The 72089-nt window shown below is 32.0% G+C and overlaps 2 protein-coding genes and 6 long non-coding RNA genes across 8 annotated transcripts; all 8 read right to left on the bottom strand.

Annotated features, from left to right (window-relative positions):
* Positions 1-3079: 3079 nt before the first annotated feature.
* Positions 3080-4432, bottom strand: LOC133205624 (uncharacterized). The gene is made up of 3 exons (XR_009723634.1): positions 4251-4432; positions 3743-3807; positions 3080-3137 (listed from the first exon to the last, which is right to left on the bottom strand). It is a non-coding gene; the product is annotated as an uncharacterized LOC133205624 (long non-coding RNA).
* Positions 4433-19243: 14811 nt separating this feature from the next.
* On the bottom strand, positions 19244-19619 carry LOC133205554 (uncharacterized). Its single transcript, XR_009723628.1, has 3 exons — positions 19563-19619; positions 19390-19452; positions 19244-19278 (listed from the first exon to the last, which is right to left on the bottom strand). It is a non-coding gene; the product is annotated as an uncharacterized LOC133205554 (long non-coding RNA).
* A 357-nt stretch (positions 19620-19976) lies between these two features.
* On the bottom strand, positions 19977-20359 carry LOC133205490 (uncharacterized). The gene is made up of 3 exons (XR_009723622.1): positions 20305-20359; positions 20135-20197; positions 19977-20002 (listed from the first exon to the last, which is right to left on the bottom strand). It is a non-coding gene; the product is annotated as an uncharacterized LOC133205490 (long non-coding RNA).
* Positions 20360-23415: 3056 nt separating this feature from the next.
* Positions 23416-25153, bottom strand: LOC133205428 (uncharacterized). Its single transcript, XR_009723616.1, has 3 exons — positions 25100-25153; positions 24219-24272; positions 23416-23489 (listed from the first exon to the last, which is right to left on the bottom strand). It is a non-coding gene; the product is annotated as an uncharacterized LOC133205428 (long non-coding RNA).
* A 13955-nt stretch (positions 25154-39108) lies between these two features.
* On the bottom strand, positions 39109-47255 carry LOC133205339 (sodium/hydrogen exchanger 9B2-like). The gene is made up of 10 exons (XM_061341167.1): positions 47048-47255; positions 42653-43120; positions 42439-42529; positions 42133-42315; positions 41808-41983; positions 41614-41720; positions 40302-40466; positions 40100-40208; positions 39711-39847; positions 39109-39450 (listed from the first exon to the last, which is right to left on the bottom strand). The coding sequence occupies exons 1-10, from the start codon at positions 47070-47072 to the stop codon at positions 39172-39174; spliced, it is 1740 nt and encodes a 579-aa protein (XP_061197151.1). The 5' UTR covers positions 47073-47255; the 3' UTR covers positions 39109-39171.
* A 5023-nt stretch (positions 47256-52278) lies between these two features.
* On the bottom strand, positions 52279-53862 carry LOC133205247 (uncharacterized). Its single transcript, XM_061341051.1, has 2 exons — positions 53790-53862; positions 52279-53064 (listed from the first exon to the last, which is right to left on the bottom strand). The coding sequence occupies exon 2, from the start codon at positions 53061-53063 to the stop codon at positions 52401-52403; it is 663 nt and encodes a 220-aa protein (XP_061197035.1). The 5' UTR covers position 53064; positions 53790-53862; the 3' UTR covers positions 52279-52400.
* Positions 53863-60449: 6587 nt separating this feature from the next.
* Positions 60450-61054, bottom strand: LOC133205182 (uncharacterized). The gene is made up of 3 exons (XR_009723598.1): positions 60986-61054; positions 60735-60850; positions 60450-60537 (listed from the first exon to the last, which is right to left on the bottom strand). It is a non-coding gene; the product is annotated as an uncharacterized LOC133205182 (long non-coding RNA).
* A 199-nt stretch (positions 61055-61253) lies between these two features.
* LOC133205120 (uncharacterized) lies at positions 61254-71835 on the bottom strand. Its single transcript, XR_009723594.1, has 3 exons — positions 71747-71835; positions 71251-71368; positions 61254-61418 (listed from the first exon to the last, which is right to left on the bottom strand). It is a non-coding gene; the product is annotated as an uncharacterized LOC133205120 (long non-coding RNA).
* Positions 71836-72089: the final 254 nt, after the last annotated feature.

Genomic DNA, 72089 nt, shown 5'->3' with positions numbered 1-72089 from the left:
ATCTAATAATGTATATGCAAGCACTCTAGCTGTTGTTAGACAATTAATCTAATTCTTTTTAATTATGAAAAGTGGAATTCCGTCTATTCAATTTAGATAATCAATACTAAAGAGACAAGAAAAAATTTTCCCCGGATTTTTTTCCCAGATTGTCGCAAAGGAAAGTTGCTATTATCTCTTTTAGAGTGTGTACATGCAGGAAGGTTGAAAATATATTGATCTTGATGTCTTGAGGGAATCTGACAGGGTATTATAAAGAATTGTGGTTTTTTTAAATTATGTACGACCAGGTCATGAAATTATGGCTGATAGAGGATTTAAGATTAGAGATTTGTTGTTAATTAGAAAGGCATTCTAAGCTTGTAATTCTACCTTTTACCAAGAAATTTTATTCAAGTGTCTTTGAATAAAAATCATTTCAAACGATCAAAAAATTTTCTATACTAACAGTGTTGACATTTGGGATACTTTTGCACATTATTAACGATGTCACTTTTAATTATTTGAATGCAGTAGCTTTTTCTCAGATTACCATGTTATTAGATATTAAGTCATCTAAAAATAAAATAACAAGATTTACCGATAAAGAATAGCAGACTGAAACTCATAAAATACTCGTACATTTATAAATATGATTCAAGGGTAACTTGGTTCCGTTCCGTTTCGCTAAATACTAATATCCACATGGATATTGGTATTTAGCGGAACGGAACGGAACCAAAGAATGGGCAATGTTGGCAAAGCGAGATAACTCTCTTTACTTCGGACGTGTTTATAAACAAAACGATATTTCTTTAGCACTGTACCCAAGCATTTGGATCAAGTCATTTTACATCAATAATTAATACATATCAATCACTCAATACATTTTACATAGCAACGACAGATGTTACACCAGATGAAAAACCCACACGACAAAATAATGTATGTGCTGAACATTTTACTGTCCTAAAGGTTGTTGTAACGCTAAGTACTTCATTCATCCAATATATTATGCATATAATAACATTTACATAATACCAAATATGGTATATAAAAATGCTGAGCAATTGAGGAAGATATTTGCGTTTTTATTTTTAACATCATCTAAATCCATATTTATCACACTTTTTTCACAATCAAACAATATCAAACCACACATTGAAAAAATTGTGTCTGCTGTCGTACTTTTTTTTTTAAATTTAATTTTATCTTTCTCTTCAATAGGAAACCTATGGTCTCGTTTCGTTCCGCAAAATACCAATACCCGTGTGGGTATTGGTAATTTGCGGAACGGAACGGAACAATATATGGCTATCGTGTATTTTCTTTTCTTTCTTTTTTACATAAAAAATATTACTTTAAAACGGAATGTTTAATAAATATTAATTAACATTTATTACAAAATATATTCTCTTTATATATGCATGTTACTGAAGAAAATTATTTTCCTGCAGAGTATGATTTCAAAATAAAATCCTACGCGAAGCGTAATACGCCCTCTGGTGAGAGATTGTATATTAAATAATTGTATGCAAAATTATTGCTGTCACAAACATTATATAACACAACAATCATGGGTAATTCGGAATATTCAAAATGACTGTATTACGCAAATTAGTTAACCTCATAGAATATTTCATTTTTTAATGAAAAATATGACATTCATGTAACAACTTATTTCTTCATATATTTTATTTCATTGTGTTTCGTTTCGTTCCGCTAAATACTAATATCCACACAGATACTGGTATTTAGCGGAACGGAACGTATTTGAGTTTTCTTATCAACATAAAGACCAGTGCCGTAAATACATTATTATAATGACAAATAATCAAGCTTTATGAAAAGTCAAAAATCTAATAAACATTCTTGCTTGACCTGATTTTTTCTCTTCAAAGATTGTTTCTAATCTTTCGTGTCTTTGTTAAATACACGTATTTTCTTTTAATGCGGAATTTCCTTTGAATAACAACAGGGTGCTTGCATATGTATCATATTGACATTTCAACTTCACTGCGTTTCGTTCCGTTTCGCTAAATACTAATATCCACACAGATACTGGTATTTAGCGGAACGGAACCAGAGAATTTCGTTAATGCTGGCAAAGCGGGACAACTCTATTTTCTATACTGACGTGTTGGTAAAAAATAAAATAGATAAATGATGTATCCAAGTTCTTGACGGAAAATTTGGATAGTTTTTTTTCTTCTTTTTTTAAACATAAATAATAAATCAATAATAAATGCATATCAATCATTCAATACAGTTTACTTAGTAACTACATATGATGCAGCCTCTGGAAAAACCAACACGACAAAATAATTATAAACTAGCTCTTACAGGCATTTTATTTTACAATTCTTTAATTGATACTGTGGAGAAATTTATGTTTAGGTATTAAAAAACATAATGTACCATAATAAAGTAGCATTTTATTTTCATTTCTAATCCCCCCACAAGGTACCCCACAACTGGTTCCGTTCCGTTCCGCTTCGTTCCGCAAAGTACCAATAGCCAGTATTTATAACCAAAATTTAAGTAAATCTTGTTTTTGATCTTGACATTTGATCTTGAATGTTATTCAGTGTCTAAATGAGGAATAAAAATAATTGACCAAGTTCACAATATTTATTCAGGGTAGTCCCTTTTTTCAGTGAATATAAATATAATTATATATATTGGACCAAATGCATATTATCTACAATTTATATCTACAATGTATAACAATTGAATGTTCCATTATCATGAGACAAATTCATTAAAAGTGTCCATGAAAATTATACATGTATTTCAATGCCAAGCTCAAAGATACATGTACATGTAGTTTGTTTAAATTGAAGTTTATCAATGTCTTATTACTGTAACAGTTGTATGTTTTACATGCATATTATTTGGCCTGCTTGTCTGTCGCTCAAATTGAATTTCAAATGTCAAAGTAATTGTCAGAGAGATGGTCATAAAGTAACCGAACAGTTTCACAAATGTCATCAATGCACAGAAAATAAATACATCACACACTGATCTCCTTAATAAAGAACACCATCATTCCAGACTCTAGGGGGCTCTTGGACACTGGTTTGAAAATCTTTCATTATTCATTCCAGCAGCAGATGAGATGAAGAAAATTTGTACAGCTGCAAATTTGCAGGATTGTCCTGAAGAAAAAAACACACACCATTATGTGCATGTAGATTGTAAATTGTGTCATATGCATTATGCATTAAAACTGTATTTGATTGTGATTATCTTTCTCATTTCATGTACAATTGTCTGAATTTAACCTTTTTCTCTCCCAGAGTAATGCATTAATTTTAAACAAATCAAGCAAAATCAAATCTTATATTGCAACTTCATAGTCAGAACTCTTATCTTAATTAAACAATCATAATTTACATAATTTACTTGTAGATTATAACTCATTTCATCTCATCATCTTGCTAACTAGTATGAGTACATGTTTGGATGTTTTTTTCTCTCTATTTTCTGCTTGTATTAATCTATTTAATATGTTGTTTGTTAATTTCTTTTCATTTGTTGCTTGAAATATGAATATTTAAAAAAATGAAAATACATATAACATGACAATGATGACCAGAACAATTATACATTAATTTCAGTTTTACTCTCAACATTTTTAAGAAGAAGAAAATCACTTATTCATAAAATCTGCAGACACTTCATCTCAACTTAGATAATGATTTTTATGTATTTTAATGAAACATGCATAAACACAAAATAAATATTATCTAATCATACCTACTTCTAAATGTAAAATCCTTTATATTGTGATGACTAATGAGGGCAAGCAAAATTGGGTACCATTCTCTGAAATGAAGAAGATAATAAATGATTAATTTATGTTGCATGTTTTATGTTTAATTCACAATAGGTCATACATACAATGTACATGCAAGTGCTGAGTGGGCTTATTATACACAGTAGCATAAGAAATGATCATGATGATTCTGCATTTAATTATTTTAAATTGCAATCAGATAAGAAAAAAATGTTTTTTAACCACAGTAGGGAAATGAGTATATAGCAATAACAAACTGAAAAAGGTATAATACATCTGATCATGTGACAAAGTATTTGTAAATATTTAACCCCCCTACCCCTCCCCTTTCTACACAACCTCTTTTTTCCACATCCGATTTCTGTGTATATTACAATAGAACAAAATTTTAATAGTTCAAGTCATTAAAACATTGCTTAAAGGGAGAGATACGTATAAACATGCACACTTTTACAGTGTGTAGTATACTTACATGGTCTTGCACCAAACAACTGCGATTATGATCTGTTATAGTCCGCCGCTGACGGTTCAAGTGGAATTATCCAGACAAACAGAGCACATTTAACAGAGAAACATGTTATTGAACTGTAACACAAGTAGGAATCGAGTTAATCATCCAAACATGCTGAAGAAATACGATCTTTTGATGTCCGATCTCTTCTTTGTTTACATGCGAAACTTCTTCCGGTGATCGTTCACGGTTAGATCGTACGCCATATTACTCGAAGGAAATAGTAGAAATGTGTGTTAAGAAAAAAACACGTCTATTTTCTTTTGTGATTTTATAAATGATTCTTTTGTACACGTTCTATATCCTTTTGCATTTCTATAATTTATTCTGACATATGAATTAACCTTTACTCGAATCTGATTAGCTGTAGGATACAGGATAGGATAGGATTGGATTAACTTCTATATGTTTCTATCGTGAATCCTCAATCCTCAATCCTATCTATCCAATCCCATCCCATGTCAACTTGTGGGATAGCAGCACTGAACCAATATCTGTGAAAATAAGTAATTTTCTACTTCTTCCTGTTTGGCCGGAAGTGACGTCATTCGACGCATTTTGATGATCTCGCAAGCTGCTACTTGTCATGTTGAACAACTTTGCTTCTTTGAAGTATTACAAATTCTCAATACTTTTTGAGATATCTGGAAAAATATTTTGGCCCCTTTAGATTCCTTATTTTAGGGGCCAGCCCTTTTTTCGAGATATCATTTGAAAGATCTTGTAATTCTGCACAAAATTTGTTATATATGTTTTAACAAAATATTTCCAAGTAAAAAGATATCGTACAGAAAATGTGTTCGAAAATTTGAAACTCTCGATACGACTTTTTTCAGGCCATAGCGAGCGTCGACGCGTGGCACTTCCGGTGAAAGTTAACTACGTATTACAGATCTACATATGTTGCTCTGTCTTCGATAAAAGTTTCACGTTCCTGTGATGAGTGGTTTCTTAGAAAACCTGCGGACAAACTGACCCTCCAAAAATCACTAAATCGCAAAAATCTTCGGACCGGAAGTGACGTCATCAAAATAAAAAAATATGTATCAAGATTTTTTTATGTTCTATCAGACCTGAAAGTTTCATGAAAATCGAGCGAATCGTTTTCGAGAAATCGCGTGCACAAAATCGGTAAGAAAAAAAATAATAAGAAAAACAGTGGAAAAGAAACCGAAGAATAACAAGAAGGTCTTCCGCTGAAGACGAAAGACCTTAATAATAAGAAACAGAGTAAAAACAATATGTTCCCAAACTTCGTTTGGGGAACATAATAACGGTTACGGGTAATGTCGCGTGTAAAGGACTTAATATGAGCTTATCTCACTGAACAAGTACATGTACTGTTAAGCAGTATTGAAAAGCGTCTTTGATTGTGCTACAAAGTCATCGGCGCTTTGTTTGAGGCTCAAAATATTCACTCACCAGTCAAACAGGAAAGTTTATATTTTTTCACTGTTTTGCCTAATAACAAAAATTGACCACGTATGTTTTAATTAGACAGTACATCAAGCATTACAATGCAATGTATTGCAGGACAGTTATATTTCTATTCAAAAGCTAAATCAATTAGCTTGCAATTAAAGAACTTCACTCGACACTCCAATTTTCCTCGGGATGTTTCGCATATATCCATATCAGTCTTTCAATAAAAAAAATTAGCAAAAGTAACTGTTCTTTGAGGAGAACTTAACTCTAAGTACTGTTATCAGAATATATTCTGTTTATCCTTCCTGGTGCTTATCTGCATCACTCTCAAAATTTACACTCATCAGTCAAACACGAGATTTCTCTCTTTTTCAATCTTTCATATACCCAAACTAGGCGTTGCATAAAATAATAAACAACAATGAAAAAAAATTGTCATAAAAATCCTTCGACATTATTACTGCATTGTTGATTTAGATTCGTATGAAAGAGAACATTCATACAAGAAAAAGTTAATGAAAATATTCCATCCAGTCTGTTTTTCAAAACTTTTTTAAAAAATGAAAATACATGTATATTAGAAAACATGTTAATTTACACCTTATTTTCAATACCATAATGTAAAAAAAAAATGGACTTCATTTTATTGAATGACATTGCATTGTAGTGCAGTGCAATAAAATGCAGTTAAATTCTTATTATGGTAAACAGTATAAATTCTCTTGCAAACAAAAAAAAAAATCCACTCATCAGTCAAAAAGGAGTGTTCATTTCTTTTGGATCTTTTGCGCATACTCAAACTAGTCATTCGATAAAAAAAAAAAACAAAAACAAACAAAAAAAAAAAAAAAAAAAAACAGTAACACGTAACTTTGCGAAAGTCCTTCGACTTAATTACTGATTGTTAATTTCGATTCATATCAAAGAAAACAAATATTTAAGAATATGAGAATAAAAGAAATGCTCTCTAGTCTGTTTTTGAAACCTTTTTTTTCAAATCATAAAATGAAAAAAAGTGTGTGTATTCAATAAGTTTTTAAATTCAATTAAGAAAAAAAAAATGACTAAGTTAATTTTGATTGGACAATTTGGCAGGCATCACAATGTATCGCATTGTATTGCAGGAGAGTGCAGTATGGTGCAATTCTACTTGTATTTAAACAAGCACAATTATTTTACTTGTCAATATTCCCCACCATCCACCCTCCAAAGACAGCTTTTATATACAATCTGTCCTTGTGATTGAATGTTTATTTGGAAATTTGCATAGTGTAAGTTTTGTTTCGAAGTTCGATAACTCAAATTATGTCCCTTTGAACAACGTAGCTAAAACGATCATTGATTTCTGCTTTATATTATGTAAATGTTTAAGCAATGCTAACGAGTAACAGGCTTGTATACTATATATAAAAATTTAGAGAGACATTCTCAAATGACCATGTGTTAAAGTCAGAGTAAATAACGATAGCTTTAGTAGTGTTACTTTTTCAAAATCGCCCGATGCACTGGTAGAAAAAAATGTATATGACAAACCTTTGTTTACCTTATATGGCTTTTGTTATTAATGCGCACAGAGGATCTTACCACCCACAACTGACCAATCAATTCATGATTAGCAACGTTAACTTGTCACCTATACGTTTACATTTCACTTAGAACACGTGGTTCAACTCAATCTACAATGAAGCGCATTGAAGTGGTAAAATTTTTCGTATGAGTGGAAAGTTTGGGTGTTTCTCATCGCACGTCAATTGCTACACTGTACAAAAATACATGATTACGATACACGTACGATGTTTGACTCGCAGTGCCAATGCAATTTAAGAACGTGGTTATCTGCAGAACTATTAAAACATGAATTAATTGCTATTAAAAAATTTATTTCATTTGTAATTATCGTGAAGTGTGAATAAAATGGCTTGTCTCTTTTCATTCATGTGTCCATCGAGATCTAGAAGATAATTGATTGCGCAAGCCAAACAATGGACCCTAATTGGAGTAAATTAACGGTTAAGCATTAAAAATGAAAATCGGTACATAATTTGGATGTTCATTTGATATATATTTTTTTATATTTATCTTACTTTGTTTGTTTATTTCTCTCAGACCACACAATGGTATATGAGGTACATGAACATATTTACATATATACAAAATACAAAGTCAAGTAAGGAAGAGTAGTATCAAATGAAAGAGTATTACTGAAAACAGGCCAATATCTTTTTAACAAACAAAGACAGCTTTATCAGTGAGTCAACATTTGTGGTGGACATAAGATTCTCAAACTTATAAGTATTTACATGAAAACAATACTTCTTATCAATAAGTTTCATACGTAATGAAGAAAAGTATGGACACTCCATTACATAATGGAATTCATCACCTAAAGTATTTTTATTACATAAATTACATATTCTTAAAGATCTGTCAGTATAAGTCCATCTACCAGCTTCGATTGGAAGTTTGTGGTTACAAATTCTAAATTTTGTTAATATAATTCTTAAATCTTTTGGGAGTTTACTTAGGTACATTTCTCGTCCAAAATTGTTTTTAAAAATCCTATAATTTAAACATTTAGATGAATTTTCTATGTTCATATGCCAGTCTTGTAAAATTGACTTAACAATGTCTCTTTCACATTAGATTTTAACCATGAAATACTAAAAAAATTTGATTCATCCACACTTAAGACAGACCACATGAATTCAAAATATCTCTTATACATTTCAACCATGGATGCATAAATAAACCTTCAGAAAAGCATTTATGGAGAAAGCAATACATTATGTATGTAAACTTAAGGCCGGTACACACGATGAGATTTGTGGTACAATACAAGTATTATAATACTTTTTTATTGTAATTCTTTCTTGTACACACGCTAATACATATCTTGTAAGATTGTACAAAGACGTTAGGTATTTCCACGTTTTTTCCCCCGCCATATTTCTTCCTTAAAATAACGGAAGACGAGATTCTGTTAGCAGTGTCTGATTAGATCTGCTTACTGTGTATTTTTTGTTGTAGTTTCTACTTGAGATAATCAACAATTTTTCTCCTTCCCATAAAACCACCAGTTTTTTTTTATATAATTACTGCTAAAGTCGGCCATTATTATTTATCATGTGTCTCTTTAGTAATGATAAAAATAGGATGACCCCCAATGTGAGTACATTTGATTGGTTGAAAGTGAAAGGTAAGTTAAGACTTGTATTAAGAAATAGAACATTGCTCTATTCTTAATACAGTTTTACAAGATTCGAAAAATCTTATGATACACTGTATTAAGAGTGTATACACAGTAAGATTTTGTATTATAATACAATTCTTTTAATACAAATCTTACCGTGTAGACCGGCCTTTACGTTCATGTGACATCAATGATCTGAAATACAATGATCTTGCTGTGGCGCTAAAATTTTGACTGTGGAGGAACTATGGCGCTGATTTTTTTTAACTGTGACGCTAGGGAATTTAACGGTGGCGGAGTCGCCACGTTAGACAGCCCATGGAGAACCCTGCTACAGAATTACACGCCTGTTTCTTTAGAAATGAGAAAGAAATATTCGTCGTAATGCTTTAGGTAACCCCACTCTCTGCGACTAGTAACATGGATTACACTGAAAAGGAGATTTTATACAGTTAGAAGAGAGAGTTAAAGACCCCGATTTTGTAAATAACGCGTATTGCAACGAACATGTACATAATCGTGAATTCATCCTGTTTATTGGAGTTACCACAATACATGTATCGGTCGAACACGTGTTTACTTGGTGTTTATGTATAGACTGTCAATTTGATTGGCTATTATATTTATCGAATACCTGTTCCACAGGTATTCGAATGAACCATTTGAGCGTTGTTTTTACTTTCTAAAGAAATAGGCGTGTCATTATATGACAATCAACGTTCTAAAGAAAGCTCTAAACGTTCAATCAAACGGAGAATTTTACCACTTCAGAGCGCTTCATTGTATGATCGATATCAAATGAATTGCAAAAAAAAAAACAAAAAAAAAAAAAAAAAAAAAAAAAAAAAAATTAAAAAATACCCGTGATCATCTGTTTTGGTCAGGAACCCACCTGACAATTGTATTCACCGATAGTACAACAAAGGAATGCGGACGAAAATCGCCTTAGTTACAGTATGACGTTGAGAAACCTAGAATTCCACGTTTATTAAACGTGTTACAAATAAATTGTTTGTAATTGTGAGCATGGAAATAATAGAATAAAAATGGACAGCACGGAAAAGCATGCAAATGCATGGAAAAAAAGCCCTATGTGCCTTTTCGATCGCCCTGGTTTTTATTTTTCAAGCGTAAAGTTCCTGTAGTATTCGTAGTAACCCACAATGCAATTCAACTCATTCAATTCAATTTATTCACTCAAAAACCATGTAAATGGCACACGAGGTACATAAACATATAAAACATATATACACATTCAGATTAAGCTATATTGGTACCCCATTTGCTACAAGTACTCTAACGCCAAAAAAAAAAAAAAAAAAAAAGTCCCATTTCACATGCAAGCATGTTTGTCCAACAAGGAATTTTAATACATAAGTGCAGAAAATAATGCAATGAAGAATACTTACTGACGTTTGAATGAATTCAAGAGAGATTGAAATACATTTTTACAAACATTATTCAGTGGTGAAAAATGAAACTCAATATAACTTTTCTGTTTACCATGTCTCCACGTGCTAGTCACTTCCTAGCCACATTTCTGTGAATTATTTACCTTATCTCGTTGTAGTCTCGCTAGATCTCGTCAGAGCTACTGTGAGAGCTACATGGAATTCGTCGGATTTTAATATTTGCAGAACACCGAAAAATAAAATGTTCCGAACACATTAGTAGGGGTGACAGTACCTGCAGGAAATAAAACCAGATTTTAGTAAAAGTATGGAACGCCAAATTAACATATATTCAAATATTTGAACCTATCTTCAATTAATTGTACCTATCTTCAAATCAATTGTACCTATCTTCAAATCAATTGTACCTATCTGTAAATGAATTAAAGATAGGTTTAATTCAATTATACCTATCTTTAATTCATTTGAAGATAGGTACAAACGATTTAAAGATAGGTACAATTGATTTGAAGATAGGTATAAATGCCATGAATTAAAGATAGGTATAATTGATTTAAAGATAGGTGCAATTGAATTGAACCTGTCTTTAATTATAAAGACACTACAATAACAACTACTCCCCATAAAAATGCTTTGTTCGGTTCCCTCCATGTTCAAGTCGCTGTTAGGGGGAGTTTTCATTATTTTCTTTAACACAAAATGAATTGAACCTAGGTATAATTGAATTGTACCTATCCAAATACCTATCTTCAAATCAATTGTACCTATCTTTAAATCAACTGTACCTATCTTCAAATGAATTAAAAATAGGTATAATTCAATTGAACTTATCTTTAACTGAATTAAAGATAGGTATAATTCCATTAAAGATAGGTGTAATTTATTTGAACCTAGGTTTAATTATTTAGAGATAGGTATAATTATTTACACCTATCTTTAATTCATTTAGACCTATCTTTAATTCAATTGTACCTATCTTCAAATCATTTGAAGATAGGTTCAATTATTTGAAGATAGGTACACTTATTTGAAGATAGGTACAATTATTTGAAGATAGGTTCAAATATTTGAATATACATGTACATGTATGTTGATTTGGCGTTCCATATAAAAGTACACTATCACTGATATTTTATATTACTTAGAAAAACAAAATTGTTCAAGTTTTAGTAAAACTATACTGATATAATTATATATGTTTTAATGACATTTAAGGTGGTATGGGATACCAAACGAAACTTCTCCTACATATTTATGTACCCAAATTAGAAGGATTTGAAATACCCCCACCTTTCAGTATATTAAAGTGTAATTTTAATAATTTTTTTATTATTTTAATGAGAAATACAAAAACGATTTTTTTTCTTGCATAATTCTTTTTTCATAAGCTTAATATTATAGGCAGGCGTTTGCTAATATAAAGTGTTTATAAAAACAAAAATGACAAGAAATATGTCTTAGTATTTTTTTAATTTTCAACAAAAAATAAGCGTAAAAAACTGGGAAAACTTTATTTCTTGAAAACAGACGGATAACATTTCATGAAAGTCTACAATAAGAATGTATCTTGATATGTTAGCAAAGTGAAATAAACAAATTGAAAATATATATATAAATGGAAAATATAAAATGCATTTAAAATTTTTTGAATTAAAAGATCCGAGCGGAAGAGTTATCCTTCTTTATTTTCCAAGGGCTGAAAAAACCTGGGTGCTATTTTAGAAATGATGAGCATTTTTTCCCAACCATAAAAAAAATCGCACTTTGTAGTTTTCAACTTTGAGCGGTTTTGAAAACAATGCATGGACAATCGCTTTCCAGGACGTGTCTTGTTCAGAGCAATTGCATTCATCTGAACGTTTTGGGACTATATACAACAGCTAGCTGATTTGTGACCAAACAGTTTCTTCTTGAATTAAATAACAAAAAAGTCCAGCTCTGGTTAACGTGATAATTGATTGGTGATAATTCAGCACAATGTGAAGTAATCGCACTTATCCATGCCTCACCGCACACAAGGTGCTGTACAGTTACTCAAACAATTGAAATACAGCTTTTGCTTAAAAGTGTTCAAAAGCAGCAATGTTGAAACTACCTTTTACAGGGGTTTGCTTTTTTAAATGTCCGTTGTACAATTATAAGTAAATTTATATACTTGCGATTTTTTTGTCTGTTTTTACTTAAAATGCCGACTTGTGAGAACTTGCATTGAAATAGGCTTCAGAGTGTTCTTTTCAACGGTGTATCTACAAATTTTGACCCGATAATAAGCACTCATGCAAATCAAAACAATACTTCAAACGGAAATACGTCATAACGTGGAGGTATCCCATACTACCTTAATATTATTTCCTCTCCTGCAAGTCTATGAACGAATTCAAGATATCCCAAGTCAACTTTATTTACGTTCCTCATCGGGGTTAATTAATGCAAAGAAACAGAAAAACAATCCTTTAATGTATTGCAGTAATAAGATGCCCTTTCACGTATTTCACTATTTCGTCATGGTTATCCCTTGAATTGGGTTGTCATAACTCTCATTGAAACATCACCTTAGCTTGTTGTGTTTCTTTGTTTAGGTAGCCGCTCAAATTAACGTTCAAATATACATATGTGTGTCATTTCCGGGAAGATAACTCTGCACTTTACAGTAAAACGTTTTTAATTTCTAAACGAGTTTAGATATAAAACGTTAAGACATAAGTGTTTAGTTGTTAAACACAATACTATACACGTTTAGATCTAAACATGTAATAGAAGCGTTTATTACATTTTCAATAGTGAAATACTGTTATTTATTTATTGAATAAAAGTGATATTCTCTCACAGTGTGAAAGGATACCTAAATGATATTCTCTCACAGTGTGAAAGGATACCAAAGTAAGTAAAAATAATTTCTGGCTTGTCATTAGATAGAGATAGTAACTAACCATCTTGATAGAGCTAAAACTGCAAATTTCTTCCTAAATATGTTGCTAAAATCCATGCTATGTAATGTTTTCAATCTCACAACTGCTAAGCTATGACGTTTCAACCGCTCAACTGTGACGTCAAGCTTATGACACTGTGTTAAAGAAAGACAGAGGCAAAGGGAAACTCAAAGAAAATGTAATAAAAAGAAAATTCAATGATTTGTAGATGAATATGGAATTTACTTCACGAGTGGGACAGGATTTTTTGATATTTTCACGAGTGCAAAGCACGAGTGAAAATATCAAAAAATCCTGTCTCACGAGTGAAATAAATACCATATTCATCTACAAAACATTGAATATCCTCTATTTATTTCCTAAACACAATTTTTACAGTGAAAGAAAAATCACACCTATGTAATGAATATCTATATTGCTAAAAGTGAGTTATAGGTCCGATGGGTCGGGTGTTGTATGTTTATTTGTGTAATGAATGTTAAATTGTTATACACAAGTCATATAATAAAATATTTACTTACTTTACTTACTATATTATTAGTAAATCACATTATATTAATAGCATTAAGTACATCAAACAATGTGTATATACATAGAGTTATCGTCTTATATACAACGATATAAAGTATATTAGATTGAAAACCATAGTAAATCAAAGATATATATTTCTTGGTGATCACTATAGTAAATCAAAGTTTTCATAGTTATCACTTTAGTGTTATAGTGATCACTACAGTAAATCAAAGTTTTCATAGTTATCACTTTAGTGTCATAGTGATCACTACAATAAATCAAAGTTTTCATAGTTATCACTTTAGTGTCATGGTGATCACTATAGTAAATCAAAGTTTTCATAGTTATCACTTTAGTGTCATAGTGATCACTACAGTAAATCAAAGTTTTCAAAGTTATCACTTTCGTAAATCAAAGTGTCAAAGTTATCTCTATTATTTACTCCATGTATAGTTTTCATAGTGCCAAAGTTATCGTTATAGTTAAGGCAACCATAATTTGATTTTTAGTTTTACGGATCCGTTTTACGGATCGACTCTAGAAATTTGCATTGAAAAAAAAAGTCCGGAATTTTTCAAGCCGCTCGTGTCAAACCCGTGTTTTATAATATAGAAAATCATTCAGATAGCTATTCCAGTTAACGCCATTTTTTGCAAAGTTAGATAACTCGTGTTTGTGACCTGGCGGCCATCAACGTTCGAATTTGTTATGTGAAATAAACAATGATACTAAATTGAATATTCTGATCTATCTTTAAGGACAGTTGAGAATTAAAGATTACGTAAGTAGCTATTTTGTTTTCCGATATAATCTTATGTTTTAGATAGAAAAAAATTATTTTGATAAGAATATTTTGATGAAAATGTATGTTGAATAGGAAGTGTAGCGGTACACTATTTTTCCAGATTGTCTTTACGTTTTTAGTGTTAGCACAAATTTTCAACTTTATAAAGATTTTAAACATTATTTAAGATTTTTTCATGCCTAAACGAAGTCCCCAACATGTAGCACAAAAGTGCATAGACTTTTGTAAAATTTTGTCTTCATCGGGATCGGAGACATAGTTGGTATTTCATTATTTGAAGAAAATAAAGTGCTGACAGCTCAAAATACCTGTAAATATAAGAAAATTTTTACAATTTAAAGTGCATTTCTTAATTTTTCTAACTTGAAAATTATTCAAACGTTAAATTCAGTCATCTATATTTTGCTTAATTTCAATCGCGCTCGAAATACTTCTGATAGTTATCTTCCCTGATTTGCTCTCCTGGGTCACAGACGTTGTCAGTGTTTGGGTATTTTTGGGCATCAGTATTTAGTTTATTGTGTGAAATTCCTTAAAAAGAATGCTTATTCTTTTCATTCTATGGAATTAACTTCCTAGAAATCAAAGATTTGCATTGAAATTCCTCTTTTTAATTTTTAGGTGGATTAGCTATTTCAGATACATAAAAACACGTGTGCAGAACGGTGGACATCGTTGGATTGGTTTCATTGTTTTCAAAAAACCAAACTGCACTTTCAAACAGTTCAGGGATTTATCAGTACCTTTCCAGGGGCCGAAATTCGTCCCCATTCCCAATTGAAAATGAGTTCAGTTTTTTCCCAATTTGGCAGTGTTTTTCCAAATAGGTGAACAATGCTTTTAAAATTAATTATCTTGGAAAAACTCAAAGTAAAATTGTCAGATTGTCTGTAATTTTTCATCTTTTTAACTCATTTAGCAAAGCTAAAGTCATACACATGTATAAAAATACTGTAAAAACATCGCCAACTTTTAATCCGAATTTCCTCCGTTTTTCTGAAAATGGTGATATTGTGTAATTATATAGATTTATTAAGTTATTTCCACTTATTCAATTGATCTATGAATGAATGGTAAGGACTGTAGGCATTATTTTAGATAGAGAAATATATTTTCACTGCATTAATTCATACATGTATTAAAAGAGGACTTTTAGAAAATGTGTACTTGGTATAATTTTTGCAGGAGGTTTATAATCTGCAGAAACAGATTCTATAATGACCTAAATTGGAATCTCATACACACATGTGCTACCCTAAGTTGTATTAATACTTTATACCCAGTCATTGAAGTCAATTTTACTTTTATTAGTCTATTATTCATAATCGATTTTGTATGATGAAGTTGGATAATATTTAATTGTCTGTTTGGTTGCCCAAATTAGAGTTCATGCTGAAATGTTAAATGAAATACACCTGAGTATATGATTTAAGCAACATTTTAATTTTTTCCCAATTCCCCAAAAATGGCGTTTCCAAAAATAGGCTGATAAATCCCTAATTAACAATTCATCAAATGCAAAATAACAGACTGTGTTGGAAAATAGTGTCACAAAAAAAAAAAAAAAAAAAAAAAAAACCAACGTCGCATAACATGACAGTTATATAAAATGCCGTGTAACTTCACAAAATTATGTATCAATAAATAATAAACTGTGAATTTTGTCCTTTTTTTTCGTCCTCCGACTTGACCTTTCTTGAAAAAAAAAAATCCGTAAAACTAAAAATCAAATTATGGTCGCCTAACTAAAGTTTACTACAGTATTTTTTGTACGGGGAGGGGGGGGGGTCTCAGTAATGCCCTATAAAGCAATAAAAATGTATAAATTTATAAGGGTGATGTCAAAAAGGAAGAAATTTGAACATCATTAAAAGTCTTCAATTTTTTAATATTTTAGAGATTTTATATATACATCATTATCAATGAAATTAAAAAAAAAAAAATCATACCAATTCATGTATTTTGTTTTGTTTTGTAGCATGTGTCCTTAAAATCAGTTCTGGTTGAAAATTTGGATTTTCTCTCCTTTAGCATCCAAAAAAAAAAAAAGGGGATTGTGTTGTGACCTGAACCATGGTCAGTTTTATAAAATAGCTTCCAGTCTGTGCACAGAGATTACAAATAGATTACTGAGAGAGAGAGAGAGAGAGAGAGAGAGTCTCAATATTGATATTATACTGCCTGTTTTTTTTAATTATAAAGATATTTACTTACTATATTCTGTATATAGTATCATACATATAAAACATTTTCAATTGAATTGAAATAATCAATGCATATGTTTAATTTATACAAACATCTCAATATATTTCTGAGTAATATTTGTTTTAAATGTTTGTGAGACACTTCTATCTTCTATCATTTTGGCCTAACAGATGGATAGAAGTTTAAAACCCATGGCAACAGGAGAGGTAGGTATTTTAGCGGTATCTTATACATAGAAATGTAGCGGTAATTTAACTTTTTTTTGTAGCGGTAATGACCATTCTGAAAATGTTGTGGAAATGAAATGCACCTATACCATATTAAGTAAACACTTGTTCCAAAACTTCATACTGTATAGACATTTAGTATACAAGCTTGCAATTGGTTAACGTTGATGTTGCAATAGATGAATGAGTCATAAAACATGTATTAAGCAAAAAGCTGTTATATACCCTTTTGTTTATATTGTTCAAAGGTACATACAAGACAAAAGCTGGGTTAATCAACCAACCTTGGAAAAATTTGCATTTCTAATTTCAACATAATGTACATGGAGAAACTGGGGCTCTTGTCTAAGGTGTAAAAAAACACATTTACTGTGTTTCTTAACTTCAGAAGTGCTTTAATAATGAAAACAACGAACTGGTGGGATAAAAAGTAAATGTGTGTAATGTCTAGGGACCTTTCACATGTGGGTGAATTAAACAAAAAATGAATGGACTCATACTTATAAACCTTCACTAAAAATACAGGCAATGTGAAAAAATTTCTTTCACTCAGCATGTACTAATATCACTTGTACAATTTTGATGCAGAAATAAAAAAACCCCAGTTCAATTCAATGGATTTATTTCTCGTATATATAATAGACGTTTACACCTAGAATTCGAATGAAATGGACGTAAGGATTAACTGTAAATAGTCCATGCTATAAATAAGTGACATATGAAGATTATTTATTTATTTCCTCAGTTTGTTGGTTGTCAGTTTAACTTTAGACCGAAAAACTTTCTTAATCGACTTCTCAGCGTCTTTTTTCCTCTTGTTTCCTACAAAATAACAATATCAACCATGTTTCACTAAGTAAATCCGAATAACACGACATGTATTATTTCTGTCGTATCTCTTTGTTCACTCATACATAAAATTTTGTTTAAATACTAATGAGTTTTTTGAAAGAAATTTTAAGTTATTTCATTGCACACAATTTCAGCATTCCTTGCGGGTCAAAATTTGACAGAAATAACTTTTTAATGTGACAAATTTAAAAAGGAATAAAGTCATTTATTTCAGTGAGAGTTATCTCTCTTATCAGAAGGTCGAACATCCTCAAAATTTGTACCTTTTGTGTATGGACTGCAGTCGTACTCTCACTGATACTAGTATGTGCCATTAAACTGTTTTTGATATCCAGTTTACAGTGCCCTGTACATTTATCTTCTTTCTGTTCAATCTAAAATTAGAGATGTTGAGAAAAAATTCATAATACAGTAAAATTTCAAAAATAAAATACCCTAAAACATCAATGAAATGGCTATAAATTCATAAAAAAGAGACTAGATATTTCAGTTTCAAGACGTGCTAACTTTATGTATGCCTCCCACTACTTAATACCTTCTTTATATAGATAATTTCATGCTGTAAGTTACATATATAAATTTCACATTGATAACACCATGCAATATAAACTCTAAGTGGATGATTTGAAATTGTTAATGTGATTCCATTGGATTTATACAGTTTGTGGAATAATAAAACAGACTTTAACAGAAACATATTCATAAAAGTTATTCAATAATAATAAACCTGAACTGTAGTTGTATAGTTGTATGAATTGCATCTTCAACTGAATTAACATTGTACCTTTGAAGGAGTCTTGAAAGTCTCAATATTGAACAAGAACAGTCTTCTTGGGACTAAATGTTCTCTTTCTTTTTCTCTCTTTGAATGCAAACTCTGTAAAAAAGAAAAACACCTTTAATTCTCCATCATTTTATGTGTTGTATAGTATTCTCCTCCTAACAGCTCATAGATTAAAAAAATGAAAAACTTGTATAATTTTTAACTTCTTACCAAAAGCTCCTTGTGGACTTTTTGCAGAAATTGCAGACGACCCATCTTTACTTTCATATGTATCTAGAAAAATAATTCTAAATTTTAATTTGAAATAAACATTTTTAAATAAATTGTTAAACTCAATGCTATTTGATAAAGTATGTTTACATAAATGTTTATCTGATTTTTAAATAAAGACCAGCTCTTTGTGTAGTTTTATTAAATTGTGATGTCTATTTTTCTTTCCTTGAGTTTTGTAAAAAAAAAAAAAATCTCACCGGTGTAATTTAATTTATACTTTTAGAAATCAGTTGAAATTCAGATGTAAAATATTCTACTTATTTTTTCTTCACTTTTTATGTATGTATATCTGCCTGATTTTTTTTCTTACCAGAAGCTCTTCGTGAAGTTTGGACAGCATCTGTTTAACTGTTCTCTTTTCTTTTAGTTTTGTCTGTTAAAAAAATATATAAAAATTAAATTAAAAAAAACTTGACCTGCACAATCAATTAAAAAAATGATACTTTATTAAACATGAATTAAAAATAAAATGTTGTTTACTTACTAGAAGCTCTTTGTGGAGATCTCTCTTGGTCTGTTGATGTGACTCCCTTTCTTTGAACTTTGTCTTAGGGAAAAAATACATTTATGTACAAAAAGGTATTTACAAATGCAAACATATAATGACTTGTACTCTCACGTATATACATGAATTATCATGACTTATTTTTCCCTTACCATTAACTCTTCGTGAATTTTCCTCAGAATCTGTTTAAAATGCTCCTTTTCCTGATGTTTTATCTACAAGAAAATCATATTTTACTTCTAGTAAGATTGCAAAATAATATTTTATGTCATAACTTATTGGCCAAGTCTGAATACATGTATAGTGTTAACCTCTTACCAATAACTCCTCATGGATTTTTTGTAGAGAGTGTCTATGATCCATCTTAATTTGAATACGTGTCTGAAAGAAAAAAATTAATTTGGCATGATCATTTTTTAAAGATTTATTTTTATACTTTTAGAAATCAGTTGAAATTCAGATGAAAAATATTTTATCTATTTTCATCACTTTTAATACATGTATAACTGCCTGATTATTTTTTTCTTACCAGTAACTCTTCATGAAGTTTGGACAGCATCTGTTTAACTGCTTTCTTTTCTTCAAGTTTTGTCTGTGAAAAAAAAAATGTTAAAATTAAAAAAAAAACTTGATTTGCATAATCAAAAAAAAAAAAAAAAAAAAAAAAAAAAAAAAGAAGGATAATTCATTTACCTAAATTAAAAATAAATTGTTGATTACTTACTAGAAGCTCTTTGTGGAGATCTCTCTTGGTCTGTTGATGTGACTCCCTTTCTTTGAACTTTGTCTTAGGGAAAAATACATTTATGTACAAAAAGGTATTTACAAATGCAAATATATAATGACTTGTACTCTTGTATATACATGAATTATCATGACTTATTTTTCCCTTACCAGTAACTCTTTGTGAATTTCCTCCAGAATCTGTTTAAAATGCCCCTTTTCCTGATGTTTTATCTACAAGAAAATCAAATTTTACTTCTAGTAAGATTGCAAAATAATATTTTATGTCATAACTTATTGGCCAAGTCTGAATACATGTATAGCGTTAACCTCTTACCAATAACTCCTCAAGGATTTTTTGTAGAGATTGTCTATGATCTATCTTAATTTGAATACGTGTCTGAAAGAAAAAAATTAATTTGGCATGATCATTTTTTAAAGATTTTTTAAAAACCTCCCTTCCTTTGAATTTTGTCTGGGAGAAAAATGAATATAACTATAATATATTCTGTATTTGCAAAAGCATAAATAAAATATTTTATACTTAAGCGCGAATATCTTTTTTGGGGGGGGGGGGTGCTTACCAGTAGTTCCTTATGCACTTTTTTCAATATCTGTTGACGATGATTCTTTTGCTGAATTTTTATCTGAAAAAAGGTCCAAATTTACTTTTAACATTTATATGTACATTGTACATGCAATTGTTGTTAAGTTAAGGTGTTGAAGTATATTACCAAAGATACGAATCATTTAAATTTGTATCTTACCAGTAGCTCTTTGTGGACTTTTCTGAGTATATCATGATGGTTTTTCTTTTCTTTGATTTTATTCTAGAAAAAAGTAAACATTTATCTATATAGGAGTCAAAAATAAAATTATCAAAAATCAACATCTCAGACCCCCCCCCCCCCCCCCGAAATTCTCCTGTTCTGTATATGGTATGTTAAATTAATTTAATTTCTTACCTGCACTTGCTCAAGAATTCTTTTCATCAGGTCTTGTCTTTTATTTTCCTCCTGTAATTAACCAATATTTAGTTGTAAAATGAATGTTTTTTCCTCATTAACACAATTTACAAATATCACAAAAGTTAGATGCCAATTTGCACAGAATGTAGGTCGTTTACAGCTTCACTAAAATCAAGTATAAAAGTATATATACCCTGATTGAAAAAGGTGAGAATAACGAACAGTGATCCATCTCAAAACAAAAAGAAAAAAAAAGAAAAGACAAAAACAAAAATCTGTTAACAGGACAAATTAATAAAACACGGATCCCCTGGAAATTCCAGAGGTGGGATCAGATGCCTAGGCGAAGTAAGCATCATAAAAAAAAATGTCGCCCAATTTCATTAAATACCTGCTGTCTCCTGTCTTCTTCTTCCATGGCCTCAGCCCAGCTATAATCGAATTTCAATATTTCCAACTTTGTCTCCTGAAAAAAAAATAGTCGAAGTGGGAATTTGCTCAACATTTTCACCTAATACGCATTTACTTTTAGTAGTAATTTGTATCAGTTAATTAATATTATCTGATTGAATGGATATTGAGAGTGACAAAAAAACTTAATTTGATGTTTGTTTTGAAAATCACCAAGTTCTAACTAGGAATTTAATATTTTACTTTACAGGTAAAGTTTAAAACTCTTCGATTTTGTTTTCTCCTTTTTCAACGCTCCGTGATCGGTGGGCCGTGTGTTTGAATCACGGCTGCGACTGACCTAAGTCGATAAAAAAATAGCTAGCAACTATTCCTTCGCCAAGCGCTCGGCACTTTGAACTGAAAGTTGCGGGTCCTTCGGATGAGACCTTAAAAACCGAGGCCCCGTGTCACGGTAGGCGTTGGCACGATAAAGAACCCTCACTGCTCAATGGCCCTGAGTGTCGAGTAAAGGTCTAAATTTGAAACCCTTTACCGGTATATGGTGACGTCTCTACATGAGTGAAAAATTCTCGAACGGGACGTAAACAACATACAATCAATCATTCCTTCTTTTTCAGAAAGGGGGGGGGGTTAAAATAATTTAAGGATACAATATGGAAATACTTTTCATTAATTCATGAAATATTTTTAATCTTTTAATCATTACGCATGAAAAGTTAAATGTTGTAAGATTATTCATGTTTAAGTTGGGTCCTACCATCCCTTATTCGTAAGTGTAGAAAAGAAAAGAACAACTGCACATTGTGCATGCAGATCTACAAAACATATTTAGTCTTTTTTAGAATGTTATACAAATGTACCCTTTTTTTCTTTCTAACTAAAGAGGATTGTTACAGTGTGTGCTTTAAGGTAGATTTTTTGTGGCTTATCATAGAATATTTAGAACATAGACATCAATAACTCTTTAACACTTACCACATCCCGCACGGCCTCTTCACCAAAATCTAAAACCACATCCTTTTTGAGAACCTAAAAAAAAAAAAATAAAAATTAACAAATAAATAAATAAATAAATAATGTAAAACACTCTTACTTCTTTCTCTGGTGTTATTTTGTTGTAGCAATGATTTAGACCTCATCTTGTTTATACTTTGTGTGAATTCAATTGCGTTGTTTTAAGTTATTTTCTAAACGTTGTTATAGTTACAATTGTTTACGTAGAAATATTATTATAATGTTTTGGCGATTTCTTCTCATTGGAACAGTTTTACTATTATCACAGCTAAGGTTTCCTTTTGTAAAAGCAGTTCAAACTAATACAAATGCTTTAAAATTGCCCATTTTCATGAAATTATTCATTCAGTACGCTTCAGAAGTTGTGTGAATATGATGACATTTTCTTTATGAGGCCAAGATAAATAAATAGTGTGTTTCCTATTCCAACCTCAGAAAAAATAGGGTAGGTAGGCAGGGAAAACATTTTATTTTATTTTAATATTTTATAGGCAAGCATGCTACCATTTTTCCCCTGGGAAATCGCTGTTAAAACATTTCTGATTAATGTGTATAGGATATACATTTTCTGAAACACGGAAGTGATCGAGATTAGGATTTCTAATAGTGAAACTGGAATAGTTTACTCCTGGAAAGATATCTGCAGATAAATTTGTTAGGTTCGGCCCATATATTTTAGGGTCGGTCGAGGAACCGGAAACACACAATTTATTTATCTAGGCCTGACTAAACGAAAGATGCATTAAAATTGTTAAAATTGAAATTAACAGTAATTCATTTTTGAATTAGACGAAGAAAATTCGCAATATATTGAGATTCCTGGAAATTAATTAAATAGAGTTAGGGAGACAATCTTTTGGATAGTTGTTAAGTGATATAAAATACCTCTTGTCTTCTGTCCTCTTCTTCCATGGCATCAGCCCAACTGTAGCTGAATTTCAAAATTTTCAACTTTGTCTCCTGCAAATGGTCGAAATGAAAACCTTTTATTTATTTTCATGTGGATTATATAATATGCCCAAAATTTCCATCTTTGAAATAAAATTAATTTTTAATCAGCGATAATTTGTATCTGTACCTGTTAATTTAACATTTAACATCAATTAAATCTTAATTTATCAGGTGAAATAGATTAAGAATGAATAAAGCATAAATTAAATGCCCCCTCCCCGGAAACCTACAACTTCCGACTAGGAATTAAATATCTTATTTTTCAGGTAAAGCATAAAAATAATACTAATCGATTTTTCCCCCTTCAGAGGGGATGGTGGCGGTTAAAACACCAGAGGGATTCGAAATAGGGATATTGTTTACCAAAACATAGAAAATTTTCCATCTTTATGTCTGAACCATTGTTTACCAAAACATAGAAAATTTTCCATCATTATGTCTGAACCATTTGAATTCAGGGCTTTCATGCTAGATTCAATAAATGTTGGAAGGAAAATGTAATAATTTTGCAAACTTCATATCAACTTATTATTGTACTGAAAACATGAACAATCCTTTTTTTAAACGTCTTAACCGCCCCCCATCCTTTCACCCCCTCCCCCCCCCCAACGAAATGGGATTGCAACACTTTTTTCTATGGTAATTAGATACTGAAGATATTTGTAGGATTTTTTTTTAGGATCAGTCAAAGTTATAGAATGTTAAAAACATACACCCCAACCACTGTGTAACACTTACAACATCCTGCACGGCTTCTTCGCCAAAATCTAAAACCACGTCCATTTTGAAAATCTACAAAGCAAACAATAAATAAATAAAAGAAAAGTTAAATAGTTAATAGCTAAATAGTTAACATTTATACAAAAAAAAAAAAAAAATAGATATCAATCAACTCTATGAAAAGAATACATGTAAAATCCTACTTCTACTACTACTTCTAATCTTCGCTTTTCCTTGGTGATGTTTTGTTGTAGCAATGATTGTGACGTCACCCTTTTTGTTACGTTGCGTGGACTAAATTGTGACGTTAAAGTCACTCTAACTAGATCAAGTGTTTATGATTTTATAAGGAGAAATTTAAAGAAAGACGATTCTATAAATCTTTATTACATTATAAGCGAAGAAAAACCACATATATTGAGATTCTAAAGGAAATAACTACATGTATATATAGAGTTGGGGAGAAAATATGTATGTTACATGTATTTGTCAAACAGACACTATTGTCTACTTAATCACTTATCAAAGAATATCTGCTGATTTGGGGAATTAAGCATACAAACTCATCTCAGTCAATGTAAAATAGCCCTGTGAGTAGTTACATAATGATTGACAGCTGAAATATAACCCTTAAGTTAAGGAATTTGATTTACTCAAAGTTTGGTTAAGATCTCGGTGGTAGAGAAAATTGTTCAAGGAGTTAAACCTCAATTTTTGTTTAGCAATATTGCAGATTATAGTATGTTTTGCACGATCTCTTAATTTTCAGTGATCCCATATCAAATATTATTTGATAACTAATAATCAATTATAAAATTTGCTTTAGTTGATACAACTTTTATATGAGTCCTTTATGAAATTAAAATCAATAAATACATGTAGCTGTGTTTTGCACTCACCTTTTACGTCTTTCTTTGGTTGTAAAGGAGATGCTATTATTACGTCACTGTTCATTGTTACATCATTACATAAGCTATCGTCAAAGACCCGTTGGACGTCACTATCCATCATGTCCACATACAGAATTCGAACCTTGCAAAGTTTATAAAATGAATAAAAAGCGTCAATCTAGAAAATCAATGAATCTAGATAATTACAATATGTAACAAATTGAAATTTTCCTTGATTTTTAATTAAAAAGCTAAACTAAAAAAAAGTACTTTAGTCAGGCGCGGATCCAGGATTTTTTTTCCAGGGGAGGGGGGAGAGCATCCAAAAAATTTCCTACCCAGAAATTTCTTGGAATTTTCTTGACAATTTAAGCAAAGAAAAAAAAAAAACAAACAAACAAACAAACAAAAAAACAAAACAAAAAACAAACAACAACAACAACAACAAAAACAACCTAAAAGCCATTTCCCATATACGTGAAAAAAAAAAACTATTTCGTGGAGGTGATGGTGGGGTCCACGTTTTCTTGGGGGGGGGGGGTCCAAAGTCATTTTTTATTTGCTTCAGTATATACTTTTTATAACTCTACAAATTCCAGGGGGGGGGGGGACCCCTCCCCTTTGATCGCACATGTTTAGTGTCTATATCTCCTAAAATTTGCGCCGATTTCTTTCAAGCATACCTCACAATATGACACAAAAGGGAAAATTTGTATAATCATCTCTTGTTTTTTATCCAAAATGAAGCAGATGTTGAGATATAATAAATTGTATTCAAAATGTCTTTATATATCTCAGTTTGAACTATTTATATAAAAACATGCAGCGCTTACAATTGAAAATCTTGTAATACGCAAGGAATAATCAATAACGAAAGTCCATATTTAAAATAAAGCACCAAAATAATACATGACTTTTTCCTTTTTTTTTTTTGTTTTGAAAAAAGGTTGGAAATCATGCACTTCATTCCCTTTGAAGATTTTATGAATAAATAAAATATTTTTTGGCAGTGATATGGAACTAAAATTTTGTTAGCAAAAGGAAAACAAAAACAAAAAAAAAACCAACTAATTACAACAATTTTTTCACATTTTAACAAATTGACTTCACCGTCTTATTTTTACCACCCCCCTTTTTCCCCTCTTCTTCCGCTCACTGTGAATACATGACGTCATTCTCCAACCAAATCAATTTCAGTGATTTCCCTTTTGAATTTTCCGAACTATTTTCTGTTAAAGATCTTTCCATTGATCGATTGTTTTAATGTTCGTCCTGCCTGATATGCGCGATATTGATTGATAGATTTTCGTACGATAGAGACAGGCAATACCAGTCAAAAATTTCATTCGAGTATGAACTGCACTTCATTATAATAAAATCATTTAGATAATTTTGGTTAAAGGTGGTCTTTTTATTGAAAATGATGAAATCATATATTTATTTTTCCTTCACATATTATTTGAAGATTTAGCAATCTTTTTTTTTTTATCCTTTTGATAATATCAACTGAAGATACGTATCTGACGCAGTTGTATGATTGCTGGAATGTAAATGTGGCATTCCGATGTCGAGCCCAACATTTTCCATTTATGCCTTTTTCATTTTTTCCCTTTGTTTATATTTTCAACATTTTCTTTATTTTTATAATAAATATAATTTCAAAAAGTTTTAATAAACACGTTATACTTTTAAAATGTCTCGCAAAAAACAGCTCTAAATGATTTCAATGAATTTTGCAAAATTATAGCTATTTATTTTTCTGAGTCTTTTGTTTCGAAATTAAGAGTAATTTGCATGAAAAATAATTGTTATATGACATAGAACTTTGCACCTATGAAAACATAACACTCGTACACAAATGATATTATATATAGATTGATCTTGAAAAAGGTATATCTAGAAATAGAAACAGGTAATTTCCTTTTAAAATTTTTGAGTCGACCGTAGTCGTTTGATAAGCAGCTATGTCTCTTTTTACTATTTCTTAATTATCTCCCCTTACAAAGGGGCGTAACTTTCCTAATCGTTTGATCAAAATCCCTTCACCCAAGGATGTTTGTAGCAATTTTGGTTGACACTGAGCCAATGACACTAGAAAAGTAGAAAATGTGATAAGTTTACAGATGAACGCCAGACATTCTTCGATCAGAAATTCTCATTTGAGCCTTAGGCTCAGGTGAGCTAAAAATCAAATAATTAAAAAATCACATATTTATATTAATTTTAGCTTTCAGATGAGAGCATTGTGGCAATACTTAAATAGATGTAAAAGAGATTAACAATTTAATGCTGTTATTGGATCACTAAACCTGTGGTGATTTTTTTTCTCTGTTGACAATTTTGATACAGGTCTAAAGAAAGGTCACAAGTGAATTATAATAGCTCCAGTACCAACCATTCAGAAAATATGGCGAAGGTTAAATTTATTCAAAAAGAAGGTCATACTCAAAGGTCAGTGTCATTAAGGCAAACAAAAAATGGTATCAAAGGAAAATTCTTGTCAAAAGCAATGCATAAATGAAATATGAAAGCCATAGCAGCAACCGTTTAAAAGTTATAGGCAAGGCCATCTTTAAAAGCAAATGTTTGCTTGCTCTCTCCCGACACATGTGATTATTGTTTACTGCATTCTCGTGAACAATCATTCAATACGATTGGTCAGTATAGCTGTGTTCTGTATAGTCTGGTTCCCGCCCCCGCCACTCCGTTTTCACTTCGTTTTGGGGTCAGGTAAAAGCCGACGTCATTTAAAAATGGCGACCTCCATGTCATGAAAAAGGTTAGTCTGGTTCCCGCCCCCGCCACTCCGTTTTCACTTCGTTTTGGGGTCCCCAAAACGAAGTGAAAACGGAGTGGCGGGGGCGGGAACCAGACTAGGTTCTGTATTTCATATGCAAAGTAGTATTGCTTTCATTGAAATCAAACATCCAATCGATGAGTAATATGGTAATCAACATGTTAAACTTTATCACGCTCGATTAAGCAAATTGACACGCTGTTACTGGAATGATAGTATATTTCTATATAGTGTGTATGCAGTTAGGACACTTACTACGAATAAAATTGATAAAAACAATCCCGACAATATAGAAATACCTTATGTTTCAAGTAATACAAAAGAGGATTGTTGAATCACTGTATTAAATATACCAGGCAGTAGTTATAAATACTGAAGGCATTTGTGGATGTCCAAAAAATTTAAAATACTGATACCTATATAGTCGTTTAACTGGACTTCTACTAGTTTTTGGATGTCCATATAGTTTACAATTCTTATCACAAATATAAACATGATATATATATATTTTAAATATCTAGCTAGAAACTCTTTCTCTTGCCTGCATGCCAATGCATAGCTCCATATCAATACCCTTAGAAGGGAGGGGGGTAGGGGTGAGCCCCCCCCCCCCCCCGATAATTTTTCCGACATATATTAGAACTACAGAAAACATAGCTTCTTGATGCTTGTGCCCTATCAGTAATAATGTCTGATGACCTCCTTTTGGGGGGCTTGCCAAGGGGTTGCTCGGTAGTGCCCCCCCCCCCCTACGGACCAGTATCAAAGCCGATATAGCTGCAGCATAATTTAATTTTGCAAATTCAATGAGTATAAAAGATTTATAAAAGGAAAACTTACGACTATCAATTCCTCACTATAAGTAGTCAATTCAAATGTATGTTTGGCAGAAAATATTGTTAACTGTAAACAGATAGCCTAGACTCTGGTGCTTTTAGAAGGTGATATATATATTGTGGGCGACATTTGATAATTTTAGATTTTTTTTCCAATTTCTTATCTGATTAACATAGTTATCTTGAATGTTGACATATTTGTGTTGCATGATAATCTTGCATGTCGACATAATCTGTAGAAAAATAACTTGCATACACAGGACAGAAATGTGTCACCAAACAAATGCTTTTTTAAAATAAATACATGTAAAAGAAATTGCCAATTTTTTTTGAAGGTGGATTCTTCGGACTCGTACTATTTTTAAGGACATTGGAAAGTCAGGGTTTTCCGGAGAAAAAAAGGTTTAATACATGGTTTTTTTCACTTATAAAATAGTGATTGAGAGTGATCTCCCGTGTAGAATTCTCTAAGCGGTGAAAACCAACAAGTATAGCTTTTTTTCAAAAGCTTGCCGTCTTTAGCAACAACCTTAAACAGTAAACTGACATTCATCAATCAGGCCGTATTATTTTTTAGTTGTTCTTTGTATTTCGTCAACAGTTTTGTTACAGACAAACTTTTTTTCTGCCCTTGATCATCTTGAAAATAAATAATCTCTCCTTGACTGGCATGAAAATAAATACTTTGACTCGAAAAATTTTGCCAGCCCCAGCCCCCCCCCCCTTTTTCAGAATCAAATGGCCGTCGCCCTACCGCAGAAAAGACAGTGCAAAAACAAAGTAAGAAAAAAGGATTAATACAAATTTTAATGTTTGCACTCAATTTCTGTTAACCATTAAAATTTAAGAAAAACACTTTTTTGCAATTTTTTTTATTCGTTTTGTCGATTTTTTTTAAGATTGAAAATCTAGAAAAACTGTTAAGTCGTACGAAAATTAGATCACCAGAAAATTATCTCCCTTGCCGTGAAAAGCATTTCAACCAATGAAAAAATTGAAAATTTTCACTTCATGTATTTTCTACCAATCACAAAAGAGAGGATGTGCAAAGTCCGAAGACTGTAAAATACTTCAACTCTGTATACCGTCTTCCAAGGAAGACGGTAATAAAGCGTATGTTAATACAGAGTTAAACTTGCTTCAACGGGTAGAATCATCTATACAGCAAGAAAGAAAAGTAGTAATGGCTTTGTTGTACATTGTATTTAGGGACAAAGAGCCAACAGGTTGTCATTTACCATAGTTATGCTCAGTATGCTGGGAAGGGCAAAGACGTGACATATGCTGAAAGATAGGTCGACCATGCCGATTGAGAACAGTTCTTAGGTCGATGAAGAAATCAGCATTTAGTAACTACCAATAAAAGTTAAAAATAAATCCATGCCAATATTTGTATGACAATATGTTTCTATCAATTCTGTCGTATCCCTGTGGTTTATCACAATTAACCCCGGATACCGATCCATACATTGTCCCAACTATAAACACGTGTTTAGGCAGTTAGGGTTCACAATTTTATTCAACTACAACAATACTCATGACGTATTACACAACATGACGTATAAGACAGTAAATGATAGATCATAAGAGTTATCTTTCTTTGAATACATGAAATAAGCCAATACACCACAAAATCCGTCAATTACATGATAAAAACAATCAACCAGTCTCTTGACCAATTTTAGCTGTTGAGGGACGCAACTCAAAAATGATGATCGATGCCGGTATATCCATGTCTTGTTTCTATATATACATTTTCAGCCAAAATATCTAGAAGTCATAGGAAATGAAGATACAATAATGTATATAATACAAAAACTGTATGAAATAAATGGGTTTGAAAAAATATTATGGTGAAAAATTATGTAGGTCCCTTTTATCAACATTTTACATAGAAAATGCATTAAGAATTGTAAAAACACTAATTTGACAAAATCTAAAAAAAAAGATCGTTGGATTGGTAGGTAAAACTATCATGAATATAGCCTGTTTAGTACATTTAAACCTACTCAAAAGTTCTTGAAAAATTCTATACAATAACCAGGAACCTTGCCAATGTCCTTAAATGCACACAAAGAAAGACAACTGTTCTATCAATATTACACAAATCTTAAAAAAAAAGAACCATGTTGAATTATCTTTTTGCCATTACCTGTCATTTTAAAGGTCCTTTCTAATTTGTGAGTGGAAAGACCATTTCCCAGATGAAAAAATAATCAACAAATGTCTTCATCTATTGTACATATGTACTTCTCGACATTTCCCTTTTTGCCATTTACATGTTTAATGAAAAATAAAAAGGTTTCTAGTTTAAGAGATATAACTTTCTCGTATGAATCTATATTTTGTCTAATATCGATACATGAGTAAGGCATATAAACTAGCCTTGATCCCTGTAATTCCTGCAAAATTCAGTTTGATTAAAACGCGCCATAAATCAAGTGGGGTTCTTATTTCGTAACATATTTTCATTTTATAATATTTATTTGCTATTTATTTTTGGAACTTTCTGTTTTTCTACATGTGCGCGATGTGAATATCATGACATGAACAATTCAATTGTTTCCCTCGTACAATCAGAATATTCGGAGAAACAAGTATGTTATAAAAATCTTTTCATGCATTAAGTTCCCGATAAAAAATTACATTTTGGTAATTTTCCTCAATATGGTTTTTAGCTCACCTGAGCCAAAGGCTATAATAAGTTTGCTTTTCTTATAAAAAGTACCTGTCCAGTGTTATTCTTTCTGCCTTTGTCAACCGTCTATATACAGATCTGTGCCAAAAGTGAAGACAATTTTATTTTTTCTCTATATACATTGTATATTTTATTGAAAACCACATGTAGTTGAATCGCTGGCAAATGGTCAATATTTGTTCCAATTTCATTATTTATTTCAGTACTTAAACCAGAAAATGTATAAATTAATCTTTTTCTTAAAGATCATTACATATTTGGTTTTTAGTAAAAGATAGTTCATCATTTACATCAGTTCTAAAATTCAAGATCAATGTTGACTATATAATTCATTGTGCGTGTACATGTATTACTTAAATTTTCATGTCGCACTTATATTATAATATTTTTTTAAATATTGATGCTGATCAGATAAAAACTATTGTTTTTATCAAATATAACAATTTCTTGGATTATCGAGAAATTTGTGGTAAAATCTGTCAAGAAATGTTGTCATTCCAGCGATTTTACAAAATGTTGTTTTCAATGAAATATACAGAGAAATAGTAAGATTATCTTCACTTTTGGCACACATCTGTACGTACATGTTCTACATGAAATATATGGAGATAACGAACAGTATTCAAGCTCAAAAGTCCATTAAACAATATATGAAAGCCTTTAGATTGGCAAGATCAAGATAACATTTCACATCGAATAATGGAAATAAACAGTGTTAAGGATGTACAACACACCTACCCCAAAAATTTCCTGTCGTTTAATTTTCGCTATTTTTGTATATCTTATACATGACAATATCTACTATGTGTATGTACATTTTGGTCAAAATCGTTCGAGCCGAATTTGGACAAGAAGTTCCTAAAGTTACCCCCCTTTGGCTGATCACGAGTACAAAAAAATGTCAACCAACTATAAAATCCCTTATTTTAAAATATTTAAGCTGTCTAGCTGTCAAAATTTGCTGAATCGTTCGTTTAACTATTAAACACACAAACAAAGTGATTTTGTAGAGGTACTCCTCGAGAAAAACGATTTTGAAGAATTTATAATGAAAAACTATGGATCATTTTTGCATTGAAAAATGCGTGATTTTCAAATGAAATATTTTTTTATGAAAAAATCTGTCGTTTAATTTTGAAAAAAATAATTACTTCTTGTAACTGGTAATCAAAATGTTCTTGATAAGTTTTTGAAAATTTTTTAAACGACGCGTTTTGAATTTATAGCGGAAAATCTCCCCTCCCCCTCTCTCCATAAGTTACGTTTCTCACAGCGTCTTTCAGACTTGGGACGAAAGCAATGCTATTATTCTAAAAATACAAATAAAAATTCCTAGCTGGAAAATATCTTTTGCTTAAAAAATGTAATGTACATTATATTTATCACAAATATAAAACTTTACATCTCCATTTAAATGAAGGCGAATAAACAATTTCTGAAATGTTAAACCCCCCCACCCCCCATTCTTACTTGCAATGCAAGACATTAGAGTTTGAAAAAAAAAAACATCGGTTACGTCTGCATAATTTATATAATTGGCATATTGAATCCTAAAGTAATGTCCTTCATTCGTGTATACAGATTACATATTGACTACTAATATTTTTTGCTATTCTAAATGTTATTTTTTTAATATTTATATTTAGTAAAACTATTTTTCTAAGGATTTTATGACCACGTGTCCGGTTTGGAGTTTATGTACATAGGCGCAGTTTCAAACCTTCATGACTTCTACTTGCATTGAATATTATTTTTTAAGTGAACCAACAGTGGTGTATGTACAACTCTCTTGTGATGAAAATGGAATGTATGTACATATAGGTTTTAAATTATTTCTGTTTTCAAACGAGAGGGGTGCCCCCCCCCCCCCCGGGCATTATATCCTTCTGTTGTTTCAATAAATAAAATGGAAATGATGTAGTCGTCCATATTAACTTCAATTGTACCAAATTGTAAATTATTTATCAATATTAAAATTATTCATGTGCCTGAATCATCTACAATGGTATCATCTACATTGGTATCAATCGTTTTGTTTTTATTCGAGGAAATGCGAACTGAAACTGTTTACAGTAAAAGATTTTCTCAACGGGATGCAACCTTTGTATTCATTTCAGTAAATATTTTTTCACTTTTGATACTTACTTTAATTTGTATAAACTTTGGCTTTCAGTTCTTGTGTTCCTTGGAACACACTGTAAATGTATCTGCGTATTTGTGAGGGGAAAACATGAGGAATAACTCAGCTAAGGGGAGGAAAGACATACACCTGCTACATTTTTAGAGTTGTTTCTCTTTGATCAGTGACCTTCTAAAACGGTTACTCTAAATTTTTTTTTCAAAGAAAAGAAAAAGAAGAAAATGTTTATTTTCGTAATATGATAATATTTAGACATACCGCATGGCCGTAGGAACCGGGGGGGGGGCACGGGGAGCCCCCCCCCCGCCCAATAATTTTGCCGATATATAGAATACTACAGAAAACATAGCTACTACATGCTTGTGCCCCCTCAATAATAACGTCTGATGACCTTTTTTTTTCTTTTTTTTTTTTTTTGCTTGTCAAGGAATTTTGGTAGTCGATAGTGCCCCCTCAGCTGAAAATGTATGGTTGTGCCCCCTCAAAGTGAAATTGCTTCCTACGGGCCTGTACCGATAATATTTATTCTCAATGTTATGCGACCGATTGTAACGGGAAAAAGCAATGTACAGTAGCATTAACATTTTTAGATTTAAAAGAATGTCTTTGTGTATATCATACACAATATTAAGAATTAATTAACTAAATTTAAATTAAAGAAGTTTAAGGAACCTATCTTTTTTATGGAGGGGGGGGGATTTATTGCAATTGCGCAAATGATCAAGGATAGGATTTGGTATTCCTAAAGAAACCACAAGAAAAACCTCTATTCTATTTTTTTTTTACATTAATTACATCGGGATCGTATCGTTCGTCATTTTGACGCTTCGTAATTAACGTCAAATTTAACGTTATGTTAAACGTTTTATTGAAATCGCAAGAGTTATCTCCCCCAGTGTGTTGTACGTCTCTCTCACTATATGAACACTGCTAATTTACGCTGTCTGAGGTTCCCTGCAATGACAATCGGTGATTTTTCTAGGTACATGTAAATTGTACAGCTGCACGTTTTTCATCACAATGTCAAGGTTTTGTGATTTCGGAACTCCACACAAAAGTTCCGAAATCACAAAACCTTGACATTGTGAGAATGAACACAAATTATTAATGACGTGCAGATATAGAGAGGTTAAAAGTGTAAATAAAAATAAACATTGATTTTGTATTCTTTTCAATAAATAAGTCTTGTGATTTACCTCATATTAACCATTAGCCTGAAAATATAACAAACTTCAACATTGATTCTTTCTCTAGTCGCATTTTTTCTTTGAAGGTTTAAAGAGTTGAAATGCCTTTTTATGGATGCAACTCAGATTTCCAAATGTCAACAAGTTAAATCCCAATTGGTGAACCAAGGATTTAGTTTTACATTTGTGGAGCAAAAAAAATCTATCTAGAGATTACCAACATCTGATACACGTATTAATAAGATAAATCAGAGGTTAAAATGTAAGACACATGAATTCTGTACACAAACAACTGGAACCAAGTAAAACACGTCTATTACCGTGGAGAACAACGCGCAAGTTTTTCTGTACGTGGTCAAAAGAAAATTCTTTTCATTAAAAAAAAATAAAAAAAAAATTTAAAAAGTAGACTAACCATGCAGACAGTAGTTCTGCTGGGTTGACTACTAGTAGCTTTTTTTTTTAAATTAGTACACCCAAGCTCATTTTTCAAACCTAAATATTACATTATATTAATTACATATTTTTAAAAATTCATTATTATACAATATATTACTTTGTATAATACTATGAATTATATTTATCACTTGTTAAAAATAATTTGAGGAAAAACTAAAAAAGAAAGGTTTCTCTCTCTCTCTCTCTCTCTCTCTCTCTCTCTCTCTCTCTCTCTCTCTCTCTCTATATATATATATATATATATGACCCTATCACACTATAGAAACAAGGGACCCACGATTTTTAATTAATTATACATGTTTCATAGATCATGCTTCTAACACATATTGTATATTTACAATATGTTAAAAATGTACGATAAAAAATATCGTATGATAAACTTTTTTTAATAAAATTCATTTGCTCGCAGTATATTATATCGTTTTAATCTGATAATAAATCTTTAAATACCACCCATCTACAGACGTTACATTATGTAAACATTCCTGTGTTTGCATCTTATAAATTAATATCAAGTTAGAGGAGGTATTTCAATCAAACGTCTATATTTAGCAACGTAAGATAATATTTTACCTGGTTAAACTGGTCATGAACACCTGGATTCTCGGATTGTTGCCCCTGACACAAGTAGGAAACTAAGGAAGACCATTTCTCAGATAATCCCATGACAAATTAAAATCTGGTCCCCCACTCTCTCAATGCCAATCAATAAATCAATTGATCAATAATGTACATGGACGAACACTTTGGATAAACTGACTACTAAAGAATGCATTACTGTTGACAAGGTGCTCCAGAAATTACAAAACAAGGAACACCCACCTTTCTGTGGAGTTCAGAATTACGCGAAGGAATTGGAGTATGGTGGTTTTATGATCGAATAAGCACTGACATGGTGAGTTAATTAAATTTTAGACTAAAATAGACAAATTAATTTACCAAATTAGTAAAAAAAAAAAAAAGTCTGCACGATGACTAAAACCGAGGAAAAGCTTAATAACATTAAGACTGCTTAATACTATAATTAAAGAGGAGGTTGATTTGGTCGAATATCTCGCGGATATATATTTTCTTTAAGGAAAAATAATACATGTATTCACATCAGTTACTAATTATCATATATGTGTTTCACATGCTTTTTAAGATTTTTGAAGAATTTTTCAAATGATGAAAAAAATGTATTCTCAATAATATAGAAAAACAAATAATTTGGTTTCTTTGCCAAACGTTTGATAAAATTACTTGAATATTACAGTGACAGTAAATATATATATATAAATGCTATATTAAGATATTGGTTATAACGAATAAGAAAATTTGTCATTGACGAGTTCAAGCAAAATTTTATAGAAAAGAAACTAAAGAAATAAAACTAAATTATTTTTTTCATTAATTAATCCAATGGGGTAAGAAAGTTACCTTCACTATTCACACATATTAAAATATTTTGATTTAATCATTTTGAATCGCATTTTAGTTTTGGATTATTAGATTTAAAAAAATATCCAGTAATCATTTTATAATCATTTGAAGCTGGGACTTATGGTTTTTCTATGTTTGATACTATATCTTTTTGCTTTTTTTTAATATGATATACATGCATGTTTTTATTTCTGAAATCGTAAATCGCATGAAATGAAATGATTGCACGGAAAGGAAAAACAACATAGTAATCCCCCCTTTTCCACATCCACCAAATAGATTTTTTTTTTCGTAATTTCATTTTTTCAAAAGGTAAATAAAACTCAAAAGGCATAGAAAGATGATATTAGTAATAAATTAGATGTATCTGTGTCACAGGAATGCCCCCGCCGACATTCGAGTATTAGTTATTTGAAAACATACGGAAGTGAAAATAACAGAGGGCGTAAATGAAATAAAATTAGAATATCATGTTGCTGGTTTTATTTTTCAAAACTAGATTTTGATACCACAATTTATTAAAATGTTTAGATGATTATAATTTTTCAACGTTTAGGGGTCAGAACTCTCGTAAGTATGGGTTCATCAACATGAAACTCGAACTTAATTTTGTAAGTCAGCAAAATAAATGTATACATGCAATAAGATTCACCCAAAACCCTTCAAGCACAGATCTAGAAGTGGAAAAACCGTAAATTGTTAGAATTTTCAATGTCAACACTAATATCATTTATGAAAATGGGTCGATCGGCATGAATCCAAAATTTTATTTGTAAGTCTTCAGAATAAAGAGACTTGCCAATCACAAAGCATGGCAGGAAAAATACCGGAAACGGAAATATATAGAAATTTTCAAAGTCTAAGGACAATAGCTTTCATAAGAAAGGGTCAATTGACATGAAACTCAAACTTGATCCGTAAATCATCAATATAAAGTGAATTACCAAAAATCAGCTCATCATCTACAAGAACGGCATAAGAAATTCTTAAAACTGTGCTAGTATATGACGAAAGAACAGAATGACGGAATGAGGGGCATAAAAATCAACAAAACTAATGTGCAATTTAACAATTTTCAGATCACCCAACCATGAAGATTTTGCAGACCATAGTACAAGAAACACTTTTTTTGGAGGACAAATCTCGTCACAAACGAGATACGCGCACCCTAGCGGAGCACAAAGAACTGTCACGTGATCTACTTATAGTAGTCATAGTACTTGGAGTCATAATTGGACTGGCTTTTCTTATTTTAGTCGCTGTTAGAATAAGAAAATACATGAAAAATAAAAACAAAGAAACAGAACAAACGAACAGGAAACATGGACACGACAGAAGGAAACTGCGTGGTAATCACGGGCCACCTAAACATCGCCGCGAACCTCACATACATAAACCAAACCGATCTAAGATGCATACCATTCAAGAATCCGAATCCTGATATAGCCAGGAAATCTTGTGTATTGAATATGGATATTGACTTTATTTATTCATTTGTATTAAGATTGAATGTCAAAGTGGAGTCTGAACCTAGTGTAAAGTTTCAACCAACAACTGTGTCTCGGCCAAGGTTCGGCAGAGGAAAATTTATTTGCGTATATAAAACCTAATTCTTTCGTCTTATGTTAGAGCCTAGACTCAATTTAGAACGACTGGACAACTTGACCAGGAAAAGGCAGATAAAACCTGGATTTTTTATATACAAGTTTTATTATGCACGTTTGAAGTTTTACAACATGTTACTTAATTGAAAAATGCTTAGATTTTGAACAAATGAGGGAAAAGAAATTCTTTTCCTAATTGAGAATTTGCAGTTTTCATGCATTTTTCTCTATATTTCCCCCGACATAATTGATTTAAAAATTGTACCATAGTTCGTTTGCAAGTTGATATTATGATAAACCCGGGTTGACGTCGCTGTCGGATTCTTGTGTGTGTGTGTGTGTTTTTTTTTTTTTTTTTTTTTTTTTTTTTTTTTTTTTTTTTATGCAGATGACAAAAATGCACTTTGTCGCTGTAAGTGTTTAGAGAAAGAGTAAATTATATCTCTATTGAACTTCATTTCTGTCACACCAGGGTCAAAGTAATGTTTCCAAAAACTTGAGATTTGTGAATAGCTGCCTATTATTTCCTGCCCTCATTGATCAAGGGATTCATCGGGATACATTTAAACATTCTTTCAATAATTACTGGTATTGTATCTTTCATAATCACTTTATCTCGCAGAATCATAAATATATCACATCGATTGCAGTTGAAATAAAGTGATTTTCAAAGTAAACTTTGTTTATTTACAACATGAAATAATTATAAAAAATGCACTGAGCTCTTCAACAATAGCAAAATTATATCTGATGTAAAAATAAATGACATAGGTGTTATATATATATATATATATATATATATATATATATATATATATATATATATATATATATATATATATATATATATATATATATGGAAAGCACATGAAACATTTATGAACTGGGTTAAATGTAAAAATAAGCACAACTGAGTTTTACATACAATGTCTTTGGATTCATTGTGTTTTAGTTTCTGACACAGTTTTTATTTCGATTTCTTTCTGACATTTGCCATTCGATGATGTCGCAGCACTTCCACTACATTCCACCCTTATTTCTTCTTCGTCTCCATGCTCTAAAAACCTGGGTCCCAACACACCCATACAAGTGGCTCCCACGGGGGCACATATCACAATAGCAAGAACGGCGATGGTGAGGACATCTGTACCCATCCGGATGTCTTCTTCATTGTCTCCCTCTAAAGCTTTGTCCAGGGCTAAACCACCAATGGCAGCCTAAAAAAAGGTCAATAAGAAATGGTGGTTCATTGGAACATTTGCATTTTCAGAGTCCAGTGTAAAATTCCTATTTACATACACATTAGTCTGAATCTGATTCTATTATTAAATTATTAAAGCTGATCAATAAAGCATAAAATACAGAGGTATATCTCCAAATTCTTATCAAATATAGTTAAGATTTAAATATCCATTAGTGAAATATTAACAAACAGTAATAAAGGCTTGAATAAAGATAAAATGAATCAAAAGGGTACCTGAACGGTGGCCTTGGAGAGCCATGTTAAGGTAATGAAAATCCTTTCTTTGATATTAAAACCCGTTCCTAAGGTTACGCTGAAAGACACGGCACTACGAACACACAAACCAATGAACAAAGTAGCTATGCCCAGGCCTAAAAATTCGAAGAAATATTCTAACATCTTAATATGATAAATAATAAAATAAACAAAACATATGTATGTTTCAATGCAGCAGAAAGATAATTGTTAAAAAATATTTCTTTAAAATTAAAATTGCGGCTTAAAAAGATGGCACAAGGAATAAAAAAAAGTATTTAACGTCATTTTTCAGTTTTTTTTAATATTTAAAATTTATAAAATAAGACCTTAACTTAAACACACCAATGACATTATGTGTGATATACCTGCAGTATTAGGTTGTATGTTGCCAATATCAACAGCTGCACCAATAAGCCCAAACAGGAAGTGTTGTACAATCAACCACGCAAGCGCAATAATCCCTCCTAATTCATCCTTTAATGCATTCAATAGTAAAAATTATTTATAAAAATGCCAAACTTAAGTTAATTGTCTTCTGGGGAAAAGTTAATAAATATTAAAACATACGGGTTCTCCTGGCTGTCTCTCCTGGCGCCATCTGTAGGCCGCTACTGTGGCCGTAGTTAAACATCCCAAAGGTCCGGCTCCGGATAGACCGACAGCGGAACTTCCAAATATAGCAATCATTCCGGAACCGAACAACAGCATCCCCCGATAAAATAATGAATTTGTCTGGAGAAAGGAAAAAGACAGTCGTCACTTAAGGAGGAGAAGGACACATGGTCACATGACTGTTTAACTACGTCATAGTCTCCGTTTATATAAGAGCAAAGCGTGTAAAGCATCAGTTCTTGACATTTTTTTTAACTTTAATAACCATCTTATATGAAAAAATAAAAAGTTTTAAAATTCTTGTAAACATTAACAAATTATGAAAAAGATTGATCCACTCCTCTGTTTCCCTAAACTGCGCGTCCAGCAAGTCGGTGACGTCATACACGATCTGTTAGTACAGCAAGATCATACTCAGTGAATTACAGGGGCGGTGTTACTTTGTTGAAACAGGTCTTAATCAGTATATAATAAAATATTCTGAGACACAGGGAATACAAAAATTATTTTTGCATGGCTGATGACGGAAATCTTATGTAGGTATATCTTCTTTCGCTTATTTAGCTTACATGTGACGTCATAGTTGGTTTTTCCCGTACTCGAGAAATGTAAACATGACATGTTTTTGTCATGCTTATGTCCTCTTTAACGATGTCCTGTGCAATATTGAGGTCAGCTTCACCATTCGAAATTTTTACAGTTAATCAATAATTTGAAGGACTTACATTTCAACGTAAATTTAAAAATATTGAATGATAGAATTTTTGGTAAATTACGTTTTTTGTTGTTAAAGTTGTCTTAAAAAGTATGTAATTTTCGCTATCCAGATGCAGTGTGATAGAAGAAACTTGCTTTTTCGAATTTTAAACCCTATTCATACTATGAAATATTTTAAAAGATACATGTCCACTTACATATTTTTATCTTTGCTTAAAAAATCCCATTATGGACAGAGTAATGGGCCCGGAAACATGGAAACTAAAACTCTACATAGATACTGTAGGGCATAGTATTTGTCAATCAATATCTCTAAAATAAGGTAAGAAACCTAATGATATAACTGCTTTAAGATACGTGGGACATACTTAATAAGAAATATACAAAATATGAAAAAAATTGAATGACAGGTATTTTTTCAGCTCAAGGTCCTTCTTCCCCTTAAACAAACAGAAAGTTCACAGTCCCTCAAAGTTTATAAGGTTTGATGTTTATATTTAAGATTTATAATTTTACATGAAAAACAGCTCAGTGAATAATATTTACTCACAGAATCTTCTCCTGGAAGAAACCATAGCATTATTCCAGCTACAAAGCCATAGCCTATTCCCAGTAAAACACCTAATGGCCCCTTAACAATTGTCACAGCCAGGTCACCTGTAAAAAATATGAAGATATAAAAAGACACTTGCTCTCCTTCTCACTGGATAAGACCAGCAGATCAAATCGTATAGCAAAACCTACCTTCTGAAAATATGATTCCAACAAACACCGCAAAACCCGTCACACAGAGAACATTGTCCAATCCTCCAGCGGCCAGGCACATTGTTGGAATACCCTTAGCAATACCATAGCGACGCTCCTGGAGACTTACGAGGGAGGGAACCGTAACAGCAGGAGACAAAGCTGCTAGGATACATCTTAAAATGATGCCAAAGTATATTCCATTACAATAGTGATTTTTGATTGATCAAAAGTCACACAGGAACCATAAATTTCATTTAGTTATGATTAAAGCATTTTTTACTTAAATGTTTCAAAAATATAATTCAATCAATAAGTTTTTTACCCCAGCATTAAGCTCCATGCCCAAGGGAATCCGAGCAGGAAATGAGAGACGATTCCCCCTGTTATAGCCTCACTCAGGCAGGGAATGAAGGCGAGACGAAGGACGGCAAAGGACAACTTCCGGAGTTTGACAATATCCAAACCGAGGCCAGCGCGGAGTAATATTACAGTCAGAGCTAGCTTTCTGAATCAGAACAATGTATCCGCTTACAAATGTATTCATTATCACATAGTACAATCGTTTTTATGAAACTGATCAAATGAATTCTTTTAATTTCACAATAGCAATCTGAAGCAAAACTGTTACCTTAGTTGTCCAGACCATTTTGGGTCAATGCTTTCTCCAATAATCTTGATTCCAGGTACGTTACGTAGGAAGACTCCTGCTATCAGCATACCTACCAACAAATTAAATGTACTCAGCTTAGTAGAATGTATTGTACCTTAATAACCCTCTTTGTCTATACACACTAGTGAAAAATGTTTTTGGACTTGAGAAATTAATTAATTTGTGATCTTACCTAATAGTGGGGGCAGATTGGCGAATGAAATCAGACGTCCACATATAACGCAAAGAACAAACAAGACAATAAGAGAGAAGAAATTTCCCCCAGGTAGCGCCTCACTTCCGGTGATGGCGGCCAGAATCCCCCAAATTTGTAGACAGATTATAGTGATTTGTAAAATGAATCCCACCATTCCCTGTGGGGGAAGTAAGAACATGTCTTTGATTTTATCTACAATTGTTGGGTTTTCTGGGAGAGGGTTTGCCTCCCGTAGACATGGTCGAACCATCTGTCTAAGGGCAGCCCTTTTTGAAGTTTTCGATTTTGGGACTGAAGCATTTTCCGCTGCCTGTCCATTTTCTGTGTGGTTGTTGTCTGTCTGTTTCTCTGTAGCGGGATCTTGTGTGACATGTTCTTCCATATCCTCGGTTTTAATATCATGTAATTCTACTTCCGAAAAACTGTCAATTATTTCTGTGTATTCTAAAAAAGAAGTTAGAATAAAGCTGAAACATAATTATTCGTATTTTAAAAGTACAGTACAAAATCCACAAGATTAAATGTAAGAATCTAAGTACAGTTTTGACATCCGTGCATACTTGAATTAAGAGTCATCGACCCTCTGTATATAAGTAAGTTTCTGATATAGTGACAGGTGTATGAGCGTAAATTTTACATTCATTATAAAAACAAGCATAGTACATGTATATTTAACACCCATCAATCGGGCTTATAACTGACTTTTAGCAATATACATATTTATTACATACGTGAGAACTTTTCTCTGTCTTATGTTATATGCATTACGTGTATGTATGAAATTCGCAGTTTTACGTGTTAAATGAGTTAACTGAATATCAAAATAGAGGATTTATAAATCATTGTCATGCTAATTTGAAATTGACCCTCTGATAAAAGAGATAACTTGACAAAAATACTACTTTTTCTTCAAAAAACGAAAACTTCATTTTTACCCCGAAAGTCATGCTCAAAAGCGTACACTTAAAAATATAAATTAGATTTTTTTTGGAAAATGATTCACGTTATTGTAATCATGGACAGATGGGTGGTGAACCTTAATCATGGACAGATGGGTGCTGAACCTTAATGATGTTTTGCTTAAGTATCTTGCTGGAAGAGTAGTACATAATATTTAAGTGTAAATAAATGTTGTCCTTTTTTTGTTCTTAGGATGTTAATGTCTGAAATTCTAACAAAGATGTCTATTCAACTTAAAAACATGACGTTATCTCTATTCTGTTGCCCCCTAATTAAATTTTAATTAAAGCGATAGCTGAGTGAAAAATCTTACGCAAAGAACTACAAAACTAGCTTTGTATCTAAACATTATGGAGACATTAAAGATCGTCATACACATTAAAATCATTAATCTTTTCAAATTAAATGAAAATAAATTTAGAGTTGAAGTGATTTTCCAGATGCATATACATGTAGGCGTAGAAACAATTTTTAATAGTTTCATACTTATTTTATAGTATGATGGAATCTTAGTTTTTTTTTAAATGAAGTTTTTTTTTTATGTATAAGCATGAGTTTTTTTTAGGGGAAGGGGTGTGTGTCCATACCACTTAAGAAATCGTAAATAAATTTTCCACATCCGAAAAACCTATACCTTTGGGGTTTGAGGTGAGGTGAGGGTAGGACATTTTACAATGACTCTCCTTAGTCCCTACCATTTTACCGGGGGTTCCATGATTTCGGGGGTGGGGTGGCGTGGGGTGGTCCGTGTTTTCTATAGAGGGACCGAAAGTTATCTTTTCCTTACATTCCTATAAAAATTTGAAAACTCTGAAAATCCACCGGCAAGATCACCCCCCTGCATGTTAATACAATGTAGCTACATCCCAACTTTTCCTGTACTTGTTGACATACATTTGCATGTCTATTAACTTGGATACCAAAAAATTATATATTAAAAAAAAAAAAAAAAAAAAAAAAAAAACATCGTCTCTGAGAAAAAAAAAACAGTTATCATTAAAACTTTTGCTGTTTATATTTCCCTGTTTTTAAAGAAAGTTTTCTTAATTACTCTAAATTAATTGATGTATAATACACACACGAGCATGTCCCGAGGATGCACGTGTTTGACAATTTAACACGGGCAAATAAACTTAACAAGTGTATGCGACATGCCCTGACATAAAAACAGCTCCATTTCCTCGTTAGTAATGAACACAAAGAATAAAGTTAAAAAAGAAGAAGAAATTTCACAAATAAATAATTGAATAAATTAAAGCAAATTGGTGAGAATAAAATAAAAAAAAGAATGCGCATGCATCATGGGAAAAAGTAAAGGGGAAATTAAGCATTTATTTCTAAAAAGAATATAGTCATGCAGCACGAACGAATAAATCACTTCTAAAACAATTATCTAAGATATGTTCGTGTTGTGACCTATATAGAAAGTGCTCCTCCAGTAAATCAGTAGTCCGAAGTCAAGAAATGTTGACAGGTATAATGAAGTTCGAGAAATTAATGTGTGTACTACGAAAAGTTTTATAAAAATGGGTAAACTGTTTCAACCCAGATTAAATGTAAGTTTATAACTTGGGTAGCTATTAAATTCATTCCTAGGCTTATAATTTAATTTAATTTTCTATTATGTAGTGTAAAGAAGAAAACAATTTCTCAAAATTGACTTCAAATTGTACCAAATTCAAATGCAACGTCAAGCGGGTTGAACGGTTTCGAAGTTCGTGACGTAGGCAACACAGGTTATAAGATATATATATAAAAGGTCTCCAATGGTTTGTGGTTGGATATGATTTTAATTTTCTATCCAACGAGTTGTGTGTTTGCTATCCCTTGGCTCGAAAATAGAAAAGACAGAACTCAATGGATAAAAATCATATCCAACCACAAACCATTGGAGATTCTTTTCATCACGTTTTACATAGCTATCACTTATATTTTACTTTTTTATATCATCATTTTCATGTAAAAACCATTGCAACTTCACAAATCTTGATATGACTGATATCCACTGTTTATGATAACGCTAATTATTGCAGCCAATCAAATGGAGTGTTACAACAAGAATTCAGTTAATTTATACATTCATATTAGATATCGCCCCCTCCCTTCCCCATCAAAAAAAGGAATACTGTGGATTTTTTCTGCAAATTATTTTGAATTAAAGAATATCGTGCTAGAGGTTTACCTAATTATGAGGACGGTTTAATTATCTATAACACACATACATGTACAGTCATGTGTTTTGATATGAATCGGGTTATTATATGATTGTTCAAAAGTTGCACATCAATTCTGGTCCAAAATTGTGGTCAGTCAGGTTGCTTACAATGCAATGACGATAGGGCACCGAGACATCTAGAATATGCTGAGCAAAGAATACAAAAAAGAAGCTCTCATTGCAAAATTAGATTCATCATTGTTAGAAAAACCTGAGTTGTTTAAAAATGTATATTTATTACTTCACATGATAATCATAAACGAAATATTAAATACCATTCCATCAATTGGATTTGAAAGGACAAAGACAGATGGCTATATACATATTTGGTACTAACAAGAGAGAATATGTCAGAATTAAGAAATAACAGTCCTGTGACGTCTACTTGTCAATTAGTTCCATCACTTCTGTCCCAGATATGACAGGTGTGGTTCGTCATAATTAAGGTCCAATTGTTTCCAGTCAGGTATAAAACAATGGCCGGACACATTGGTCAGTTTTTACATATAGTTTAGAGTTTTAATGACGTATTGTACATTATTCACATTTTATCGTCCATTTGTGAAGCATTGTGCACTATACAATGTATTTTTGTGTAAAATGCTATTTTCGGGTCCATAAAATGTGCGATAACGGACAGAAAGAAACAGGAAGTTATCAAGGATCATTTGGCTGGTATACCTCTCTACTTTGAAACAAAAACAAATGAATTATATAAAATAAAATTTTCTGTTGAAATTAACTGTTGAAATTAATTTCTTGATTAAAAAAAAAAAAGAAACTGCATTTGTTGACTCTCTATTCTGACAACGAATTGCCTTCTTCACTTTAGCATTAAAACCATTTCACAATGAGTGACAATTAATTAAAAGGTCTGGGTTTGATGTGGTCATAAAGTCTCGTGTTCCTGTGAAGGAAACAAGCAACATAATATATGATCTAGGATAGTTTTCTTTTATGTCTTAACAAGCTTAAAACGTAAATTCTTGAAATAAAATGAAAACGCCACTAGTTACATTATACACCAAAGGTTAGAGACATATGCACACTAAAATCGACTTTTTTGGGAGGGGGGGGGGGTGTTGGTGGTGAAAATACGGTATCTCGATTCGGATTTTTTTTTTCAAATTTGAAAATTGTTCTAAAACAGCTAATAAAATGATGAAGTAGATTGATAAATTAATTAATGGACTTACCTGGAGGGGGGTCGTTCGTTGACATATTTACAGAAGTATCTCCAGATCACGAGACGATTGGTTTTTACTGTATAAAATATAAAATTATACATTCAGAATTAAATGTAAAATGAAATTACTATGGTAAATAAAAGTAATGCACTATGAATTTATTAATAATTTTAAGCAGATGTGACGAATCATGCCCTTTAATAATGCTTTATCATTTTCTGTGGGGGAAAAAATTGCATACCTATCTTGATAGTTATCCTGTGTATCAAAACACTAGAACGTCCGACAATACAAGTCCGAAGACAACCGTAGACATAAAATTAAGAGGTCTCAAGCATACATCACCATCGTAAGTAATGAGACAGCTTGTTTCACGGCCTTATGACGTTAGCTGGAGGCGCGCGCAAAACACAAAGCAACTAAAAAACTAAATCTCTCTAAAAGTAATAGCTTTTCAAAAATCTTGCCTGACTAAAGCAATCAATATCTATAGAACGTATAAGCATGATAAGTAATAAACGTTTTTGTCCAATTTTGTGGGGGGGGGGGGTCGAAATATTTCATTACCGTACATTTTGAAGGTTTTGTACAAAACATCATGGTTTTTTTTTTAATGTTTAACATGTTGCAACTCATCAGAAGAATGGAATTTGAACAAAATTTATATGTTAACATATCTATTGTATGTATCTCAAACAACAGGAATACAAATGGAATATACAGTCCATGCATGTGGATAACATTTGAAAGAAAGTCTTTTAAATGGTTTTAAATAATGATAAAGTAAATAAGGAAAACAAATTAATGTAATTAATTTATGCTGGGAATCTGTGGCTGTGTAAAATTTACATGAAATAATTTCGACTGCACAGAAGATCAGAAACTGAATGTCGAAAGACAGCAGAAAATAAGATTGATAATTACGTATAATACCAACTGGAATAATTTATTTAAAGAAATAAATATGTTTATGGAGTCTGAATTGTAGCGTGTACGTACTTTAAATTTTACAAATAAATTTAATTTCAGTATTTTGAAGACATACATGTATGTGTATTAGATGCATGGCAAAACACCTGAAATGTTAACCAAATGTTGACTGAAGATTATCATGGTTGACATTATTTAAAGATATACTGTCTGTCTGAAGACAAAATATTTATTCATTGTCTTGGAATGAAAAACTTTAAAGTTACATAATGAGTCAAAATCAAGTTTCTTTTATGAAAGTTGTATCACAAAACAAAAGATTTATGTAAAATATGAATATAGTGAAGGTCTGGCAACTCAACTGCACTGTAAAGCAAGAAAAAAAGGAGCAAAATGTAAGTGCCGGAAAAACAAATTGTATCTATCGCTTTGGTTTTATCGTCAATGTCTACAATGTCAAGGTCACGCGTCCTTTATTTTTAGCGTAAAACTTGTAAACAACATTAAATTGGAACAAGCAGAAGTGAGAAATAAGTTCTGATCATCTTTTTTGAAGATTATATTAAAATTCTCGGTCATCCGACATTTATATCTATGGAATTGAAACCATGGTAAATTCTTCAACTTTCCGCGCATGCGTATAATAAAGAGGAAGAAGTGAAGCAATATTTTTGTGTTGAGTTTTACAAGGATTTTTTTTACTTTTATGTTTCTCCATTAAAATAGATTTTTTAGGTTCTGAAACCTGTAATTTTCTGAGACCTAATACTTTCAAGAACTGAACAAAATTTGCATGTGTCATGCATAAATTCTACTTTTGTCGATTTTCGCGTTTTTCCGTCACGGTGTCACTTTAAATCAAAATAATGCTTTAAATCTAGAGAAATATAAACAGAAATTATTTACAAGAAGTTGGTTTTTGTTATGACGAACATGCAGAAAGTGTTAACACATGCATCACGACATCGTAAGTGTAGACAAATACATGTAAAAGGCGAGAGAGTATCGGAATTATCGTGTAGATTTGGCCAGTTCTATTAAGAAATGTTTGTCTCTTCCACTCTAATTGTTTTAAATCTTTATAAAGCAAATGATGTGACTTCTATCTTCGTTCCCAACATCACTTGTTGAATTAAGTTTTGTTTAAGATAGTTAAAACTTATTGAATTAGTCCACTTATATTGTACGTGGTAAACCGGGAAATACAATGAGACGGAAAACTTAGCAAATTCATGGTTTTAATACTTTCAGTGTTACCCATGTTCGATGCTATCATTTTTTAATAAGATAAATAACAATTTTAAAGCTTGAATCAGGTTAAAAGAACAAACTTTATTTAATTCCTTGGAAGTTATCACACCAATTCAATAGAACATTCCAAGGAAAAGGCGCGAGACTGATTTTCTGGTGACATTTGGCGCGAAATGATTGTGTCACCCCTTTCCTATAAGACAAATAGACTGATTCCATTAGTATAGAGAACCAGTAAAAAAGGTTACACGGACATGTCCGTATAGGGAAGTAAACACATCAATATTTTGCATCAGTAATATGGTTGTTTCTTCTGCTAACTGTTGTTGTTAAAACGCGGGTAATGACACAGGGTAATGATTTCCAACAAATTCAGATGTAAATCAATTTGCACAAAATTTAAATATAGCTGGCTAGCTGTCAACCTTAGTTTTGCACCATGGAAAAATTGATCCTTAACCTGCCTGATGCTCTTGACTTCAGAAAATAAAGATACGTGTAAAAATTAAGTCTTGCAATGTTGAGAACAATTGAATGGTACAGCCTGCAATATACATGTACGCGTACATGTATACATATCAAGATGAAACATATTTCTAGAAAATTAGCGAACAGAGTATTATGCTTTTTTCTAAGTACAACTTCCCACCCTTTCCCCGAAGAAGTTCTTTTCAGAAATAAGATAATATAAAATTTTCAAACTTGATCTTTATTTCTAAATTTTGAATTGAAACCAGAACTGATATTTAAAGAAATAACCTTAAGTAATACAGGCATACAAATAGAGTAACTTTTAAAAGCAAAGGGAGCTAAGGTATTGTAAAAAATTGTGAAGAATTTTAACTTAAGAATCACTCAGCAAAAGTGTAATGAGCAGTGTTATCAAGAATTATTTAATCAGTTAGATATTTTGAATGAAAAATATTTCAAACCAAACTACAACTAAAAACTTAGATAAAAAAGAATAGAATATGTTAACGCAAAAGAGCACATCGACCCCGACATAAATTATTACTTGCGTAACTTCTGTTACGCACTCACCCCCCTCCCCCTCCCCAACCCCACACACAAGGGTGTTACTACATCCCCTACAACTTTGTTGCGAGGGGATAATAAAAGTTAAGTCAAGGACAAACGTCTTGCTAGTATTATAAATGTAAAATACACAGAATTTTTCAACCAATGCCAAATATCATTATACATTTATTGACTGGGTTCGAGGGGAATATTCATTTGTCGGATCCAAGAATCAAACAGTTTGGTTCGACGGGTCGACAAAACGCATTTTGCCCGAGAACGCAGTAAATGATACAAATGTTTTATTTATATACCTTTTATTTTTTGCTATCCATGAATCTTGTGCTGGCTTCCATGATGTAATTTTTCTTTATCCGCACTGCGGATAAACTCGGTCTATTCCGTCACTGTCGAACATCGACGAATGCAATTAAGATTTTGATCCCGCCCACAGTGTGACGTTAGCGGTCCAATATCTCATCGACAGGTCCAATATCTCACCCTTTTTTATGACTGCTCAGTAAAACACTGGAAATGTCTGACTTTTTTAAGTATAGATTTTATAGGAACCAATTTTTAAAGGTCTAACAATGTAATTTTAATGAACCAGAAATGTCCTTGAATCAAAATATTAGTACATCATATCTAATGTAATGGTTAGTAGAACAGAAGGAATAAAGTGTATTACAATCCAGGGACAGGAAGTTGGTGACCTGAGGAGATATCCGTGATTTCAGTACGTCACTGTCCGTTGACCTTGACCCTGGGATTTGACATTAAATCAAGGTCAAGACACATCTGTAGGTCTTTGACAAAACATAATTGAATCCATTCCTACCAATTATTCGAGAGTTAAAGCCCGTATATGATTTCCGTGACAGATAGATGAAATATGGATCAATGTCAGTCAATGGATATTGACATACATGATCTTTAGGTGAAAAGAAAAATTTCCTTTATAATCAATGTGTAAGTAATATTGCATTGATGGTTGTAAAATACTTTCGAAAATTGTTGTGCAGTTACTTGGGCTGGAGAAAAATTGCTCTTGATTTTGAAGTTAAATTTGGCTGGAATTGAACATTTATTGTGTAGCTTCTTGAAATTATTTTTGAGAAAAATAATGACAAACATAGTTTTGTTGAATTGTTAGACTTTGGTGAATTTTTTTATGATCGTTGATTTATGATGCAGATACAGCACTCCTCATTGTTGGTGTGCTTAAAATTTTTTAAAAGAGAAAAGATGAAGTTATTGAGACGATATGAAAGAATTTGTCGTTTTGGCAAACATTGTCAAGCTCAAGGTCACTAATTAAACGCAGAATTTGTCACGATATTGATTTCTGGAGGATGTTTTTCAAAGATTTTCAATCAGTAAATTATGATTATTTGGATTTGAAGAAAAAATCTCTGAAGTCTCAATAGGACAAATTTTTAGGCTTTAGGAAATCTAAAACTCATGAGAGCAAAGTTATAACTTGAATATATTTTTGCATGTAAAAGAAAGAATAGGTATGGTTCGTTGTATTTCAAAATTGCAAACATACCAATTATACAACTAATATTTGTGTTATTCTAACTGTCTTTGACATGACTACCTCATACTTCCTTGCTTTGGAGTATATATGTTTTCTAAGAGATCTACCACAAGAAATAATTAGAACTCAAATGGATAAACTTAACCAAAACTCAAAGACCAACAATGCAATTAAACTCGTAACTGAAGCTCGTCTGAACGTAACTCTGAGTTGAAACTCTCAAGGGAAAGATAGGTGCACCATGCAGAATTTTAGTTTGGAAACTTTTCAAACAGATCCTTCATTCAAGCGGTCTAGAGCTCAATGTTTGACATCAAACATGAACTATCCCATTATGTTCTTCGAGTAAACCTACGATCTTGCGGACTCTTATGAGCTTTCCTACTTTGTTAAAGGAGAATACAAGTAAAAGATGTTTATAATGTTTATTGTGAATTTCATAATAAAAGATTATAATAACAATGGTTGAAAAGATACACTAAAGTAACATCCAATAGTTCTCAAAAAGTTCTCCGACGTATAACAGGTATTTATTGAAATTATCTTACATGACTTAAATTGCAAATTACAGTGTCAGTGAAAATGAGAAGTTAACATCGATTTTCAGACTAATTACAGTTTAAGTCACGTTGCTTGGTCATAGAAAGTTTCAGGATCTTGATAATTATTTTTAGGCGAATCCAGAGTTTCAGTCAGTATTTGTGCTTGATCGTAAATATTATTTATATTGTTATCTCCAAGAGATGTCCCATATCTACATGTACTTTCAATCTCCACTGTTCGGTCATATGTGTAATCTAGCAAAATGTTCCGTGATGCGATTTGATCTCCTGTCACGTGAGTGTAAAAGTCGTCTGTTGTTGACGTCATTTTTTCCGACACATGAGCCTGATCATAGAAATCATTCACACTATGATTTATCTGAGACGATGTACATTTACTTTCCATACCAAACGTATGGTCGTAAGTGTCGTCCGACAAACTTTGTGGTCCGTGTTGATTGTCTTCCATCCTACTGTACATGTTATCTGCTGCTGATGTACTGGGTCCATTCTTCTGATGGAGATGATCATACTCTGTCTCTGATCTCGTTGTTTCAATAATATTACGCTTTTCCTGCGTTCTTCTTCCGCTTTCTGTACCAGAGTCTTGAGGTATTTCCCCAGACTTCAGTTTCTTTACATTTGTTTCATTGGAAGAATATGATTCAAAAATTAATGTTTCATCACTGTAATCATACACAGTTACTACAGTGGGTGAGTTCTGCTGTTTTTTCTTTCTCTGCATCCTACATAAATCATGTAGATTTGTGCTAGATTTGTTTCGTGATGCTTGTTAAGTTTCAAATATAATTTTGATGAAAACAAGGAAAACATTTAATTACGAAGAATTTAATTTTGGTTGTAACGCGTCATTTGTTTGGATAAAAAATTAGTTTATACCGAATACTGTATGTGTACTTAAAAAAGCTGGCTTCATATTTTAGCGGCTTTGGCGTGGACAACGATGCGCTAATTCATGAATTCCGCTAAGAAATCATTTATATTTTATAAAGACAATACACGGCACGTATATGTGTAGCGCTAATTCATGATTACGCCAACAACTCCATACCCAGCGATTGCGCTAAATTTTGAATACGCTAATTCATGTACACGTACAGTAACTTGTGATGCCTATGTCACAATGACTTACGTCAAAAAAGTATCAATCCGCTTGACGTTTCATTTATATGTACAATTTAAAGGCATTTATGAAGGTGAAATTGTCTTATTTTCTACATTAAATGATAGAAAATTAAATTATAAGGAATGATTTTTATAGCTACCCAAGTTATACTGGTATAACCGCTTCTCGGTTAAAAAAGCGTAAACTGCCCCAACCCAGGTTATACTGTATACCTTGGGTATCTATTAAATTCATTACGATTGGAGAAAAAAAATGAGAAATCAAAGTATTCAGTATATCAATGTAAGGCATAGCCAGGATGAAATAAAGGTTTGAAAATTTTACCGTCTATAATAGACAATCCCAAGGGTGCCACCAACAATCAAAGTCAACCCACAGGCAACGACGGCAATTATCACTCCTACTAATTTTAATAAAAGTATAAAGACAAATCAGAACATTTGAAGACTTTAATAAAAAGGGTCACATTTTGATAAATTATCGTTTAACCGTTCTCTATATTGAGAATTCTATAGTATCGATTTAACTAATTTTAAAACAATGAATTTGATTTCAATTTCATATCTAAGAAATATTCTTCTGTCGTTCAATTATGTTCTCTTTACAAAAATAAAAAAAAACAGGAATCTTTCATTAGATGTTATATATTTAACCCAGATAAATCTTAATTATGAAATATGAAGATAACAATCAGTTATCAAGCCATTAGAAAGTTCAGAAGTCCAAAAGTTTATTGGAACAATACAAATTTGGTGCAGAGCAAAATCGGACCTCTAAACACGTCAGTAGTGGGATCTGATGCCATGGAGGAGTAAACATCCCCATTCGACCGGCCAAACCCGCCGTGAGCTCCTTGTCATGATTGCGTAACGGAAATATCCGTAGACAATTCAGTGTGAAAATAGTGGATTAAGAATTTGTATGAAAAATTAACGCCAGTCAACATTTGACTTAACGATCGATTGTATTTGTTAACAAGGTTATTTTATTGACCATAGAATTTGCAAAAAAATGTTAAACGAGACTGTTGCTATTCTTGTATCATCAACTTATTTGTCAATAGTTTGCCTCGTGTTAGAAATTATTCGTATGCAGAACATGGTCTTGCGTATCGAATCAACTGGGAGACATTAACTTCATCTTCAAGTGATGATGGTATAATTCTATATTATATGAAATTATTCTACAGTATTTCATGCGGTTCAGTTTTTGATGGTAAAACTTTCTTACGAATTTACAAGCTTAACGAATGTTGGACTACAGATGATGGGTTTTATATCAAGCAAAGCAACCCCAAAAAATGTGTGCCTCAAAAATAATTACACGATTCCACAGTACGTGATGAAATATATGGAGATAACGAACAGTAATTAAGCTGAAAAGGTCAATTAAACAATACAAATCAGGAGCAGTGCAAACACGGACCCCTAAAACATCAGAGATGGGATCAGGTGCAATGGATGTAATGTAGATAAAAAGGGACTTTTAACTTCTTTATATAATTATGTTACTCTTACTATGATTTGTGTCAGTCGACTCCATATCATGAATTCTAGTGATAGTTTGTTCAAGTGCAATCACCACACAACTGTGATTATCACCCGAGGAATTGACACCTATTGAAAAAATATATATCACCTGAAATAAAATTAATCACACACTCAGATAATGGCTTTTAAATATATAGACGGCTTTTTATCAATACTTGAAATATAGAAGACTGTTAAATTTTTTGTCTTCATGAAATATAAACTGCAACATTGACTGTGAGCAATAAAACTGCTGAAGGAAAGGTAAAACATGTACAGTATGTTGAGATATATACATATGCAGGAATGAATGCAAATATTTCTCATTTGAGGGGTTTATAACTAGTAATAAAAAAATCCAATCCCAAACCTCGAAAAAAGGAAAAGACATTTTTTTTGTGAACCGCGGCTTCGGTTGGTAAACTTAATTTTTTTTAAAGTCTTAGAAGGGTCCCACTTATCCTTTGTTGGAGATGGGATCTAGAGCATTTTTCGATTTAATTTATCATCAACACTGTAAATTGTAGTCGGCTGTTGCTGGATCCAGCCATAACATAAAAACACCTCTTTAAAAGAAAGAACGACAAAAATCTGAATAGAAAACAGGGATGGACGAAAACATATTCAAGGAAACACATAAGGATATCTTTCTGGATAATCAGATGCTGTTGAGAAAGATTGCCTAATATTCTATGAGCAGACTTACCTCTTTTGCAAACAAATGGTCTAGTTCTCTGTGGATCATACATTTCCCAGTCATACGTAGAAACATTGTTGATGTTTCTATACAACTGTACAGCAGCGGGAGTTTCTTGAAAACCTTTAAAAATTAAGACAAGTTAGTTGACACATTTAACTTAAAATCTTATTCTTAAAACCCTGAAACATTTTGTTCGTGATGCTTTTTAAACATAAATTCAAAAATATATTAAAAACGATCTAAAATGTGTTTTTCAAACTTGTGGTGTTAGATGATACATCATTGCTTCTAAAATTTAGTTAATTTCTGATAGACTACACGATTTTAACTAAGGATGACAAATATTAGTACATTTTTTACTGTAAATAAGACAAATTTATTAAAGCTAACATTAATTTGTTGTATTCAAAACTAGTGTACTAATCTAATATTACATTGCTATAATTAGATATTTAATATGAAAGCATTTTGCAACAGAAAATTTTTACCTAGGTATGCATTACACAACAAAGCATTAAAAATACGTATTAAAAAGAATAAATTATAATGAGAAATAACCCCAAAAACCTTTTTTTTCAGGAATCAGCAATAAGGCAATCTTTAAAAAAAAAATTGGTTGCTCTCTCCCGACCGACTGGCTAAAAATGGACCAACTCAATACATTTTCAAACACTCAGAAAGCAATTATTTTTTATGCATTGCAAAAAATAAACTTTGATAATTCAGCATTGATGTTTAAATTTTCTGAGAAAAAAAAAATCCTACCTACGTACCGATCCAAATTTTTTCATCCTGAATCGGGAGAGGGCAAACAAATATTAATTTAAAGTTGGTCTAAGTCTAATAGATTTATGTTCGTATAGATAATTTGAATAATGTTTACCACCGTAAAAATAGAAATTTTGTAAGATTTTGTAATAATGTCATAAAACGTATGTAAAAATTTGTATAGATTTATATAGAAAATGGCGCACAGTCTAAAATTTGAACACCATGGAATACTAACGATTTCTTATAATTTTTAGGGATTTATTATTTGTGTAATTTCTATTCAAAATCAGTCAAAAAATATACCAACCCATACATTTTTTGTGTTATTTTTCCTTAAAAAATATATCTATGAAGGCACAATCTTATTGTTTGCTTATCAATATTAAGTACTGATTACTTTTCCCCCAGTATTTACATTAAGTTTAATCAATATATGTATAATTTATTCAATAACATGACTGCCAGTAATAATTCTAGATGTGTGTGTGTGTGTGTGTGTGTGTGTGGATTTGGAACAGTGGTTCCTCCTACCTCTAATAGCTGATCCTCTACGCTGTGGCCTTATTATACCCGTCCACTTCTCTAAGCTATTGGACATGCAAGGCAAGTCTGTTATTTGTTCGATATTAATAATGTATGAACCAAGAATTCTCGCACATCTTTCGTTAAAGGCCAGCCATGACTTTTTGTCCTCTAGAAAATTAAAGCAAGAGAACAAATATATGACTTCCACCTATTGTTTTTGATTAGAACTAGGTATTTTAATCGCTGATACAAGCAATTGTCTTTTAAGCTTTGGGACCGTCACGGTAGCTTAGTCGGTAGAGCGCTCGCTTCGTGATCGGGAAGTCGTGTGTTCGAATCTCGACCGTGACTGACCTAAGTCGATAAAAAATAGGTAGCAACTGTTCCTTCGCCAAGTGCTCGGCACTTTGAAGCGAAAGTTGCGGGTCTTTCGGATGAGACCTTTAAAACTGAGGCCCCGTGTCACGGTAGGCGTTGGAACGATAAAGAACCCTCACTGCTCAATGGACCTAAGTGCCGAGTAAAGGTATAAATTTGAAGCCCTTCACCGGTAAATGGTGACGTCTCTATATGAGTGAAGAATTCTCGAACAGGACATAAAACAACATACAATCAATCAATCAATCTAAGCTTTGGGAATACAGATTCATTCTAACAGTATCTAGAAGGAACTGGAGGCAATGCATTGGCTTTGTCATTGTATTTTGCCATTGAAACACACATGTATATCTTTCATATGTTTATTCAGTGAAGTGCAAAATATACAATGCAAATTATGTTTTTCCTTTTATTTGAGATTTTCCTGTACTCTCAAAACTCCTGAAAAATCGAATAACTAAAAGAGTGAAGAGGTATACAGCACATGTATATATGTTTGTGTGTGTCAAAAAAGTGATAAACCATAAAGGTGTGTAACGAACAGTGATCAATCTAAAAAATCTACAAATACAAATTTGTGAATAGGGCATAAAACACGGACCCCCGGTAATTCCATAGGTGAGAGCAGGTGCCTAGGAGGAGTAAGCATCCCCTGTTGGCCGGTCACACCCGCCGTGAGTCCTATGTATTGATCATGTAGACAGAACAATCCGTAGTCAAATTTAGCATAAAAACAAAGACCTAACAATTGGTATGAAACACGTCAGCCAAGTACGACCCAATGATAGATTATAATTGTTATCAAGGTCATTATAACGACCACAGAATTTACGAAATGCTAACTTTAAACGAGGTTGTTTAATCCATATAACATCAACTTATCTGTCAGTAGCCTGCCTCGATTTAAAAATTTATCGTTCTCAGAGCATGCTTTTGAGTAAAGATTAAGGAGGGTCGACCCTCTGATAAGAGAGATAACTTTCCAAGTAAAAAAAAATCCTTATATTACTTGTAGTTTACTTCACCAGAGTTTAGTAATTGAGGCATCTGAGTAGTCAATTCTATCAAACCTGACATATGATGGAAACATTGATTTCTATTTCATTTTGCCTATACCTTTCAAATTGTTTTATTATATTTGACAAAAAAATTTAAATCAAGTTTTCAAACCCTTACAAATAGAATAAGTTCTATCTTTTAATGGACCATTTAAAAAAAAAAAAAAAGCTTTAATGTATCAAGTACCACATGTAGAATTTTTACTAGTATTAATTTTTTTTCCATTGAAAAAATATTTATAAGAAAGATAACTCTTGCTAATGAAGGTTTTCTTTTCTTACAAGCACATATAAATTTGTGATATTCCGACATAGGAAGCAGCGCTTTATTATGTTTTCTGATATGAATTTGATAGGTATGACACTAAATATATTCTTCATATACACCGCACATTTTTAATTTTATGTTGTGATAATAAATTATTACTCTTCCTATTCTCTGTGTTTAAATTTCTTCATTTCATGAACTGACATAAAAATAATTTCTGAAAAAATAAGCAGCGCTTCATACCTCATACTTTTCTTCATTTGAATCTAATGCTATAGATCTTAATGAAAATCAATGTTGGGAAGTTTCAAAAAAATTGTGAAATTTAGGACAGAGGGTCATGAGTCCTTAAGCTGGGAGACGTTAACATCATGAGCTGGTGACAGCGGAATATTAATACATAAATAAGGAAAGTTGACGACGGAAAAGCTGAAGTCATCTCTTTTGTTACACGATTTTTTCGTAAGTTGGCCCTTATCGTCTATAGTCAGTAAAACGTTTATGTGCTAGACTCTGTTGTGTCTTTTATTTTGATTTCACTGGATATATCGAGTCGATGTGTGAATGGAAGTAACTATTGATAATTTATAAAACGTCGTCATTACATCTAAATGTCGAGTTGAAGATCACAGCAAATGTTTTCTTCCTCTCATGTAGAAGTTTTTGAATAAAAATTGTCTTACTTCGTTTATTGATACGGATTTTAATATCGTCAATTGCAATATCTCCTTTGTTTCCTTTCCCCTTTTTACTTCCTTCGATGTAAAGCTTGAAATTCAAATGAGAAACTATGATACAGGGTATATATATATCTTATAAAACTTTGATCCGCAATAAAATTATCATCAATCGTAGAATATGTTTCATTTATACATCATTTTAAACTTCTATACATGTATCTATCATTTTAAAGATTGCTAATAGTAATAGAAAACGTTGATATCATCATGTACTTGAGCAAACATTTTCATTTGATCATTAATTGTGACTTTCTAAGCTCACCTTATTTTTTCTCTCGGCCGTAATATTTTTTATAAAATAATTCCATCCTTCAGTCTTATCTCCTTCCTCTTTAAAAATTTCTGTAGTGGTATTCCATTCATCTTTTAGGTATACATAAAGTTGCCCAATATCTTTACCATACATGCTATACTGCATACTATAGGAGATGTTTATATCTATCATCAGAAGAAGGAAATTGTTTTCATATAATTGTAAAACAAACTATATGCTTAATATAATAAAACTATATATATAATATAATAAAAGCATTTTGTTTTGGCGAAAGATTAAATTTTGATCTCGGTTTTATATAAACTCTCTTTAGGATGCATTATTTTCTAACAAAATGACAACTTAGTGGCATTGGTAGATTTATGACAACATTGGTTTCGTATTCAGTTACATTTTTCTCTTAATTTCGGATAATCTGAAAATTGAAAAATATATGAAAAAATTGTAGAAGGGAATAAAAATGGTGCTTACATGCATAACTAGATTTTAATGTAATCTCTGGTCATCGGGAAAGATATGGAATCAACGTATTTTTGTGAATGAGACTGTTAATTTTTCAAATATTTCATGAAAGGAAAATTTAGCTGAGAAATTAATAAATAAATGAGTAGCAGATAAGACTAAATGAAATATATAATATTTTATTTTCAAAATCGTCTGAATGTTACTGTGCAAAATAGAAAGGATCGTGTGAATTACCTTCTAGATAAAATGAAGAAATTAAAACTGCCTTTTCGCCATTATTAAATCTTTTTGCTTCGAAGTATGAGAAATAATTGCCTTCAATGTTTTGATCTGGCCCCGTGTCTTTTGTGGGTGTCGATCCATCCTTCAGATACACAAAAATGTTAATCTATTTCTGCAGCAATTTATCATATGAAGTCCATTATTTAGATTGTAGCAATTGTGGATGAATTTTCATTCATTCATTACATACTTTTACATGTAGCTGTGTCATAAATTACCAGTGCACAGATTTACACAATATGCAAAATGAATTGGCTTTAGTTATTTTTTATATCATACCCGAGTAATCTTCCAAGTAAAGCCTTTATTGTTCGGTTGAAAACAAACATCTGCATTACCTTCAAAATCGCAATTAATTTCGCCCTTCATTTTAAACAGTGCTGTTACTGTCTCATCTGAAATTTGTTAATGTTGATCATTATGGACTGAAAATAAATATGCATTTTCCTGAAATCAAATATCTGTTCAGCCATATGAGTGTTTTGTTTTTAAATCTTAAAACTACAATCAAAGATCAACAAATATCTCACCACATGATCCTTTTATCACAGTGACGTCATCTATAGCGAAATTAGACGCCTCTTTACCACGCGTGAACTAAAGATAACCTGATATTTAAAGATTGAAATAATTTAATACGAATAATAAGAGATAACCTGATATTTAAAGGTTGAAATTATTAAGTATGAATAACAAGAGATTTTTCAAAAAATAGTCAAGAATTTAACCTCTACGTGAAAAGGAAACTGAGATAGATTATTATAAGAATAAAGTGTCAAACTACGATACTTGCCCTTTCATCATAAGTCATGCCAATATTTCTCTTTACATATTTCCATTCTTTATTGGCAGCTATATTAAAGGTGAAAAACGGTTTCTCTTCTCCTGTTTTGAAAACCTCTAGCTTTGCATCTAACAATTCACTTTGTATGTAGTATCGCAACTGAATACACCATTGACCACCTTTCAAAATAAAACCCATGTAAAGACGAATAATGACCCCCGTAGGATAATGACCGGGGGGTCATTTTTCAACGACAAAAAATGCCCCCCCCCGCCGTAAAAAAAATTTGATTTTTTGTAGAAAAAGAGCCCTAGAGGTCATTTTTTTAATGTGTGCGTCCTATAAAAAATTGACCCCCGTTGAAAAATGACCCCTTTTCCAACAGAGTGCATGATACAAAATTTATCACAGGTGATTGATGCCAAGGTTTGAACCTCAATGTTTAATATTCTTCTTCATGCCCTCTTTGACCAACACTGGTCGAACGCGCAAATAAAATAGCATTACATTTACATGCATATTTCTATCTTTTAAAGCCTATTGTGTTCTCAGCACATATTGAAAATTGCAAAATGGCTACTACTGATTATAACTCTTAACGTAATTTCCCTTTATGACCTGTCTTTCATTTGTTTCATATTTGGATATTTGACTGATCATAGACATTCATAGCTAAATAACAGACGAGCGGGATGTTCTGACTTTTCATTGGTAAACATGTCTCCCAAAGTAATCAGCATGCTTTGAGTAGGATCAACATTCTTAAAAAAATGAAGGGAAAAAGGAATAAGTTTTCGGAAATAAATACGGAAAGTTATTCAATGTAATACATAGGTATATTTTGAATGACATAAAAAGTCATGCAAATGAGGTAGAAAGTATCGAAAATGACGTAATATCTCGTGCGAACGACATACCGTGGAGATATATAGATATATATATATATATATATATATATATATATATATATATATATATATATATATATATATATATATATATATATATATATATATATATATATATATATATATCCTAATGAAAAAAAGGTGAAGATGACGAACAGTGATGATTTTAAAATATTCACAAACAATATAATTCTGTTAACAGGGCATAAAAAGGACCCCCGAAAATTGCAGAGGTCGGAAGAGTAAGCATCCCCTGCTGACCCATCACACCCGCCGTGAGCCCTATGAATAAATCAGGTAAACGGGACATTCCGTTGTCGAATTTAGTATAAAAACAAGGGTCAAACAATTGACCTTATCATAGGTTATTTTTGTTGACAGGGACATTGAAACGACCATTGAATTTACGAAATGCTGACTTTAAACGAGGTTGTTGAAACCCCTGTAACATCAACTTACATGTATCTGTCAGTAGCCTGCCTCGATTTAAAAATTAATCGTGCTCTTGGGTATCGAATAAGTTGGTAGACGTAATCATTATATGCAAATGATAGCGGAATATTACTTCATAAATAAGGAAAGTTGACGATAGAAAAAGCTAAAATCATCCCGTTTGTCAGACAATTTATTTGTTAGTTGATCTTTATCGTCTATAATTTCTGCATGTCTGAAATATATTGTGCATTCAATTTTATTTATAAACAGTGGTCTACTCTATGGGAATTTATTTTCAAATCTATAGAAGTAATAAAGAAGAATCCCAGTATAATGTACATTCAAGTCTGTTAACATGGTCGTGTGAGAATAGGATACATACATGTTACAGGAATATTTTTTGTTTTTTAAATCCACTTTAAAACAATGACACATTTGTCAAATCAATATGGAAACATTTCAATGCAGTGTTTATTGAAGAAGATTGATGTTTTCAATTTATGATTAAAGAAAGACCATTTTATTGACCTTCTAGGTGAATATAAGGATTTATTTTTCCTACATTGAACTAAAAATAGATCGAAAACAATTCTGAAAAGTTATTTCACTTGCATCTGAATTCCACTCAAGTGAACATAATATTCAGGCACAAAGAATCTGAGAAGAGGAAGGGATTGTTCCCCCTTTTCTGAATGTAATTTTAAGCTATTTCTAGTTTGAAAACGTTCATCGAAAATCTCGTAACCATCCCCTCTTTCTTATACAGTATAGTTAAAAAATCTCTCATACTTGAGTGGACAAGATGAACATAACATTGAGGCACATAGAATCAAGGGTGGGGTGCCCTCCCCCTTCCACTTCCATGCACATATTTTTTTTTTCGCTTGAAAATGGTCATTGTAAGTCTGCTTGTCCTACTCCCAACTTTTTGATACAGTAGATTAAAAGGAAATCCCACTTACAGCAATAAACGTTTTGAGGGGTTCATCAAAGATATTTCTAAGGTAATTTGTCATTTTGCCTCTTATAATGCGCCATTTCCCCTTTCGATGCTATGCCAGACATGTATTTTTTTCTACAATGCACCAAAACTAGATTTCAAATGCAAAATTAATACTGGTTATGCTTATGTTAACTCCGATTCTTTCAATGTGTTTGGCTAGGACTGGAGCAAATGTAAACAGGAAACTTGACATGTCTGCTTAATCAGTTTGAATCAATTTAATCTTTTAATCATACAATAAAACAATTATTGCTGTTTTTTTCTGTCAGGACGATCAGTGATTTTCCACCATCAAAAAGAAATGCTCTCCTCGCCTTTTGAACTCGATAAATCTTTAACTCCTCTAGATTCTGAATCATTGCATTGACCTTAAAACAGCAACAATTGTATAATATAATGAGATCAACATATCATCGATTTATTCCCAATTTAGCTCAAGTGAGCATTTTGGCCAACAGGTCTCTTGATTTATTATTTTTATTTTGCCCCTAAAATTTCAACTTTAATCCGTTTTAATCCACAAGGGGTCATTATTCTACGGGGGTCATTTTTCTTCACGTGGGGTATGCAGATTTTTATGGTGATGACACTTTTTCTACGGGCAAAAGGGTCATTTTTCGACGTTGAATAATGACCGGGGGTCATTATTCGACGGCGAAAAATGACCCCCGGGCATTATTCTATGGGGAGGTCAATATTACCGCTACAGTGCGAAAAATTTCGACTCATTACCGCTACATTTCTTCGAAATTTCGGGCGATCATTACCGCTACATTTTATCAAAAGGACTTTTGCCGATTACAATTCATTACCGCTGCATATTGAATCTACCAGCAGTGGCACTGAATATGAGTTCTCTTCAATATAGTTCATCCACAATGTAGTGACGTAGAATTTGGACCTGATTTCTAATCAATATAATCATATAGTCTGTCATCGAAATACAGTAATTATTATTTAGCGTCAGTTGAAAGTCATAAGCTTGTGAAAAATCACGGCAATGCAGGATTAGTGATTAAAATTTTCTGAAATATTTTAATATAATTATAAAATAGATTTTAATTATAAAATTAAAAACAAAACACTTCCTGTTCAAAGCCCTCTTTCACCTTCCCATGGTGAGCAGGGGAAACAGCTCTTAAGTATGTACTTGTTGCACTTTAAATCAATTTGTACATGTATAAGCCACTGTTTACGAAAGAGGCAATGTAGCGGTAATGTATACTTTTAAATGTAGCGGTAATGTAACCTGTTTTGTACCGGTAATGAGTATGCAGCGGTAATGACAATTTTGAAAATGTAGCGGTAATGATACGCACCCATTCTATGGGGGTCATTATTCGTCCTTACACCCAACTACCATTACGTATTAATCAAATAAAAATGTTATCTAGTATATATGTAAGTGTAGGTTTTAATTTATATAACGCCTGTTGAAACCATTGAATGATGCATTATCATAGATTGTTGACTGATATACATATATAAAAAGCGAATTATAAGGAGGATCCTCCCCCACTCCAACCTTTTTTAATGTATTGAGTTGAATTTTTTCACCAAATTGTTTAACCCACACTCATTTTAAAATATCTTTCACAAACAATTTGACAGTTTCATTCTATTTTCTGCTGTAAATATTTTAACTGTGTATATAATAGAAAAGAGAACATACTTCACTATCATCTCGTCATTAAGATAGAACCTCAATGATCTTCTTTTAAAAAAATCATTATCTAACAACTGACACATCTCGACTGTCCTAGGTGTGGTTACCACCATGAAAATAATAAACATTATTTTGTTACATGTCCTGCATATGACACTCAATAATTCAATTTTCTTTGCTTTCACACGTTTTACTACGTACAATTCTTAGGAAGCTATTTTTCTCTTCATTTTCCGATGAATAAATCCAGAACTACTTTTTTTTTTACTTTTCTGTTGGGATTGCCTCCCTTTTATTTTTACAAAGTACATCTGATATCGAGTTTTTTAGGTCACCTGAGTCACTCAGGTGACCTATTGCTATCCGTTCTCGTCCGTCGGCGTGCGTCGTGCGTCGTGCGGTGTGCATCGTGTGTTAACATTTGAACATTTTTAGCTTCTTCTCTGAAACCGCTTAACCAATTTCAACCAAATTTGGCATATAGCACCTATGGGTGAAGGGGAACAAAAATTGTGAATTCCATGGTCCCTGCCCCCCTGGGGCCTGAGGGGTGGGGCTAAAACCACCAAAAATAATGCAATCTTTAAAAATCTTCTTCTTTACTCCTGGACATCAAGCAGTCAAACTGTTGGCATCATTGTAATAAGCATTGAGTCCTCTACCAAAATTGTGAAATTCATGGCCCCAGGGTCAGGGGTTCTGGTGCTAGGGTGGGGCTATATAGATCATATAGGGAAAGTGCATCATTTCTTTGAAAATCTTCTTCTCTGCTCCTGGGTATTAAATAAAGTAACTAAGTACATAGTTATGAAGAACAAGAGTGCCTTTTTCAAAATTGTGAAATTCATGGCCCCAGGATCAGGGGTTCTGGTGTTAGGGCGGGGCTCTATTGATTATATAGAGAAAATGCATTAATTCTTTGAAAATCTTCTTATCTGCTCCTGGGTATTAAATAAATTTACTAAGTATATAGTTATGATGAGCAAGAGTGCCTCTTTCAAAATTGTGAATTTCATGGCCCCTGGGTCAGGGGTTCTGGTGTTAGGGCAGGGCTCTATTGAGTATATAGTGAAAATGTATTAATTCTTTGAAAATCTTCTTCTCTGCTCCTGGGTATTAAATAAAGTAACTTAGTACATATTTATGATGAGCAAGAGTGCCTCTTCCAAAATTGTGAATTTCATGGCCCCAGGGTCAGGGGTTCTGGTGTTAGGGCAGGGCTTTATTGATTATATACATTAGTTAAAATGCATTAATTCTTTGAAAATCTTCTTATCTGCTCCTGGGTATTAAATGAACTAATTTAGTACATAGTTATGATGAGCAAGAGTGCCTCTTCCAAAATTGTGAATTTCATGGCCCCAGGGTCAGGGGTTCTGGTGTTAGGGCGGGTCTCTATTGATTATATTGTTAAAATGCATTAATTCTTTGAAAATCTTCTTATCTGCTCCTGGTTATTAAATGAACTAATTTAGTACTTAGTTATGATGAGCAAGAGTGCCTCTTCCAAAATTGTGAATTTCATGGCCCCAGGGTCAGGGGTTCTGGTGTTAGGGCGGGGCTCTATTGATTATATAGTGAAGATGCATTAATTCTTTGAAAATCTTCTTATCTGCTCCTGGATATTAAATGAACTAAGTTAGTACATATTTATGATGAGCAAGAGTGCCTCTTCTGAAATTATGAATTTCATGGCCCCAGGGTCAGGGATTCTGGTGTTAGGGTGGGGCTCTATTGATTATATAGTGAAAAGGCATTAATTCTTTGAAAATCTTCTTCTCTGCTCCTGGGTATTAGATAAACTAACTTAGTATATAGTTATGATGAGCTAGAGTGCCTCTTTCAAAATTTTGAATTTCATGGCCCCAGGATCAGGGGTTCTGGTGTTAGGGCAGGGCTCTATTGATTATATAGTAGAATTGCAATAATTTTCTCTGCTCCTGGGTATTAAGTACATAGTTATGAAGAATAAGAGTGCCTCTTTCAAAATTGTGAATTTCATGGCCCCAGGGTCAGAGGTTCTGGTGTTAGGGTGGGGCTCTATTGATTATATAGTTAAAATGCATTAATTCTTTAAAAATCTTCTCTGCTCCTGGGCATTAAATAAAGTAACTTAGTACATAGTTATGATGAGCAAGAGTGCCTCTTCCAAAATTTTGAATTTCATGGCCCTTGGGTCAGGGGTTCTGGTGTTAGGGCAGGGCTCTATTGATTATATAGTAGAATTGCATTAATTCTTTGAAAATCTTTTTCTCTGCTCCTGGGTATTAAATAAACTAACTAAGAACATAGTTATGGTGAGCATGACTGCCTTTTCAGAAATTGTTTCATGGCCCTTGGGTCAGGGGTTCTGGTGTTAGGGATGGGCTCCATTGATTATATAGTAAAATTGCATTAATTCTTTGAAAATCTTCTCTGCTCCTGGATATTAAATAAACTAAGTACATAGTTATGATGAGCATGGCTGCCTCAGAAATTATGAATTTAATGGCCTCTGGGTAAGGGGTTCTGGTGTTAGGGCGGGGCTTTATTGATTAGATAGGGAATTGGCATGAATTCTTTCAAAATCTTGTGTGCGCCTGGGTATTTTTCAAACAAAGGAAGTGCATGGTTATGATAAGGAAGAATGCCTCATGGCCTTTGGGTCAGGGGTTCTGGTGAGGGGGAAAGAGCTCTATTGATTATATATAGTGAAAATGCATAATTTCTTTCAAAATATTTTTTCTACTACTGGTTATAAAGTAAAGAAACAAGTGTATAGTTATAATGAGAAAGGGTGCTTCTTCCAGAATTGTGAGTTCGTGGCCAATGGGTCAGATGTTCTGGGTAAGGATGGGGCTTTATTTATTTAATTTTATGGTGAAAATGCATTTCTTTGAAAATCATCTATGCTTCTGGGGATGTTCAAGGCAAACAGAGTAAAAGTTTTAATATGCAAGGGTATTTTTACCAGATTTTTGAACACCTGGACCATTTAGTCAAGAGTTCTAGTCCTGGCCAGGGCTCTATTAACTTGTATTCTGCTGAGCAAAGTTATTCCCCTTTGCCATTCACCTTTGATAATTAATCAATGTAAATAATGTATTTGAAAGCTTAATAGAATAAGAGAATTATGCAAGATAATTTATTGTATAATGAAAATGTACTTTCATAGATTTAATGACTTGGAAAGTCAGATAGGCAGATAGATACTAGACCAATTATTTTGTTGATGCTAATCATACTATTTTTCTTGCTTTTGGGCAACAAAGCTTCATTTTTCAGTTTATGGATCCTCTAAATTGTTGTATTGTACTCAGGTTACCGTTAAGGCCCTTGGGCCTCTTGTTTATATGTACACTTGAAATGGTGACAAGCTTGAAAATGCTTACAAAATAAGCATAGAATCAAGTTTTTCTGTTAAAAAACTTATTAACTTTAGTTTATTTAGTAGGTAATTTTTGAAATTTAATTCAATTTCACATTTCATTAATTCTTGTTAATTTTTTTTTCCTTTTTATTTGCCTTTTTTAAAAAAAAAATAGTTTAATTAATTAAAAAAACTTAAACTGTATCAAATAACGATAACTCTAAGAGAGAAAAAAATTGCACACATGGAGGAAAATTTAGAAAAATTAGATTTTTTAGATGGAATTGATGACGCTTTTTTTTCAAAAAGAGATGAACGATCCTTTTTCCACAAACAATGTTATCCAAAAGATTTAAAACAGCCACGGAAGAGGAAATAAAAAAGCTATGGGATAGCCGACAATCGGATTCAACAAAACGCAACACAAAATGGGGTGTCAAAATCATACAAGGTAAATTAATATAAAATCTAGATAATAATGATCTTTTCAATCTTGACTTTAAATACATAGAGTAAACTGCCTGCATTTCATACAAAATTAGTTCCCTGAAAAATTATAATGAATGTCAACAGTTTTCCAGCTTTTGATGTAGCGGTTTAAAAAAAAAAAAGGTGGGGGGTGTACACGTACGTTTCAACATTTGTATGATTTACTGTTCGATATACATTCTTAATTTTTTTGTGGGAAAAGTAAAAAAAAACACATAGTTATTTGACTATTTTTAGCAACGATTTATCATTTATTTTATAGAATGGAGTTCAGAAACTTTTGGAGAGGAAATTGATTTCTCAACAATTAATCCTGTCGAGCTGAACACAAAACTGTGCAAATTTTATGCAGAGGCACAACCTAAAATTACAAAATGTCCAACAGAAGGATTTAACGAATATCACAAAAATACTATTAAAAATATTAGTGCAGCAATTAATAGGCACCTTAATGATTTAGGAAGAGATATAAACATTGCAAAAGACAAAGAATTCAAATATGCAAATAATACTTTGGATGGAAAACTAAAACAGAATGTCAGGAGCGGACTTTCAAGACCAACTAAACATAAGGACATCATCACCCCAGAGGATTTGAGCAAAATCAGTGAATACTTGCACTCACATGATAACCCCATAATTCTGCGTTATCGCGTATGGTATGATCTCGCAATTCATTATGTTACTCGTGGACTTGAGTTTCACGAACAACTTAAACCAAATTCTTTTGAATTTCTCAGGGATGAAAACGACCGCGAATATGTTGTTCTTTCCCACGAAACAAAGCAAAAAACAATACAAGGAGGGTTGTCGAACGAAGAAGGATGTCAAGATAAAAGAATGTATGCAACAAATGAAAACAAATGCCCAGTAGCATCATTAAAATTGCTCCTAAGTAAAACAGACCCAAACGCTAGTGCTTTGTTTAATCACTGCACAGAACAAGCAATTAACAACCTAAACGAAAATATATGGTATTCAGAAACACCAGTGAAAAAATATCAATTTACAAAATTAATGAACGACATTTCAAGAAATGCAAAATGTAAACAAAGGTATACAGCACATTGCCTGAGAGCCACTGGCATACAAGCCCTCAGTAATGCAGGGGTAGAGCTGCGTCACATAATGTTCATGAGCGGACATAAAAACGAAGGCTCCATTCGTAGCTATGCCAGGGAATGTGCAAGTAACCAAAAACTTCAAATCAGTAAAACTTTATCGAATCTGGCGTCGGCGAATGATGACAGCGCAGGACCTAGCGGCATTGATGTTATGCCACAAGCCCGTGACCTAAACATGTCAGCTACAAATATGTATAGTCAACAAAGTACAAATGTGTCGGCAAACACAAGTTCAGGAGGATTTATTACAAATTCTGTTTTTCAGAATTGTGCGTTTAACGTTCATGTTTTACCGAAAACAGGTGAATGATTTGTGAACAAACACGTTGCTATTAACAACGGCCAGCACTCCTCCCTGTGGATCACTCCGCGTGTTAATTTCCTGTTTATTTCGTGTTGATATCTTGTTATTTAGATTAAAATTGTCAAAAGTATACATGAATTGTATTTTAATTGAATTATAAGCATTGACTATATAAATTTATTTTTTTCATCGAGAAATGAATCTAAAAAACGAATCGCACACTTTTTTCTGAAAGCCTTCGGCTTTCATAAAGTGTGCGATTCGTTTTTTAGATTCATTTCTCGATGAACAAAATAATTCATATAGTCAATCCTATATTGAAATAAACTTGGAAATACATGTATATGAACATAGAACATAGAATACCGTTTTAGCTAAAGATTCTTTTATAAGGGGGTCTGGTGTTTTCGTATAAAATGAATTACAGAATTACGTAATGTGTACAAGAATATATCGGATGAATAAAACGTTTTAAGTATATACACGTTACTATTGTAGACATTGATTTAAATTTGTCCTTTATACATTTAAACTGCATGCCCATCTCTCTCTCTCTCATGCCTTGACTATTTGTATAGAAAGTGCCTGTTGCCCAAGTCCATTCAGATTTTTTAAAGATAATTAATTGTTAAAAGTATTCTCTTTTCTTCTGACTTAGGTCTATAGCACTTCTCCCACATTGAGAGTGGCACTGGATTAAAAAGTGACATAAATTATTATAAACATACAATACCTGAAAATCCTACATTGGAAACAAGTACTGTCGACTTTCCTTGGCTATACTGTTCATCGTCAACAAACGCAAAGTAAGATCCTTCATAAGACCTCTCTGGGCCATACTTTGTGGTCTCCTGAAGAACGAGTTATAACATTATGGTAATTTAATGTTTCTTTAATTTATTTTTTGAATCTGCAACTGGTGCTTTTAGTTTTGTAAAGTGTTGTTTGAACTATGCGCGTTTAAACCAAACTGATAAAAACAAAATTAATCGTTCAGATTGTCAAATAATTCATTTAATTCAGACCGATTAGCCATATAAAATACTTATGCTGTGAAAGAAAAAAAAATCGAACTTATTTACAATCAAGTACATTTTGAAAAAAAGAAAGTCTTTCTGGTCTGACAAAAGTGCGAGTTTGACTTTTATATAACGCCAAGCAAATGTAACATAATTTTATAGTAAAAATATACAAACTTTTGGTATCTTAATTTATGCAATAAAATTTACATTCTGTATTGTCCAATCAAAGTCGTCCTGGTCATCCTGATATAAGAAACAAGGTACTCCTGGCTCAAACGTGCACGAAAAATAGTTACCTGTAATAAAATAAAAAAATGTTTTATATCTGAAAGTCTATTAACTATAATTATATATATCTAGGCGATATACATACGCATTTTGACTAATATCTAATAGATCTTAATTATAGCTGATATTCAGGAATGCAGAAACATCAAATAGTTGAACTGAACTAAATATATTATTTGTTTCTCTACACTTACTACATTCTGCTTGAGAAATGGATGCGTCATCACAGTCCGCTTCCTTATAAACATTTCTATGATCTAAA

This window comes from Saccostrea echinata, unplaced genomic scaffold, assembly GCF_033153115.1.
Source record: "Saccostrea echinata isolate AGI-Se365-2 ecotype Australia unplaced genomic scaffold, CSIRO_AGI_Sech_v1 ptg000001l, whole genome shotgun sequence".
Lineage (NCBI taxonomy): Eukaryota > Metazoa > Mollusca > Bivalvia > Ostreida > Ostreidae > Saccostrea > Saccostrea echinata.
The sequence above is the reverse complement of the archived record's forward strand: the minus strand, read 5'-3'. Positions and strand labels throughout refer to the sequence as shown.

Coding starts and splice junctions, on each gene's coding strand:
- LOC133205247 (XM_061341051.1), bottom strand. CDS start 53,063: ATGCAGAGAAAGAAAAAACAGCAGAACTCACCCACTGTAGTAACTGTG.
- LOC133205339 (XM_061341167.1), bottom strand. CDS start 47,072: ATGTCAACGAACGACCCCCCTCCAG. Junction 40,467..41,613: donor TTCTTCCAGGAGAAGATTCT/GTGAGTAAATAT, acceptor TCCTTTCTCCAG/ACAAATTCATTATTTTATCG. Junction 39,451..39,710: donor TCTCCAAGGCCACCGTTCAG/GTACCCTTTTGA, acceptor ACCTTTTTTTAG/GCTGCCATTGGTGGTTTAGC.